The 69,268-nt window shown below is 52.5% G+C and overlaps 2 protein-coding genes across 2 annotated transcripts; one reads left to right on the forward strand and one right to left on the reverse strand.

The window, feature by feature from the left end:
- Positions 1–276: 276 nt before the first annotated feature.
- On the reverse strand, positions 277–21,871 carry LOC134154675 (uncharacterized). Its single transcript, XM_062601355.1, has 19 exons — positions 21,817–21,871; positions 20,034–20,183; positions 19,817–19,932; positions 19,618–19,726; positions 19,363–19,479; positions 19,181–19,248; positions 19,025–19,120; positions 18,713–18,904; positions 18,489–18,591; positions 18,212–18,353; positions 17,947–18,130; positions 17,735–17,834; positions 17,532–17,650; positions 17,360–17,397; positions 16,977–17,089; positions 16,809–16,875; positions 4,194–4,279; positions 3,260–3,442; positions 277–386 (listed from the first exon to the last, which is right to left on the reverse strand). The coding sequence occupies exons 1-19, from the start codon at positions 21,869–21,871 to the stop codon at positions 277–279; spliced, it is 2,148 nt and encodes a 715-aa protein (XP_062457339.1).
- Positions 21,872–47,298: 25,427 nt separating this feature from the next.
- Positions 47,299–60,352, forward strand: LOC134154676 (transmembrane protein 209-like). Its single transcript, XM_062601356.1, has 15 exons — positions 47,299–47,356; positions 48,369–48,495; positions 48,612–48,670; positions 49,411–49,542; positions 50,528–50,766; positions 51,178–51,386; positions 51,859–52,030; positions 52,983–53,054; positions 54,191–54,287; positions 55,851–55,976; positions 56,402–56,499; positions 58,500–58,614; positions 58,715–58,812; positions 59,633–59,706; positions 60,298–60,352. Exons 1-15 carry the CDS (start codon positions 47,299–47,301, stop codon positions 60,350–60,352), a joined length of 1,731 nt encoding a protein of 576 aa, XP_062457340.1.
- Positions 60,353–69,268: the final 8,916 nt, after the last annotated feature.

Below are 69,268 nucleotides of genomic sequence, written 5' to 3' on the forward strand. Positions count from 1 at the left end.
GGGCTAGGGGAAAAGGCCCTCCTCTTCCCGAAGGACCAATTACATTGAGTTGCCCAAAGATCTGGAAGCTGGAAGCAGAGGCAGCGGGGGCAGAAAGCCAAGAGCAGGCTCTGCCAGGCACTTGCTCTTGTCTGCCCAACCAGCGAGGGAGGCCTAGTCCTCGTGGCAGAGCTTAAAAGGCATTCAGAGCTCCTCAGGACCTTGTGTCCAAGGGAAACATCACCCTCCAAGACACACAAGGCTACAGGGTCACCCTCCGCCATTCCCCCAAGTGTCTCACCTGCCTCGAGGCTCTTCCTCCACCATGCCTTCCTCCACATTGGTAGCCACCACTTTGGATTCAGGCTGCCTCTCTCGCTGGAGGAGGCGCTGGCCAGATACATGCTCTGCAATCAGAAGGGAAGAAAACACACAGTCAAGCCAAAGGCTGTGCTTTGGAAATGTGTAGGAGAAACACAGAAGGCAAGGGCAGAACGAATTGCTTTGAAGGTGGAAGGAAGTCTTGGCACAAGTGAGCAGATTGTCGACTCCCCATCAGGGCTGAGCTGCCTTGCCTCTAGTGCCTCATGCTAGGCGAGCCACGGTGCTGCAGCCTTGGCTCCAATGCCCTGCCAAGGACCAACAAAGGAGAAGGTGCAAAGCCCAGCCAGGCATCAGCCACTCCATTACCTTCCTTGCTGCTGGCAACATCTAGTCCCTTCTCTTCTTCCCACGTGGGCTTCACAGCTCCCACAGATGGTCTTGGAGGGGCACTCTCAAGCACATACCTGTAAACCAGAAAAAGATACCACTCGCAAGGAAGGGCCCCGCATTTCCTTTGCTGCTTCTGTGAATTCTGGGCGTGCAGGCACATTGCGAAGCTGATACAAACAGCAGCCTTTCCCAAAGGGGGAATATGCAGGACAGGTCATCTCCTGCAGGACTCCCTCAGGAAGTGCAGGGACCCAGCATCCTGCCTGCAGGGCCACCAGCTTCCTCCTCACACTGCTCCAGGCCTTCCCTCTACCCCTGGGGAGAGAGCTCCTTCTCAGCTTTCCAAAGCAAACCCTCCAGGTCAACACTGCAGCCTGTCTGACAGCTCCTGAGCAGGCTCCTGTGCAGGCACATCAGACAAGGCCCCTTTCCTCCAGCTTTCCACCCTCTTAGGAAATTCTAATCTAGACCTCCACAGCCCTTGCAATCCCTCCCAAGCTCAGGGCAGAGCATCTGCAAAGAACAGCCTCCATTCCTGGGCCCCTAGTGCAACAAAGGCCTTCACAAGGTGGGAGCCAGCACAGAGCTCAGCAGAACCCCCACACAGAGCCCAAGCAAAGCCAGGGCATGGCTGAAGCACACGGGGATCCAACTCCTCAGAAGACTTGCTCTGCAAGCACATCCTGAGCAGCCTTCACTAGCTCTGGCAACACACCTCGACCAAACCTGTAGTGAGGAGCTGCTCTTTGGGTGAGCCAGGAACTCAGGTGGAAAGGAGCAAACCAAAGTACTCACGTTGGAAAGACAATGAGAGAGCCAGAATGGATCAGGGAAGCCGCTGTTTGGGTGCTTGCGAGAACTGAATGCCTCATCTCTGGCATCTGCAAAGGGCAGAGACATGGGTGAGATGCTACGAAGAAAAGGACCTTGCTGCCCACAAGGGCAGACCATGTTTCCACTAATCAGAGAAGAAGCTGCCACTCAGAAAGAGGGAAACACCCCTCGCTCTTGCTCACAGCCATCCCCACCTCCATTCTACAGACCAGCAGGTGCGGAATAATACAGGCAGATGGCCAGAAACACTGGCAGGCTTCTGTCAAGGGCAAGAGCCAAGAGGCTGATGCAGGAGAGCACTTGTTGCATAGTGGAGAAGTCAAGGGAGGCAAACAGAGGCCTTCTGCACCAGAAAGCCCAGGCTGAATGACACGGCTGCACTGGAGACCTGGGCAAAGGCCCTGGCTTGCAATGACTTTGTCTGTGACAAACCCCGAGAGTCTTCTGCAACTTGAGGAGCAGCTGTTGGACGCACTGCCCCACAATCCCAAACATGGCCAGAGGAGGCCTGGAGACAAATGGGATCCTAACACAAAGACCCCAAGGAAAGGCTGACTTTCTGGAAGACTTCTGGAGGAAGCCTAGCAGGAAAGAACTCCCAGGACCTGGCAGTGGGGGGAAAGCGGTTGCTTTGGACTTGGCCAGGCTTGCAAAGGGGTGAGAAGGAGAGCTGTGGAAAAAGGCAGACTTACATCCAGAAGAGCTTTGAGCAGCTGTGGGGAGGCATTCAGCCTGCGCAGAAAGCCTCTGTAAAACCACATTGTCACCTCTTTGCCTTCAATGAGAAGCACGCCAATGCCCTTGAAAAGAAGGGCCACGTTCTTCCCATTGGCCAGGCAGCAAGACAGAAGGTACACGCAGGCCGCCACTGTTTTCCAAGGCACGGAGATGGCCACGGCTACGTGAGGATACTTGAGGGTCTCAGCTTTCCTGCGCCCTAGGCAACAAGCAAAGAGCAGCCCAGTCACGGACGGAGCCCTTCAGCAGGCTCCCACACAGTGCTGGGCGCCTGAAGGTCTTGCGGCAGCACGGAGCTGCAGAGCTCTCTGCTTTAACCCCCACAAAAGCCCCCACAGGAGGCTCCTGTCAGCCCTCCCTGACCCAGATTCAAAGCACTCTGCAGCCTCCTGGGCCAAGTTTACCGCAGGGCTTCCTTCCCTGCACAGACACCAAGAGCAAGCCCTGGCCACCTCCTGGGAGCGGGAGGCAGGAGGGCAGGCCAAGCAGAGCAGCAAGGGGGCCAGCTGCCAGCAGAAGGCAGTGCACAGAGGAATGGTGCCGGCACTCAGGCCATGCCAGCTTTGACGAGCCTTAGCTGTGCCATGTCACGCTGGCTCCAAAGGAGGAGGAAAACACATGGGCTGCACAACAGCCTTCCACGCTGCCTCTTAATCCATCGGTGTTAGGAAGCAATAGGAAGGACTTGTCCTTTTGAGCAGACGGCTGCTGTGGCATCAACGGGGAACAACAGTGGCAACTACACGGCACTGGAAGCAGCAGCCACAAAAGCCCCACTATGGAGCCACGTGTTCGAGCCAGTGCAAGAGAGAGACACACCGAGAGACTCTCGTTGGATTCTGCATTATAATGTTGTGATAATCAAAACACCCTGAAGCTCTGCTCAGCACCCGGGGCAGCAAGTCTCAATTTCTAACAGCCCCTGGGAAACAGCAGAGAGCCACAGCCCCGCGATGTCCCCAGGGGAAGCCGAGGTTTCAGTCTGCCTTCTTACCAGCAACAGAGGCCTCCTCGTGGCTGAGGCCGTGAAGATCCACAAGGTTGCTTGAGAGGCGAAATGCGGGTCTCTGAACAGTCAGAGGACTTTTCTTGCCAGCAATGACTTGTTTTGTAGCAACGCTGAAGTTGCCAAGGGGAATAATTCTCACATCCTGCAGGCAGAGAAGTAGAGAGAAGCCTTAGAAGCATGGGAGACAGACAAAGAGAGAGTTGTTCTCCAAGCATGGCCACGGTGCTAGGTGCCCTGCCCATGGCTGGCATGCAAAGGGGCAAGACAGAGCCTTCTGGAAAGCTTGGCGGAAGCCCTGGAGAACTCCCTGAGAAGGCCATTCCCCATAGTTTCCTCCCCCTCCTCCTCAGCCTCCAAAGGCAACGTTGCCGCCCCTCCAGCACACGAAGAAAAGGCTTTCCCAGAACGGCTCTCTTTCTGGCCTTGCACTCTGCCAGGATCTCCAGAGAGGGCCCAGAAAGCCTCCCACCCTTCCAGCAACCACAGCTGCACTGCACATTGGGCACCTCCCTTTTGGGAGAAGTCGGTCTGGGGCACAGCTGTCATTTGCAGCATGCTTCTGCAGGGAAGTTGCTTCTGCTTGGAGAGGAGGGGCAGGACTATTGCGGCCCATGGCCCCGAGGGGTCAGTGCTGCTGCCAGCATGGGTATGGGAGGGGAGGGAGAGGATGGCACACCCACCTTGTTCAGCACCAGCTTCTTCTGGATGTAGTTGGAGACACCCTCCCAGATGGGCACGGCCACTGCAAAGCAAGGCAAAGACACGTCATGCCCCCTGCACCACAAGGCACCATCAGCGGAGGACCCTTGGGGCACCCCCAGCCTGCCCAGGCTCCCCAAAGCCCCCGGGCATCTACAGCCCATCTTGGCGCTCAGCCTCTCGACAGCGATCCTGGGCAAGGAGGTCGCGAAGGCCTTACCCCGCAGGGGGATGACGGGCACCCGCTGCTCACGCTGCGTGGCGCGGCACTTGTGGGGCTGCCGTGACCCCCGCACTGGGGAGGTCCTGGGGCAGGGATAACCCCACCGGGGGACCGGCTGGGCTGGGTGCTGCGGCTGCACTCAGCCAGGCCATGGCCCCATGCTGGAAACCTGGCTGCGAGGGGAGGGGGGCAGTGGGGCACTGCACCAGCCTCCACCCATGGCGACACAGCACAGGCTGCGGCTCCTGCTGCCCCCAGTGCAAGGAAGTGCTGAGAACGGACCGATGGCAGGGAAACCTCCAGCAAGGCCTTGGCAGGCAGCAAAGCCCTGGCTCAGTGCCGAAGGAGAAGTTTCTTCCTGCCAGGCGTGGGCAGCTGGTGCATCCTGCCTCTGGGAATGTCCCCCAGAGCCCCCAGATGATGCCACACACGGGTCTGTGTCTCTCCACATTGCCCAGGGAGAGCTCGCAGGCTCTTGCGCATGCCCTGGATCACCTCTGGCACCTCTGGTGTCACCCAGTGTTTCCACGGCAGCAGCTGACTCCCACCTTCCACCACCTTGGACTGGAAATGGGAGGGGGGACAAGGAGCTCGCACACTTCTGTGCACCTCTTTTGGGCACACGGCAGCTTAAGCAGGATGAATCCCACAACCGTCCTGGGGGTTGGTGGCGTGCATGGGATGGAGGTGTCTGCCCCACCACCTGGAGGGCTTCTCCCCAAAGAAATGAGGGGCCCAGGCTGACTCAGCTCACTCACTCCCCGAAGCCTGGGGAAATGACTTCCCTGCTGGGTGCAGGAGCAGCTCCTCTGCCAGGAGCCGCAGTGCTGAGGGCACTGCCTGCCCGTGCTGAGCTGAGCTGAGACAAAACGGAGGGAAGCTCCGGACGCTCAGGAGGGAGGCAGCAGCTGAGAGCTCCTTCTGGCAGAAATGGGCAGAGCCCTTCCAGTGGGAAGTCTCTGGCTGCAGGGCAGTGCTGCTGAGCTGCTCGCGGGGTCCTGGAGACCTCGCGCAGGTGATGGTTGAGGCCATCTTTCCAGAGAGCTCTCTCGGTGGAGCAGCTGGTGCTTTAGGGCAGGGACTTGCTGCCACAGTGTCCGAGGGACAGGGCGGCACGGCTTCCTTCTGCCGGGGAGGGTGTAGGGCTGTGCGAGCAGGGCGTGCGTGCAGCCAGGTGTGCCCAGGGCTGTGCCTGAGAGCAGTGTCCTGGGAGGTCAGGGTGCCCAGGGCCATGCCTCTGCCACCTGCCTTGGTCAGCACTCAGCCCGCCTGGGCAACTGCCTGCAGCGCTGCGTGGAGAAGCCATGGTGGGAAGTAGCAGCCCACAGAAGGGCAGGATCTTGCTGTCCCAGATCAGAGGCTGTGTGGGGCAAGGCTGCTCAGAGCTGCTGCTCAGCCCCAGGAACTTGCCCGGAGGAAAGTCAAGGCAGGGACCACTCCACAGGGAAGGAGGTTTCCTGAGTGTTGGCTTTCTGTTCCACGCTGTTGTTTTGGGGGAAGGGAAAAGGAGGTGCCAAGGCTGGAGAAGAGCTGGAGACTGGGGAGGCTGCTGAGGGGTCAGCAGGTCTGTGGGGAAGCTCAGAAAGTGCTTTTGCCCCTGCTCTGCCCACGCACAGCAGCAGCAGCAGCAGCAGCTCTGCTGGCCCCAGGAGCCTTTGTGGCAGCTGCTCCTTGGCACCTGCCAAGAGGTGGGTGCCCCAAGGCAGTGCCCTGCTGCCGGGAGGGCTCTCTGGGGCACAGCGAAGTGCCCCAGAAGTGGGCTGGGGTCTGTTGGCTAAGGCAGGCAATAGACATGGGAGAGGGCATTTGGTGCTGGCAGGAAAAGCAGCAGGCGGTGGAGCCATGGTGCGAGAAGGGGAGGAAGGCAGAACAGAAGTGCGGTGGGAGGGAGAATTAGGGAATTTAGCTCTCTTCTCCTCCATTGCAGATGTTTTCCTCCCAGAAAACCCCACATGGCCTCTGCCAGCCCGCAGAGCCTCTGCCCCACAGGCCCCAGGGCCAGGCCAGGCACTGCCTTCTCTGCAGACAGACCTCTGGCTGAGGAGAGAGTCCGATTCCAACGAGATGTTACTCCAGCCTAGGCCTCTCTTGCAAAGGCTGGAGCAGCAGCAAGTACATGGAGGTTCTGCTTGCAAACTGCAGCTCACTAAGTGCTTGAGGTCAGTGTTCTGAGAGCTGCTGGTGCTTCAGCACAGTCTTTCTAGCACAGGCTGGAACAACAGCAAGTAGGTGCAGAACAGCCAAAAATGCACTGATTGCCCCAACAGGGTCTTCTTCCAGCAGCCTGGGGCCTGGGAGCTTCCTCAGCCAGACGCAGGAGACACAAAGCCTTTGCCTGCTTGGTCCTTCCAGAAGCACACCCCCACCTTGGCCTGAAAGCACACCGTCAACCTGTGGCAGGGCCAGATGCAGCTCCTTGCTTGGCTTCTCTCTTCCTCTTCAAAGCACTTCTGCTGGGCTTCTTCTCACCTCCGCAGGGCAAGGAGATGTGGCTTTCAGCGACCTCTCTCTTGCCTCTCCTTCCTGACCAAGAGCTGTTAGCTCACAGCCTGCCCCGGTGCATGCAAAGTTCAGATGTGGTCATTTACTCCCCAAGAGGCCTTACTCCTCCTGCAGCAAATACCCTCTGGCACTTTATTGCCCAGCCATTCCCTGTGCTTTGGTCCTTCTGTAGCTCTTATTTGGGGAGCCTATAACATGGAGAGGAATGAGTGGTTCTGGTTTTGGTTTGTTTGAAAAGATTGATCCCTACCAGAAGCAAGCAAGGCAGAAAGACATCTTGGGCTGGCTTTTTCCTCCAGACCACGTTTGTCACAGCAGAGAGTCAGCTGCCCGTATGGGAGCATGATTTGGATCGGAAAAGGGTACGGGAACTCCTCATCACAAAGGCCTTAAGCCATACTGGGGAGCCAAAGTCCTCAGGTAAAGCCCACAATTTTCTCAGCCTGGTCTTCAAGTACGGCCTCAGAACACAAGTGGGCCTCTTGGCATGCTGGGCTGCCACCTTCAGCAGGAGCTCTCCTGGACGGGCTGAGTTCTTGCTTTTCTCTTTACTCATACAATTTCAAGAAGAAAACAAGAACTCCCCAGCAGTGTCCCCGGCCACACTGAGATGACTGTGGCTCCTAATGGCTCCATTCGCAGAAGGGCCCAGGAAGAGTCTGCATAGGTATTGTCAGAGAAGGAAAGCTCCTCAGATCCATTGGAGATGTGGGCCTTCCACTCGTGTATGCAGTGTGCTTCCCAGGCTCTGACAAAGGAAAGGGATGGGCGGAGGAGGAGGGCAAACTGGTTCCTCTGGAGTCCCTGCTTTGTGACAGGACCTATTTCAAAGCACGGAGATCATCAGAGAGGTCCTTTTTGCTCCAGGATCTTTTCCTCACCCAGCACTGTGATTTGTTTCTCTACAGCTTTCAACATTTGCTGGCGTGTCCACAAACCTATTGCCTAACACTAGCATTTTTGAATGTCATCCCGTGCTGACTGGGAGCAATGTCATTTATTGGCTTCTGAGACTATCTGATTGTGCTCGATGCAGGAAGACACTGAGGGTCTTCTTGGTTGGTTTACATAGTCCTGTAGAGGAGTTTCCCTGGAAAAAAAGGAAGTTTCGACAGGGCAAGTGGTACCCGTGTGTGTGTTTGTGTATGCATATACATCTCCATCGAGAAGGCTCAGCAGAAAGCGGCTAAAAGATTTGTCCTCCATAAAACTGCCTTTCTGAGCTGTGAAGGAAGATGGGATGCTTGGAGACAGAGAGACCTGCAGGGGTCCAGGTTGGCCAATGGTGTAAGTAGATATGGTCAGTGGGTTTTCTGAAAACGTGTGGGGCATATCACAGAATCACAGAATGGGTAAGGTTGGAAGGGACCTCAGGGGATCATCTTGTCCTACCTCCCTGCTCAAGCAGGGTCACCTCGATCATGTTAGACAGGGTTGCATCTGGGCAGGGTCTGAATCTCTCCAGAGGAGGAGACTCCACAATGTCTCTGGGAAACCTCTCCCAGTGCTCGATCACTCTCACAGGGAAGAAATTCCTCCTCATATTGAGGCGGAGCTTCCGCTGGTTCAGTTTGTGCCCGTTGCCTCTTGTCCTGTTGCATGGCACTAGTGAAAAGAGTTCGGCCCCATCCCTTTGATGGGGATATCCAGTGGAATTTCCTTCACTCTCTTTCAAGAGCATGTTGAGTGATAATCAAACACAAAAAATCAAATGTCTTCCTCTGTGTGGGCCCCTTTCATTTTGAGTTCCTCTGAGGGCTTTACATCTCTCTACATTTTTGCACCGTCCACTCCCATGTACTATTTATTTCCACAAACGCTTTGGGCTACGTGTGCTGAAAAACTAACACTGGGTTTTTTTTTTCCCCCTCTCCCAGGTGCAGGTGAAGTTGGAAGTACATGTGTTGGCTTCCATGCATCTACTGAAGGATCTGCAGCAAATGCCACTTTCCAGGGCAGTACAGAGGCATTGTGATATTCTGAGCAGAAAGGATGTGACCGGCACAAAATACAATGCAATGCTGGTGAAAAATATTTGCTTTACACAGCACGGTAATGGTTTCCCACTAAGTGGTCTGGCTGTGAGAAATCCTTGCAGCAGTCTGAACCTAAACTCCAAGGGGTTTCAAAAACTGCCAGGCACACTGCACTTCCCTCTAACAAGCCTGCAGGGATATGGAGCATGTCTGGCACAGTAAAGTCCATGTCCCTTCTCGTGCGAGTAACCAACTGGCTAACCTTTCTTCTGCAGCTTGATGGAGCTGCCTAAGTATTTTGTATGGAAGCACACGTGTGGTCTTGCTCAAGTCAGGTGCTGCCTTTTAGCCAAAGCAGTCCCTCTGCTCCCTTCCATTCTCTTCCGGCTACAGACATGTAGCATTTTTAGCGTTCTCTTAGCACTGAGCACATTGCTCCTGGATCTGTTCTGTGTCCCCTACTTCAGTCCTCCTGCACTGGAAAACCCTCCAGTGCAGCCCAGCATGGCCACTGGCAGGCACAAGGCTTTGATGCTGAGTGTGAGGGCACTTGTGCCTTGCACCCGGGAGCGTCGCGGCAGGAAAATGGTGTCAGTGCTGACAGGGAGGTGATTCCAGCCCCACCCACCTGGAAGCCAGGAGGAGGAACCTTGCTGCTGCTTCTGCTAGTGAGCTCACTTGTGCCTCAAGACCTGAGAGGCCACCAGTGGCCACAAAGCTGCTGTTAGTGCCTGGGAAGGAGCAACCAGCCTGGGGAGGCAGCAGGGGTGTTGGCAAGCTCAGTGCAGGAGAGGAGAGCAGCAGGTGTTGTGCAGCTGCCTCCAGGAGGGCTCCACGCTGTCTCCCATTGCTTCTTCAACAATGTCCTGATGAAGCAGGGACTTGGTGTGTAACCAGGGAGGGGTGCTGATACCTGGCCGTGCTGGAGAGGAGCTTTTCAGAGAAGGACCTGGGGGTTGTGGTGGGCACCAAGCTGACCATGAACCAGCAATGTGCTCTGGTGGCAAAGAGCAGCCATGGTATCCTGGGCTGCATCAGGAAGAGCATTGCCAGCAGGTGGAGGCAGGTGATCCTTCCCCTCTGCTCAGCACTGGTGAGGCCGCACCTGGAGAGCTTGGTCCACCAGCACAAGAGAAACATGGACCTACTGCAGTGAGTCCAACCACAAAGAAGACTAAGGGCCTGGAGCATCTCCTGTATGAGGAGAGACAGAGATAGCTGGGCCTGTTCAGTGTGTAAGGGGAGAAGGCTCAGGGCAATTTGAAGGTACAGAAGTACCTGATGGGGACATGGCATAAAGAAGACAGAGACAGATTCTTCTGTGACAGCCAGTGGCAGGATGGGAGGCAACAGGCACATGTAGAAATACAAGAAATTCCATTGAAATGTAAGAAAAGATTTTCTGCTGCAAGAGCGATGGAAGACTGGACCAAGTTGCTCAGCAGGACTATGAGTCTCCATCCTTGCTGGTGCTCAAAACCCAACTGGACACAGTCTCAGTCAGCATGCTCCAGGTATACCTCCAGGTATAAAAGAAAAGAGGGTGGAGGCAGATGTTCTCCAGGGGTGCTTTCCAACTTCAGCAATGCGTTGATTCAGTGATTTGGTGATGCTGCCATTTGTGAAGTCACTTGTGAGCTGCCTAGAGGAACTTTGCTTCTCCATGGAAGAACTCCTCTGTATCACAGAGCAGTCAGTGCCTCGGCAAATTACTTCTCAAGGACTTCAGCGAGGCGTGGGGGCTTTTTCTTCAGGGCCTCGTACAGGCGATCCTTGCACCAGGGAGTCCAGCTCAGCATCAGCCTGAACAGCTCACGCATCATGGTGTGGGATGTTTTCTCCGCCAGAATTCTTTGGTATTGCTCAAAGTCCAGAATGTCCCCGAGCAGGAGGTCCAGGACACCTTTCACTTCTACAACGCGTTCAGTCAGCTCCACTCGGTGCCTATCAACAAAGTGTTCCCCTGGGGAGGCCAGAAGCAAAGGGTTAGTCATCTGTGGACACACTGGTGCTCTTTCAGCTGCTTCACAGGTCATGGAGCAGCAGCCACTTCAGAGAGGGGTTTGCCTGAGCTAGCACGACCCAAGGAGGAAATGAACGGCACCACGGAGCACCCAGTCCTCTCTGTTGTTAGTGGGTGATGGCAGCATCTAGCCGAAAGCAGAGGCTCGTGTGAATGTCTAATTCAAACTGGGGCTGTGCTGGGGCCAATGCTGTGTTTTAGAGTGGGTGTTTGAGCCCCTGCCCCTGGTTTTGAGGCATTTTCCCCCAAAAGTCTCACCTGTCACTGCCAACATTTGAACAGATTCTTTGGGGATTTGTTCTCTGCCCCTAAAGCCTGTGGGACAGCAAAACAGAAAAGAAATGAGAGGGGAAGCAATGGGAGGGAGCTCCAATCTTGCATGGTCAATGGGGCGCTGCAGAAGGGAAGGACAGAGCAGACACCTTTCCAAAGGAGGCTCCTTCCCTTAGGAGACTAGGACTCCCAGGCCACCTCCCAGCCTTGCTGGTGACCCTTTCTCATGGCTGCTCCCATCTCCACTGAGCCAGTGCCATCAAGTGACAGCACAGCTAATTACAGCCCTATCAGAGACCACCACAGCTGCGCAGTGTGAACTGGCCATGGGAAATGCTGGAGCTATGGATGATGTACGATGAGCACCTCTGACAGGGAGGAGACATCCCATCACCTGGTTCAACCTGTATGTCTTGCTGGGAACTCACTGCATTGGAGTTTTAAGCTAATTTCAGACAGTGTCATGGCAAATACGTTCAATCGAGCTCATCACCCTTGGCTTGTTCTGCAGCAACCATGCACACGTCAACATGGCTGCCCCACAAACACGCCGACACGCACATGCCAACGACACAGCTGGGCCTTTCACAGACAAAGACACACACACGGCAGCCCCACGCACACCCATGTGCAGGGCAATGGGGACCACTGGGGCAACATCCCCCCTGCTCCCCCCCACCCCAGGGGTCCAGGCACTCCTCTGCCCCCCTGCACCCCAGGGGCCCAGGCATCTGGGCATTCTCCTGCCCGCCTCTACCCGAGGGGCCCAGGTGTCCGGGCACCTCTCTTCTGCCCACTACACGAGCGGCCCAGGCGTACGGGCATCCCTCTGCCCCGCCCTGACTCCAGGGCCCAGGCATCCGGACACCCCATTGCCTCCCCCTACCCCAGGGGCCCAGGCGTCTGGGCCCCTCCTTCCACGTGCCCAGGAAGTCCCCATCCCTTCCCACGTCAGGGGCCCAGGTGTCCGAGCACCCCCCCTCCCCACCACCCCCGTTACCTGAGCGCCGGCTCGGACGCCTGGGCCCCTCGCCGCGCCCCCTTCCCTCCCCCAGGCCCAGCGATGCCGCTGCCGCCCCGCGCCGGGAACTGCAATCCCAGCAGGCAGCGCGGCCGCCGAGCCCCGCCCCCTCCCTGGCGCCTCGCGGGAGCAGCCGCTGTGAGGAGGAGCCTTCCTGGCCCCGAGCCCCGGCTGCTCCGCTCCGCTCCTCAGGCCTCCCCAGAGCTGCCGCGCTGCAGGCGGGCGAGCGCGCCGCACACCCCGCCAAGAGCCACCCGGCCTGGGGCAGCTGGTTTAATTCAGCACACAAGAACTTCCTGGGTGCTCGCGCGGCTCACAAGCAGAGCTGCTGCTGCTGCTGCTGCTGCTGCCGCCGTTGTGGCTGCTGCTGTGGCCACCGCCGCTGCCCCCGGGGCTCCCACTGCCGCTTCCCCTCTGTCTGACATGTGGTCTTCGACTGCGCCTGCCCCTGGGGCTGCCGCTGTGCCCGCCACCGGGGCTTCCACTGCTGCTGCCACCGCCAGTGGATCTGCTGCTGTCCCCGCCACTGGAGCTTCCACTGCCGCTGCCGCTCTGTCTGACACTGGCACTGGAGCTGCCGCTGTGCCTGCAGCTGGAGCTTCCACTGCCACTGCCAGTGAGGCTGCTGCTGACACTGGGGCTGTCGCTCTGTCTGACAGTGGGTTTCCCAGTGCCACTGGGGCTCCCGGTGGGGCTGCCGCTCTGTCTGCCACTGGGGCTCCCACTGCCACTGCCAGTGGGGCTGCTGCCGGCACTGTGGCTGCCACTGATGCTGCCACTGCCCCTGCCACTGCTGCTCTGTCTTCTGTTGCCACCGGGTCTGCCGCTGACACTGCCACTGCTGCTGCTCTTTCTCCTGCTTGTCCCTGTCTCCGCCCATGGCTCTTCTTCCCCCTGGAGAAGGAGGCAGAAAGGAACAGGCTGTGCCCTCCTGCGGCAGAAAGGCCAAGGCCGTCCTGCTAGGGAGGACAGGGGTGCGCAGTGGGGGCCAGAGCCGGTCTCTTTTCCCGCAAGGGAAAGGCCTGTTCCCTAACTCTTCCCGTGAGCCTTCCTGTCAGCACCCTTCTGCCCTGAAGGGAAGCCCAGCAAGGCTGAACATCCCTTGCTTGTTCACACCAAAGATCTAACTCATCACACAGCTGAAGAGAAACTCTCCATCTTCTAGCGTGGAAACGCCCTGCAGTTCCACAGCCACCAAGCAGAGAGCCCCAGAGGCTTTGTTGGGTTGCTCACAGAGAGCGCTGGAGAGGCAGATACATTGCAGAAGTAGAGCACAGCTGGCATCTCTGAAAACAAAGCCCTGCACAAAGCCTTCCAGGGCCCAGCAGGCCTCTTGTACAGCCAGCGCCCATAGCACAAGGCCTGGGCAGAGAGCAGGCTGGCACATGAAGGGCCTCAATGAGGAGCACTTACCACTCCAGACCTCTGACGGCCCTCGCTCAGAGGACATGCACTAGTGCTCGGGCTTCTCTCCGTTCCTTCTTCCTGCCCGCTGCTGCACTCTGTGCAGAGCACTCTGAGGTGACTGGCACCGGCCTGCAAATACACACCGCGGAGAGGTGATATGAGCACAGGGAGAGTAGGGTCCCCACCTGGCCCTCACCAGCTTCACACCTGCTCCTGCAGCAGAAGGCAATTCTGCAGCAGAAGCACAGGGCTCCCACTGACTGGGGCCACATCAGTGCATCACCTCCCACCAAAGCACCTGGGGCTGCACGTCATGCCTGAAGGAGAGCTCCAGGAGCCCAAGGGAGACTCTCTCCAGGCAGTGAGGAGAGCAGCAGGGTCATCTGCAAGGACAGGCTCTGAAACACATCATTACCTGCTGTCCTGCCAACTACAAGACTGCTCCGTGGCCCCAAAGGCTCTGTGTTCAGGGGTGGGCAACGGATTATTGCTGGGCACCCAGTGTCAAAGAAGCAGAAAGGCATCAAGCATTTACACACAAAGCCCTTAGCAGGTGGACAACATCACAGAGTTCTGCAGAACCCTATCCTCACCCACAGAGCCCAGATGAAGGCAGAGCATGCCTGCAGGCAGGTGGGACCCAGCCGCTGGAAAGACTTGTTCCCAAAGCACTTTCAGAGCAGCCTCCCCCAGCCCTGGCAATGCAGCCCTAACAAACCTGTGCGGAGAGGCTGCTGCCTTTGTCAGGCAGGGGGAAAGAAAGAAGGGAAAGTACTCACATTGGAAAAATACTTGGAAGAGGTTCAAGGGACACAATCGAAGCTGCTTTAGTGGCTGTCAGGATTGAATCCCTGCGTATTTTCATCTGCAAAGGTGAGAAAGAGAGGTGAGATGCTGCCAAGGAAAGGCTCTTGCTGCTGGCAAGGGCAGCCCATGTTTCCATGCTACAGAGAAGAAGCTGCCTCTCAGAACTGCAGAAATACCCGTTGCTCTTGCTCACAGCAGCCCCTCCATTCCACACAAGAGCAGCTGCAGGGGAATATGGGCAAAGAGCTAAATGATCTGGCAGGCTTTTGTCCAGGGAAGAGCCAAAAGGCTGATCCAGGACAGAATGGAGAGAAGAGAGAGGCAAGCACAGGGGAAGGCAGCTCACTAAACTCTAGGGCAATGTGCAGGGCAGTCCTGCTAGGGAGGACAGGAGGGCTCTGTGGGGGCTATGGCAGCTCTGTTTTCGCAGAAGGGAAGGTTCTTCCCCAGCCTCTGCTCTGAGCCTTCCCGGGAGCCTTCCTGTCAGCACCCTTTTACCCTGAAGGGAAGCCCAGCAAAAGCCTCTGCTCCTTAGGAAAACAGCCCTGCTCTGGCAAAGGTAGCAACACGCTGACATCATGGAAGGTTTTCTTTTTAAAAGGCAGATTTGCTCTTAGAAAGGAGAAACTAGTACTTTAAGACAGCCTTGTTTGAAGATGATGGAGCCAGGCCTCCAGCAACAGCAGTGGCAGCCGAAGCCAAGCAGGAGCCCGGGCAAGCAAAGCCTGGAGTAATTTATCCTCCTTCTAGCTATGTGGCAGAGCTAGGCCCCAAAGCAGCAAAGGTCCCCCAGCTCGTGTGCGCCAGCAGGAACCTTGAATCGTTCAAATAGTCAAGATGCACAAAAGCATTGCCTTACCTAGCAGCAAGCCCTCAAACCAGAGCTGCATGCTCTCCAGCGCTGCCTCTGAAAACAAGTCAGTTGTGGGGTGAAGCAGCAAGGCGCTTTACTCAGCCTTCAAACACTTGTCCCCATGCTGCAGCAGCCACCCCAGGGCTCTGGGAGGGGAGGGATGACCTGCCCCACACACAGGCTTAGAGGCTGCTGTGTGTTCATGCACACATGATTTTGGCTTTGCACTGTTAGCAGCACCCCACCACCACCGCCCTGAAGATGGCTGCAGCTTATTTTGGGGGATGCTTTTGAAGACAGAAAGGTGCCTCCCATCACTAGGAAAGATTTGTATCACCTTTTATCAGCAAAGCAAGTCACTGACTGTTGCTCTGTAACGTTCGCAGCCCTGATGTGTAACACAGGCTATGACGCATGGCTAGAGCTCTGCCAGCAAAACACTTGAAGACAGCAGGGTGGCTCTACTGAAGAGGTGAGCTATGAGCAGTTGATGGATGCACCAGCAGCTGCTGCTGGAGGAGAGGGCCACTCTCCAGGCTCACAGCACTTGCTGCCCATTAAAGCTCCAGTGAGCAGAAGAGGTTTGGGTGCAGGTAGATGGGTACCATGTCATGGTGAGCTAGTGGTAAATAGGTACCTTGCAAAGTCTTCCCCAAGACCTGGTCCCCTCCCACCTCTGCAACACTGAATATGGTGCAGTTCAAGTGTTGAAGACAGAATTAAGAAACTATGACAGAGGGAGAATGAAGCCAGACATGTGCCCTGGCACCAGAGTGAGAGCCTGACACCTTTCCTCTCTGCTTTGATCCTGCCTTAACACAACAGCGGTGTGGCTGTATTCCAGCTTAGGCTGTCCCTTGTAGGATGACCTCGTAAGGCCACCGGACTAAGGAAGACAGGCAGCAAACCATTGCCCATCCCGGAACAGAGTCCCTGGGGCCACGGAGCAGTGGCTAATGTAGCTGGCAGCACAGCACGTAATGCTGTGCCTTGGAGCCTGTCCTGCCAGATGACCCTGCTGCTCGCCTTCCTGCATGGAGAGAAATTTTTGCTCTGGTTCTGTCCAGAGCTCTACTTTGGGCATAACGTGCAGCCCTGGGTGTTTTGTTAGGGGGTGATCCCCATTCCTGTGGATGTGACCCCAGTCAGTGGGACCCACGTGCTTCTGCTACAGAACTGCCTTCTGCGGCAGAAGCAGGTGCCCAACTTGTCAGGCTGAAATGGGGACCCTACTCCCCCTGTGCTCATGCCACCTCCCCGCGGTGTGTATTTGCAGTCCATTCCTAGGCACCCCAGAGTGCTCTGCCCAGAAGGCAGTGCCAGGCGGGAGGAAGCCATCTTCAGAAGGTGGAGCACCTACTGAGTGGCCTGGAATGAAGTGGACGAGAATGCCAGAGCAGTAAGTGTCACTGCTGGGGGCCCTTCTTTTCCAGCGTGCTTCCTGCAAAAGCCTTGTGCTATGGGCGCTGGCTTGCAAGAGCCCTTCCCATGGGTTCACTGAGCCCTGCCCAACATCGCCCAGTCCTGCCTTCAAAGGCAGCAGTGGTGAATGTAGTTTTGGAATACACACGCTGTTGCACCTTGCTCTCCGTGAACACACCAGCAGAGCCTCTGGGGCCCTCCTGCTGGTGGCACTGGAAGTGCTGGGCCTTTCTGTGATAGAAAGTGAAGAGCGAGTGAAGAGTTTCTGCTCAGCTCTGTGATAATTCAGATGCTTGTTTCAAGCAGGAAAGGGATGTTCAGCATGGACAGCAGGAGGATGACCAGTGCCCTCCACCGAGACCAGTGGACCACGGTGCTGTGGTGGTGGCCGGGCCCTGGGGGAAAGGAGCAGGGAGGAATCAGAAACCCCACGTGAGCCTCCCAGCGTGGGAAGGGGAGCAGGGGACTCGCCGAGCGGAGCCGGGGTGGCACTCACTGTGACAGTCGCTGATGTGGATGTCATAGATGTGCAAGTGAGTTTTCAGGGTGAAGAAGAGGCCGATGAGGTAGGCGGCAGGGAGCAGCAGGGACACTGTGTACACCAGGGGCCTGCGGGACACGGCGCTCAGCCCCACGTGAGAGCCCTTTGGAGGCCCCGGCGTTCCCCTGCACCCCACAGAGCTGAGGACACCGGTGGCTGTCCCCGGACAGAGGGAGATGGACGCAGCGTGGTCCAGCCCTGGGACCAGACAGGCACAGCGGTGCCATCCCCAGGAGGGGGGACGCCCTGCCCGCGACCAGGCAGCTCCCTGAGGACCTGTGAGCCAACCACGAAGTGCCACCCTGACACGGGGACCGGGTCCACCCCAGAACACTCACTGGACGTGGCTGTAGTAGAGCATGCCGTTGTTCTGCACCTGCAACGGAGAGCCCATCAGCGGGGCGAGCGCCATGGCCGTGCCCTGGGCACCCTGCAGTGCCCTTTGCGGGCCGCCGGCGAGGAGCCGGGCGGGCTACGGGTGCCCATGGGTGCCGCGGTTTGGGGGCTTACCAGGTCGAAGTGGCAGCTCTTGCAGAGGTAGTGGCCCAGCGCGTTCTGGGTGACGTTGTGGCACTCGCCGCACACCAGCCTCCCATACACCTTGGAGAAGAGCATCGGGGCGAAGACGCCTGCTGGCAGGAGAGGTGGAAGTGGGCGCCAGGCCACGGCACGGGACATCCTCCCCCCACTGGCACTGCCGCTGGGGCACTCACCTCCCACGGAGAGGAAGAGCAGGGCCGAGCTGACACCCGCCGAGCGGCTGTTGAACCTCTGCTCCTGGTGCCGGATGCCTCCTATGACCGTGCACAAGCCCTCGGAGAGAACGTGGCTGTCAGTGTGACCTCGGCGAGGAGGTCCTCTCCTCCTCCCACGCTGGAGGACGGGGGCTTTCGTGACACAAGCGCCTCCTCCCCGCCGGGCTCACCGGGACCAGGAGGACGCAGCCCACCAGGGTACCCGTCAGCTCCGCCTTGACGATCTCCTCATAGCACTTGCTGCCCTTATGGGCGCCCTTGATGAGCGCCGTGATGTAGAAGGTGAGCTCCGTGATGGAGCCGAACGTGGCGTTCACCACCGCCCCCACCGCGACGTTGCTCTGCGCCGAGATGCTGCGGGGATGGGAAGCGCAGAGGGTCAACGGGGCGGGAAGCAGCGCCGCGGGGTGGCCCCGGCACCAGGCAGCTGCTCACCTGGCGATGGCCATGCCGATGTAGTAGGAGAGGGGCATGATGGAGAGCAGCGCCAGGGCGAACTTCACGGGCGAGCTCGTCAGCCGGTTGCGCCCGTCCACGTAGCCCAGCACCAGCGTCACCACCACCAGCAGCAGCAGGTCTGCTGCAGCCGTCAAGAACGTGTCCGAAGTGGGGGGGGGAGGGCGGTGGTTTTTGAGGGGTGGTACCTCAAGGAGGTGCCCAGTTGACGTGTCCCCGCGTACACACAAAAAGGAAGTGACAGGGAAAAGGACACTGACAGCGAAGACGTTGATGCCGTCCACGGCGTACTTGTAGTAGTAGGCGTTGACGGCGCGGTAGCAGCACTTGATCACCTCCGCCTCCAGCGGCACGTTCGTGTGCAGCGGCGGCAGCGGGGCGATGGAAACCAAGCGGGTGACACCGGTCTGGGTGTCCCCCCTGCCAAAAGCCAGCCCATCGAGGGGGGACCCTCCACTCCCAGCACCAGGGGCCACCCACCATGCGCGGGCGCCAGACGCGCACCCACTCCGGGGGTGGCAGCAGCACCCGGTGGGCCGTGCGGGTGCTCATCTTGGCGACGGAGATGAGGAAGAAGAGGAGCCAGGCGACGAAGCAGACGAGCCCGTGGGCCAGTGCCAGCGCCGGGTAGCCCAGGCAGAGCCACACGGCGGCGGCGGCGGCAGCGCGTTGCTGCAAGGACGGCCCGGTGGCGGCAGTTTTTTAGGGTGGAAAAACCCGAACGGGAGCAGCCGGGCTCCCAAAGAGCCGCCCCTCGGGCCCCGTCCAGCACCTCCCGCGCCGGGCGCTCACCCGGTAGCCGGGGTCCGCGGGGCACCAGCGGCCGGGCGCTGGGCCGCCGAGCAGGGCCGAGGTCTCCCGGGTGCCGTCGGCCTCCGCGGCGGGACCCTGGCGGAGAGTGAGGAGGGGCTGGCGGGGACGGACGTACGGATGGCACCCGGCCGTTACCTCCACCCGCTGGATCACTTTGCTGAAGGGCCAGAGGAAGTAGCCGCCCAGGTCCCTGCAGAGCCGCCCTGCGGGGACAGCGGCATCGAGACGCGGGGCAGGACCCCGACGCGCACGTCCCGTCTCCCACCACGACAGCCCGGCCCGGTCGCACCGGGGACGGGCACCTGGGGAAGACTCACCGTAAGGAGCCCCCACGACGGTGAGGAACATCTCGGCGGCCACCAGGACGTAGAGGAGCGCCAGCCACCAGCCGAAGAGCAGCGCGTAGAGGACGCTGTCCAACGTCACCGTGGAGCCTGCAGACAGCGACCGGCCCCTCCGCTGCTCCGCCAGCCGCTTCGCCACGTGCACAGCGGAGGAGGGGGGGTGTTAACCGGGCTCCCTCCTCCCAACAGGGTTTTGCCGCGAACCCTAGAGCCTCAGCGGCCGCCCACCTCCAAAGCCACGGATGACGCTCAGGTTGGAGTAGAGCTCCTTCCTGATCTCCGAGCGGTCCTCCCAGGGCCGGGCAGTCGCGTGGCTCTTCCACTTCTTGAAGCCGAACTGCAGAGAGGAGAAGGTCGCGGCCAAAGAAAAGACCCCCTCCCCTCCCGCACAGCAGGATGGGCATGGGCCGCGGGGGGACGGACCCACCTTGACGTCGTTGGAGAGCTTGTTGGCCTCCACTGCGCTCTCGGCCGTCAGCGTGGTCTTTGCCCCGCAGCTCTCGCACGCTGGCACCTCGTTCAAGTGCTGCTGGTGGGTGACGACTGCGGGCGAGAGGCGAGCGGGTGCGGACGCTGGCACAGGGACCCCCTGCACGGACCCCCCTCGCCGCTGCCGCCGCCGGGCTCCCTACCAGGCAGGATGCGGAGGGCGAGGATGCGGGGGGCAAGGATGCCGTGGGGGTGGGAGGCCAAGGGCAGGTCGCCATGCGGGTCGTTAATGGCGGCGCAGCGGCGGTCGCAGGGCGAGCCCCACCGCGGGCCCTCGCCCCGCACCTCCGGCTCCCCGGCAGCGGCTGCAAGAGAGGCAGCGGCCAGGACGGGCCGGGCCAGGCTGAGCCGCGCCAAGCCGAGCCTGGGAGGCGCCGCGCGTTCGTCCTCTTGCGGCCCTGGCGCCGCACCGGAGCCCCTGCTTCCCCCCCCCCCGAAAAAAAACCCCACCCCCTTCCCAGGCTCATGCACTCCAGCACCCGCTGCAGCCCAACCCAGGAGGGACCCCCGCACACTGTGCAAATCGTCCCCCAGGTGCAACACCCCCGCCATGGAAAGCCACCCCCCCCCAGTGCAATGTCCAGGATCCCTCCCCGTGGGTGCAACACCCAGAAGGGACCTTCCTCCCCTCCCCCCCCATGCAATGCCCCCCCGTGGAAAGCCCCCCAGTGCAAGGCTCAGGACCCCTCCCATTGGGTGCAGCACCCTGAAGGGACCCAGAGGCAGCGGCAGTGGAAGCCCCACTGCAAAAGAGAACGGCAGCCCCAGTGTCAGTAGCAGGCAGCGTAGCAGTGGCAGCGGGAGCCCCGGTGGCAGACAGAGCGGCAGCCCCAGTGTCAATGGCAGTGGCACTGGAAGCCCCAGTGGCAGAGACAGCGGCAGCCCCAGTGGCAGCGGCAGTGGCACTGGAAGCCCCACTGTAAGACACAGTGGCAGCCCCAGTGTCAATGGCAGTGGCACTGGAAGCCCCACTGTAAGACACTGCAGCAGCCCCAGTGTCAATGGCAGTGGCACTGGAAGCCCCACTGTAAGACACAGTGGCAGCCCCAGTGTCAATGGCAGGGGCACTGGAAACCCCACTGTCAAACACAGTGGCAGCCCCAGTGGCACTGGAAGCCCCAGTGTCAGACCAAGTGGCAGCGGCAGTGGCAGTGCCGGACACAGCGGCAGCGGAACTGGAAGCCCCAGTGGCAGACGCAGCAGCAGATCCACTGGCGGTGGCAGCGTCACTGGAAGCCCCAGTGGCGGGTACAGCGGCAGCCCAAGTGCCAGCGGCAAACACAGCGGCAGTGACAGTGGGAGCTGCAATGTTGGACACAGCGGGAAACCCGCTCGTAGCAGCAGTGGCAGCGGAAGATCCAATGCTGGACTCAACAGCAGCCCCACTGGCAGTGGCAGCGGCACACGAAGACCCAGTGTCAGAAAGACCAACAGCAGCAGTGGGAGCCCCAGGGGCAGCGGCAGTGGCCACAGCAGCAGCCACAACGGCAGCAGCAGCAGCAGCAGCACTGCTTGTGAGCCACGCGAGCACCCAGGAAGTTCTCTGCAGCTGAATTAAACCAACTGCCCCAAGTCGGGTGGCTCTTGGCTGGGTGTGTGGTGAGCTCGTCCGTTTGCAGCGTGGGCGCTTTGGAGAGGATATAAAGTTAGGGGAGTGGAGTTTACAAGGTAATTTTTATTGGTAATTAATGAAGGAATTAAATAGGACACTTCACACCCCAAACTGAGAGAAGAAATAAAAACTTCCATGCCAAGTCCCACATCATTACATTGGTCTGAAAAGAGGAAGTTGCAAAAACTACCTCTGCTACTTGAAAAGCAGCTCTTCTCCCTGCTGTGACTGTAGTTCAAACCTCTTAATTGACGGGGTATCTGACACCGCCGACGCTTGACCCAGCTAACGGAAACGTTTTAAAGTCAGTATGGTTGACCACATACCTTTGACCCTTTCAACCAAATACTCTTGGTTCGCTGCAATATCCAAATACTGCATTATAGCGTACAGAGTTGGCATGACTGGAGCTTTAACAAGCGCTGCTTGTTTCAGATTGCTGACGCTGGCTTCTGCATGCGACAAGAGCCAGCACGACATCTGCATCCACGACAGAAATTTGAACATTCTCCCTTACAAGACGTTAACAAATGCAATGTTACAAGGAGGAACTGGCTTTTTTGTCTCACTATTTACTAAGGTAACTTACTAAGATAATTTACTAAGATTTATACAAAGTTAACAGCTTATCCAATACTCCAAATGTTTGTTTCCAATCCCAGTGAAGTACTAGCTGTCTCCCTTAAACCACAGAACGTAAACGCTATGCAGCACTGTGCGGTCGCAAAAGACGACAGTTCCTTATCTGAAGGGCTTGCATTCCATAAGAAAACAGAAACATATGGTGTGAAAAAGGAAAGAAGTAACATCCATTTTAAAGAGCAGCAGCAGAGCAGCAAGGTGGAGATGAGGTCAGTAAGTGATCAGTTTTTCACAGGCACCACAACAGATGCAGATCTTGAGGACAGACTACAAACAGGCCAAAAAAAAAAAAAAAAAAAAAAAAAAAAAAAAAGTAGGCTTTGTTTAAATGAAGCCTATCAAATCCTGCTCTTGATTGAGGGGGATATGCATGTGATAAGGCAATGGAAGGAGTTCCTTCAGAGTTGCACTATGAAATTTTAGCTAGAATTCTAGCTCATCAAAATGCTTAAAAAGGAGGGGGGGAACCCCAAAACAGCAAAAATCAACTGCCCCAACCAAAAGATCTTTTCTTCTAATGCCCATAGCTCTCCAAAATACACCTGAGATTATCCTCCCCAGCCCCACTTAGTGCTACACCTAGTACTTAAATAATCTTTAATGCATCTTAATCTTAAAATGATCTTAGCTCTTAAATGCAAATGATTAATAACCTATCTGTGATAATAGAATTATTCTAAGTTAAAATAAATAAATAAATAAAATTTAATGTATCTTAACCTTAAAATGATCTTAGATCTTAAATGCAAACGATTAATCGCCTGTGATAACAGAATTAATTTAAGTTAAAATAAATAAATAAATACTTCCTAGGTCTATAGATTTATTATTATCACAGTCATAAGATGACTTCTCAGTTCTTAAACAATATTTGGATACAATGTATCACATCTAAGTCTTCATAAAACTTTTTGTGGCCTGTTTGCTTTCAGACAAGATAGCAGGTAACAATTTAAGGAAGTAACAGCAATAGGTTTTTCAGGAAGTAGCTGATTTTAAGGAAGTTTGGAAAGACACTTACTAACGTAGACAGAGAGGGCTGACAGGCAACCATCCTTGCAACGTGTGATAGTTTTCTGACAGTTTAAGATACAAGGATGTTAATCTGAGCCTTTAACTCTCCAGGAATGAATTCAGAGGAAACAAGAGGCTTAAGAATTTTATGCTATTGCAGCATCAGCATGCCTTTATCAGTATTTCCAGAAATCCTATGAAGAATCCTTCCAGTTTAGTAAAATGCATTACATGAAGCAAAGATCACACCAATACAAACAGGAAATGGAACTGTAATTCTTAGCAGACTTGTTTTCTATACTACCTATGCAGTGCCCTGCTATGGGGTGGCCTGCTACCAACCACCACAGCGAACCCCCCAGTTACTCTATCATCATACCTCCAACCTGCATTTCTGGGTACCCCATTCTTCTCAGCTGACTGCTCACAGACTCAGTCTCTTGTACAAGTGGCACTAAAATAGTCCCATTAATCCACTAGGAAAGAGAAATGCAAAAATTAAAAAGCTTAGAAGCAACAAGAATGTGACAAAAATGTTAGTTTACTCTCTAGTCAGCATCACTGTTACAATCACAAAGGAGTTTAACAACAGGAACTTTGAAGTCAACCAAGGAGGAAAAGTAATTAAGAGCTCCAATTTAGATAGGGGTGATTGGCTCTAGAAAGACCCTCTAAAATGCCAAAAATTCACTATAGAGGACTTGGGAAAACAAATCTCCAGAAAGCAGTGATACTGATAAAGCTTTCCTGAACAATGAGAAAAGGGGTATTCTGAGGCACTGCACGTCACTCATAGTGGTAATTTAAACTTTCATGGGTCCACTCCCTCTCAAAACCCTTTCAGGAAATGAAGGGCCTGATAAACACAATATGTGACACTTGTATGTGACACAGTTTGGGAACTGAAGCCAAGCTGCCTGTAGGTTTATGAACAGATGCTTAGGAATCTGGTACAGAACAGTCATAATCCCACATCTCATAGAAATCTTTTACTTTTCACTCGTCCCACTACTTAGAAACATTTGAACAGATTCTTTGGGGATTTGTTCTCTGCCCCTAAAGCCTGTGGGACAGCAAAACAGAAAAGAAATGAGAGGGGAAGCAATGGGAGGGAGCTCCAATCTTGCATGGTCAATGGGGCGCTGCAGAAGGGAAGGACAGAGCAGACACCTTTCCAAAGGAGGCTCCTTCCCTTAGGGGACTAGGACTCCCAGGCCACCTCCCAGCCTTGCTGGTGACCCTCTCTCACGGCTGCTCCCATCTCCACTGAGCCAGTGCCATCAAGTGACAGCACAGCTAATTACAGCCCTATCAGAGACCACCACAGCTGCGCAGTGTGAACTGGCCATGGGAAATGCTGGAGCTATGGATGATGTACGATGAGCACCTCTGACAGGGAGGAGACATCCCATCACCTGGTTCAACCTGTATGTCTTGCTGGGAACTCACTGCATTGGAGTTTTAAGCTAATTTCAGACAGTGTCATGGCAAATACGTTCAATTGAGCTCATCACCCTTGGTTTGTTCTGCAGCAACAATGCACACGTCAACATGGCTGCCCCACAAACACGCCGACACGCACATGCCAACGACACAGCTGGGCCTTTCACAGGCAAAGACACACACACGGCAGCCCCACGCACACACATATGCAGTGCAATGGGGACCACTGGGGCAACATCCCCCCTGCTCCCCCCCACCCCAGGGGTCCAGGCACCCCTCTGCCCCCCTGCACCCCAGGGGCCCAGGCATCTGGGCACTCTCCTGCCCGCCTCTACCCGAGGGGCCCAGGTGTCCGGGCACCTCTCTTCTGCCCACTACGCGAGCGGCCCAGGCGTACGGGCATCCCTCTGCCCCGCCCTGACTCCAGGGCCCAGGCATCCGGACACCCCATTGCCTCCCCCTACCCCAGGGGCCCAGGCGTCTGGGCCCCTCCTTCCACGTGCACAGGAAATCCCCATTCCTTCCCACGCCAGGGTCCCAGGTATCCGAGCACCCCCCCTCCCCACCACCCCCGTTACCTGAGCGCCGGCTCGGACGCCTGGGCCCCTCGCCGCGCCCCCTTCCCTCCCCCAGGCCCAGCGATGCCGCTGCCGCCCCGCGCCGGGAACTGCAATCCCAGCAGGCAGCGCGGCCGCCGAGCCCCGCCCCCTCCCTGGCGCCTCGCGGGAGCAGCCGCTGTGAGGAGGAGCCTTCCTGGCCCCGAGCCCCGGCTGCTCCGCTCCGCTCCTCAGGCCTCCCCAGAGCTGCCGCGCTGCAGGCGGGCGAGCGCGCCGCACACCCCGCCAAGAGCCACCCGGCCTGGGGCAGCTGGTTTAATTCAGCACACAAGAACTTCCTGGGTGCTCGCGCGGCTCACAAGCAGAGCTGCTGCTGCTGCTGCCGCCGCTGCCGCCGTTGTGGCTGCTGCTGTGGCCACCGCCGCTGCCCCCGGGGCTCCCACTGCCGCTTCCCCTCTGTCTGACATGTGGTCTTCGACTGCGCCTGCCCCTGGGGCTGCCGCTGTGCCCGCCACCGGGGCTTCCACTGCTGCTGCCACCGCCAGTGGATCTGCTGCTGTCCCCGCCACTGGAGCTTCCACTGCCGCTGCCGCTCTGTCTGACACTGGCACTGGAGCTGCCGCTGTGCCTGCAGCTGGAGCTTCCACTGCCACTGCCAGTGAGGCTGCTGCTGACACTGGGGCTGTCGCTCTGTCTGACAGTGGGTTTCCCAGTGCCACTGGGGCTCCCGGTGGGGCTGCCGCTCTGTCTGCCACTGGGGCTCCCACTGCCACTGCCAGTGGGGCTGCTGCCGGCACTGTGGCTGCCACTGATGCTGCCACTGCCCCTGCCACTGCTGCTCTGTCTTCTGTTGCCACCGGGTCTGCCGCTGACACTGCCACTGCTGCTGCTCTTTCTCCTGCTTGTCCCTGTCTCCGCCCATGGCTCTTCTTCCCCCTGGAGAAGGAGGCAGAAAGGAACAGGCTGTGCCCTCCTGCGGCAGAAAGGCCAAGGCCGTCCTGCTAGGGAGGACAGGGGTGCGCAGTGAGGGGCAGAGCCGGTCTCTTCTCCTGCAAGGAAAAGGCCTGTTCCCTAACTCTTCCCGTGAGCCTTCCTGTCAGCACCCTTCTGCCAGGAAGGGAAGCCCAGCAAGGCTGAACATCCCTTGCTTGTTCACACCAAAGATCTAACTCATCACACAGCTGAAGAGAAACTCTCCATCTTCTAGCGTGGAAACGCCCTGCAGTTCCACAGCCACCAAGCAGAGAGCCCCAGAGGCTTTGTTGGGTTGCTCACAGAGAGCGCTGGAGAGGCAGATACATTGCAGAAGTAGAGCACAGCTGGCATCTCTGAAAACAAAGGCCTGCGCAAAGCCTTCCAGGGCCCAGCAGGGCTCTTGTACAGCCAGCACCCATAGCACAAGGCCTGGGCAGAGAGCAGGCTGGCACATGAAGGGCCTCAATGAGGAGCACTTACCACTCCAGACCTCTGACGGCCCTCGCTCAGAGGACATGCACTAGTGCTCGGGCTTCTCTCCGTTCCTTCTTCCTGCCCGCTGCTGCACTCTGTGCAGAGCACTCTGAGGTGACTGGCACCAGCCTGCAAATACACACCGCGGAGAGGTGATATGAGCACAGGGAGAGTAGGGTCCCCACCTGGCCCTCACCAGCTTCACACCTGCTCCTGCAGCAGAAGGCAATTCTGCAGCAGAAGCACAGGGCTCCCACTGACTGCGGCCACATCAGAGCATCACCTCCCACCAAAACACCTGGGGCTGCACGTCATGCCTGAAGGAGAGCTCCAGGAGCCCAAGGGAGACTCTCTCCAGGCAGTGAGGAGAGCAGCAGGGTCATCTGCCAGGACAGGCTCTGAAACACACCATTACCTGCTGTCCTGCCAACTACACAAGACTGCTCTGTGGCCCCAAAGACTCTGTGTTCAGGGGTGGGCAATAGGTTGTTGCTGGGCACCCAGTGTCAAAGAAGGAGAAAGGCATCAAGCATTTACACACAAAGCCCTTAGCAGGTGGACGACAGCACAGAGTTCTGCAGAACCCTCTCCCCACCCTCAGAGCCCAGATGTATGCAGAGCATGCATGCAGGTCACTGCGACTGTATCCCTGCTACCTGACACTTGATGGGAATGGTCCGTGTTGTAACTTTTTGTATCTGTACTACCTGATACTTGGTGGGAATAGTCTAGTGTTGTAACTTTTCAGTGCCTGAACAATACCGCTGTGTTAAGCGGGATACAAATAAGTAACTGACAAGGTCTTGGGAATCTGTGAGAAAGAACAGTGGTTGGTTACATGTAGATTCGGTGGCTTCCAGCTACAGAATCACCATGAGAAGCAGTCAACATGAAGGTCAGAAGCTGAAGAGTAGTGAAATAGCGACCCCCAAAGCCAAATGTGGCCCCCGAAATAAGTCTGCACGCGTGCGCAGTATCATAGCCTGGTTATGCAACCGGGGTGGAGTTGGGCTAGACTCCCTGCACTTGCTGGCCCCAGGTGCCGGGACTCCCGCCTACCACAAGTAATCATAAATACCGGAGTTTTTCTGAAGGAGAGAGAGGCTGCTACACAACAGAGGACCACGTTGCCTCCTCGGGGACATCCGAAAAGATTGTACCTGCCGATTCTCGCTCTCTCATCATGCAGATGATTGGGACAAGCATTGAGGTGGTCCTCGAGATTACCATTGGGTCGGTCTGTTCGTAAGTATCTACTAATAAACTGCTTGCTCCTAAAGAGTGTTTGTGTGTGTGTGTGTGTGTGTGAGTGAGTTTGTGCCAGCTTGCCAACCTGGGCATATGGCCCCCGGGAATCTAACTATAAGAGGGACCCAGCCGCTGGGAAGACTTTCAGAGCAGCCTCCCCCAGCCCTGGCACTGCAGCCCTAACAAACCTGTGCGGAGAGACTGCTGCCTTTGTGAGGCAGGGGGAAAGAAGGAAGGCAAAGTACTCACGTTGGAAAAATACTTGGAAGAGGTTCAAGGGACACAATCGAAGCTGCTTTAGTGGCTGTCGGGATTGAATCCCTGCGTATTTTCATCTGCAAAGGTGAGAAAGAGAGGTGAGATGCTGCCAAGGAAAGGCTCTTGCTCCTGGCAAGGGCAGCCCATGTTTCCATGCTCCGGAGAAGAAGCTGCCTCTCAGAACTGCAGAAACACCCATTGCTTTTGCTCACAGCAGCCCCTCCATTCCACACAAGAGCAGCTGCAGGGGAATATGGGCAAAGAGCTAAATGTTCTGGCAGGCTTTTGTCAAGGGAAGAGCCAAAAGGCTGATCCAGAAGAGCATGGAGTCAAGGGAGGCAAGCACAGGGGAAGGCAGCTCACTAAACTCTAGGGCAATGTGCAGGGCAGTCCTGCTAGGGAGGACAGGAGGGGGTAGGGGGGGGCTATGGCAGCTCCATTTTGCAGAAGGGAAGGTTCTTCCCCAGCCTCTGCTCTGAGCCTTCCCGGGAGCCTTCCTGTCAGCACCCTTTTACCCTGAACGGAAGCCCAGAAAAGCTGAACATCCCATTCTCTTTGAACCAGGCATCTGAATTATGACAGAGCTGAGCAGAAACTCTTCACTTTCTATCACAGAAAGGCCCAGCACTTCCAGTGCCACCAGCAGGAGGGCCCCAGAGGCTCTGCTGGTGTGTTCACGGAGAGCAAGGTGCAACAGCGTGTGCATTCCAAAACTACATTCACCACCACCTTTGAAGGCAGGACTGGGCGATGTCGGGCAGGGCTCAGTGAACCCATGGGAAGGGCTCTTGTGAGCCAGCGCCCATAGCACAAGGCTTTTGCAGGATGCACACCGGCAGAAGAAGGGCCTCCAACAGTGACACTTACTGCTCTGGCATTCTCGTCCACTTCATTCCTAGGCCACTCAGTAGGTGCTCCAGCTTCTGAAGATGGCTTCCTCCTGCCTGGCACTGCCTTCTGGGCAGAGCACTCTGGGGTGCCTAGGAATGGACTGCAAATACACACCGCGGGGAGGTGGCATGAGCACAGGGGGAGTAGGGTCCCCATTTCAGCCTGACAAGTTGGGCACCTGCTTCTGCCACAGAAGGCAGTTCTGTAGCAGAAGCACATGGGTCCCACTGACTGGGGTCACATCCACAGGAACGGGGATCACCCCCTAACAAAACACCCAGGGCTGCAGATCATGCCCGAAGGAGAGCTCTGGACACAACCACAGTGAAAATTTCTCTCCATGCAGGAAGGCGAGCAGCAGGGTCATCTGGCAGGATAGGCTCCGAGGCACAGCATTACGCACTGTGCTGCCAGCTACATTAGCCACTGCTCTGTGGCCCCAGGTACTCTGTTCCAGGATGGGCAATGGTTTGCTGCCTGTCTTCCTTGGTCCGGTGGCCTTACGAGGTCATCCTACAAGGGACAGCCTAAGCTGGAATACAGCCACACCGCTGTTGTGTTAAGGCAGGATCAAAGCAGAGAGGAAAGGTGTTAGGTTCTCACTCTGTTGCCAGGGCACATGTCTGGCTGCTTTCTCCCTCTGTCATAGTTTCTTAATTCTGTCTTCAACACTTGAACTGCACCATATTCAGTGTTGCAGAGGTGGGAGGGGACCAGGTCTTGGGGAAGACTTTGCAAGGTACCTATTTACCACTAGCTCACCATGACATGGTACCCACCTACCTGCACCCAAACCTCTTCTGCTCGCTGGAGCTTTAATGGGCAGCAAGTGCTGTGAGCCTGGAGAGTGGCCCTCTCCAGCAGTGGCGCTGACCGGCAACGGCGCAACTGCCTGACAACGGCGGCAACGGCAGCAGCAGCACTGCTTGTGAGCCATGCGAGCACACAGGAAGTTCTCTGATGCTGAATTAAACCAACTGCCCCAAGTCGGGTGGCTCTTGGCTGGGTGTGCAGTGAGATCATCTGTTTGCAGCATGGGAACTTTGGAGAGGCCTGAAGAGGAGAGCTGAGGAGTCAGGGCTCGGGGGCTGCTGCCAGGGCAGCTCTCCGCCACGGTCCTGCTGTGGCTCTTTGGCTGCAGCTGCGGTGGCTGTGGCCTAGGGGTGTGCTGCGTCTTGTTGGTGCTGGGGAGAGGCGTGGAGAGGGCCCTGCCATGGCCAACGCATGTCCTGGGGCCAGGGGGCCTGTGGGGAGAGGAGGAAAAAGCTGCTGTACGCCTCTGAGGGGAGGAAGTGCTTGAGCCTGGGCCCCCCTTGCTGGGGCCCAGTGCTGGCTGCATGGTGGGAGGGAACTGCCAGCTCTTGTGTGTGTCTTGGGTGCCCTTGAGTGCTGGGCTTTTGCGGGCGTGAGGGGAAGAAGGCGGGTGCCCATGGCCAGAAGGGGAAGCGGCCACCCCGGAGGCTTGGTGCCAGCAGAGTCCATGGCCACCTGGGCTGTAGCACCCGGGAACTAGTGGAGTTGCAGAGACCGAGGGCAGGTAGGAAGGAGGGCAGCAGAGCCCAGAGCTGGCCTTGAGGCGAGCAGGCTCAGCAGAATCACAGAATCAGGAAGGTTGGAAGGGACCTGTGGAGATCATCTAGTCCAACCTCCCTGCTCAGGCAGGGTCACCTAGACCATCATAGACAGGACTGCATCCAGAGAGGCCTTGAATCTCTCCAGGGAAGGAGACTCCTCCACCTCTCTGGGTAACCTCTCCCAGTGCTCGGTCACTGTCACTGTGAAGAAATTCCTCCTCATATTCAGGCGGAGCGTCCGCTGGTTCAGTTTGTGCCCGCTGCCTCTAGTCCTGTCGCACGGCACTACTGAAAAGAGTTTGGCCCCGTCCCCTTGACACCCTCCCTTCAGGTACTTAGACACACTGATAAGATCCCCCTCAGGCTTCTCCTCCGCAGGCTAAACAGCCCCAGCTCTCGCAGCCGTTCCTCGGAGGGCAGCTGCTCCAGCCCCCGACCACCTTCGCAGCCCCACGCCGCCCTCTCTCCAGCAGCTCCGTGTCTCTCTCGTCCCCTCTGTCACGGCTCGAGGAGGCGCCAGGGAGGGGGCGGGGCTCGGCGGCCGCGCTGCCTGCTGGGATTGCAGTTCCCGGCGCGGGGCGGCAGCGGCATCGCTGGGCCTGGGGGAGGGAAGGGGGCGCGGGGAGGGGCCCAGGCGTCCGAGCCGGCGCTCGGGTGACGGGGGGCGGGGGGAAGGGGGGGTGCTCGGACACCTGGGCCCCTGGCGTGGGAAGGGATGGGGATTTCCTGGGCACGTGGAAGGAGGGGCCCGGACACCTGGACCCCTCGTGTGGGGGGGGCAGAGGGGTGTCGGGAGGCCTGGACGCCTGGTGTGGGGGGAGGCAGTGGGGTGTCCGGATGCTGGGTCCCTGGGGTGGTGGGGCCCAGCGGGGTCTTGGATGCCCCCCAGGGTGGGGGGCTGAGGGGTGCCTGGACACCTGGGCCCCCGGGGTGTAAGGGGGGCAGGGGGGATGTTGTCCCACTGGTCCCAATTGCCCTGCACATGGGTGTGCGTGGGGCTGCCGTGTGCGTGGGGCTGCCGTGTCCATGTCTTTGCCTGTGAAAGGGGCAGCCGTGTCGTTGGCGTGTGTGTGTCATTGGCGTGTTATTGGGGCAGCCATGTTGGCATGTGTGTGGTTGCTGCAGAACAAACCAAGGGTGATGAGCTCGATTGACTGTTTTTGCCAGGACACTGTCTGAAATTAGCTTAAAACTCCAATGCAGTGAGTTCCCAGCAAGACATATGGGTTGAACCAGGTGATGGGATGTCTCCTCCCTGTCAGAGGTGCTCATGGAACATCATCCGTAGCTCCAGCATTTCCCATGGCCAGTTCACACCGCGCAGTGGTGGTCTCTGGTAGGGCTGCGGTTAGCTGTGCTGTCACTTGATGGCACTGGCTCGATGGGGATGGGAGCAGCCGTGAGAGAGGGTCACCCGCAAGGCTGGGAGGTGGCCTGGGAGTCCTGGTCTCCTAAGGGAAGGAGCCTCCTTTGGAAAGGTGTCTGCTCTGTCCCTCCCTTCTGCAGCGCCCCGTCGACTGTGCAAGATTGGAGCTCCCTCCCATTGCTTCCCCTCTCATTTCTTTTCTGTTTTGCTGTCCCACAGGCTTTAGGGGCAGAGAACAAATCCCCAAATCTGCTCAAATGTTGCAGTGACAGGTGAGACTTTTGGGGGTGAAACGCCTCAAAACCAGGGGCAGGGGCTCAAACACCCACTCTAAAACACAGCATTGGCCCCGGCACAGCCCCAGTTTGAATTAGACATTCACACTAGAATGCTTTCGGCTTTCGGCTAGACGGTGCCATCACCCACTAATAGCAGAGAGGACTGGGTGCTCCGTGGTGCCGTTCATTTCCTCCTTGGGTCGTGCTAGCTCAGGCAAACCCCGCTGTGAAGTGGCTGCTGCTCCATGACCTGTGAAGCAGCTGAAGGAGCACCAGTGTGTCCACAGATGACTAACCCTTTGCTTCTGTCTTCCCCAGGGGAACACTTTGTCGATAGGCACCGAGTGGAGCTGATTGAACGTGTTGTTATAGTGAAAGGTGTCCTGGACCTCCTGCTCGGGGACATTCTGGACTTTGAGCAATACCAAAGAATTCTGGCGGAGAAACCATCCCACACCATGATGCGTGAGCTGTTCAGGCTGTTGCTGAGCTGGACTCTCTGGTGCAAGGATCGCCTGTACGAGGCCCTGAAGAAAAAGCCCCCACCCCTCGTTGAAGCCCTTGAGAAGTAATTTGCAGAGGCACTGACTGCTCTGTGATACAGAGGAGTTCTTCCATGGAGAAGCAAAGTTCCTCTAGGCAGCTCACAAGTGACTTCACAAATGGCAGCATCACCAAATCACTGAATCAACGCATTGCTGAAGTTGGAAAGCACCCCTGGAGAACATCTGCCTCCACCCTCTTTTCTTTTATACCTGGAGGTATACCTGGAGCATGCTGACTGAGACTGTGTCCAGTTGGGTTTTGAGCAGCAGCAAGGATGGAGACTCACAGTCCTGCTGAGCAACTTGGTCCAGTCTTCCATCGCTCTTGCAGTAGAAAGTCTTTTCTTACATTTCAATGGAATTTCTTGTATTTCTACATGTGCCTGTTGCCTCCCATCCTGCCACTGGCTGTCACAGAAGAATCTGTCTCTGTCTTCTTTATGCCATGTCCGCATCAGGTACTTCTGTACATTCAAATTGCCCTGAGCCTTCTCTCCTTAAACTCTGAACAGGCCCAGCTATCTCTGTCTCTCCTCATACAGGAGATGCTCCAGGCCCTTAGTCTTCTTTGTGGTTGGACTCACTCCAGTAGGTCCATGTTTCTCTTGTGCTGGTGGACCAAGCTCTCCAAGTGCGGCTTCACCAGTGCTGAGCAGAGGGGAAGGATCACCTGCCTCCACCTGCTGGCAATGCTCTTCCTGATGCAGCCCAGGATACCATGGCTGCTCTTTGCCACCAGAGCACATTGCTGGTTCATGGTCAGCTTGGTGCCCACCACAACCCCCAGGTCCTTCTCTGAAAAGCTCCTCTCCAGCACAGCCAGGTATCAGCACCCCTCCCTGGTTACGCACCAAGTCCCTGCTTCATCAGGACATTGATGAAGAAGCAATGGGAGACAGCGTGGAGCCCTCCTGGAGGCAGCTGCACAACACCTGCTGCTCTCCCCTCCGGCACTGAGCTTGCCAACACCCCTGCTGCCTCCCCAGGCTGGTTGCTCCTACCCAGGCACTAACAGCAGCCTTGTGGCCACTGGTGGCCTCTCAGGTCTTGAGGCGCAAGTGAGCTCACTAGCAGAAGCAGCAGCAAGGTTCCTCCTCCTGGCTTCCAGGTGGGTGGGGCTGGAATCACCTCCCTGTCAGCACTGACACCATTTTCCTGCTGCGAGGCTCCCGGGTGCAAGGCACAAGTGCCCTCACACTCAGCATCAAAGCCTTCTGCCTGCCACTGGTCTCTCCGGGCCTGAGGGAGTAGTGGCCTCGCAGTCAGCACTGCCGTCCTGGGCCTGCCACTGTCCTGTCAGGTCCTGAGGCAGAAGTGACCTCCTGAAGTGGAGCAGCAGCAGTGGGCCTGCTCCTGGCCTACCAGAAGTGACCTCGGAAGCTCCCAAAGGGGCACTGGGCCTGGTGCTGGTGGTTCTTCGGGAGAAGTGGCATCAGAACCAGGAGGAAATCCACGTGCCTGCTGCTGGCCTAGGAGCTGATGAGGCGCCTCCCGAGCACCGCTGAAGCCAGGTGACGGCTCCTGCCTCTCAGGGACTGAGAAATCCTAGGTAGAAGAGAATTTCCGAGCTCTTTCTTCCCCGCAGTACAACCGCTCTTCCTCAGCAGCCCTTGGAAGGAACTTCGCCTGTCCCAGCAGCCTGGGATCACTGCCCTCCAAGGGGCACGTGTGCAGCTGTGGGATGACAAATGCAGGTGTTCGATGACGGCAGAGAACTCGCTGAGAAACTCGTGTTACTGAGACACCCTTTACTCTGCCCTTCAGCAGGGCTACAGCTCTGGCGTGACCAGCAAGTCACAGTAACCGAAAGCTTGGCTCGTCTGTCAGGCCAGCTTCTAGAAAGGATTGAGGAATGAGGAGGCGGGGACAGACACACCTGTATCTTAACATCCCTGGACTTCTTCTCAGAGGAGGTGTCCCCGGAGTGGCAGCGTGGTTAGTCTAGTGCCTGAAAGCCTCTAGAGCTGCAACATTAAGGTATCTCCAAACCAACGTGGCGTAGTGAAACTCGTATAACAAAACCACACTGTAGTTGTCTTGGCACTCCTCTCACTCGACCGTGCTTTTACAGCCACCTCCAGAGGCGCACGGAAGCAGCAGCAATCTGTAGTGCCCAGCGCTGCCGGCTGAGCCCTCGGAAAGCTTTCGGCTTCACTACAGGGTTTTCCAGTGCATGAGGACTGAAGTAGGGGACACAGAACAGATCCAGGAGCAATGTGCTCAGTGCTAAGAGAACGTTGAAAACGCTACATGTCTGTAGCAGGACGAGAATGGAAGGGAGCAGAGGGACTGCTGTGGCTAAAAGGCAGCACCTGACTTGAGCAAGACCACACATGTGCTTCCATACAAAATACTTAGGCAGCTCCATTAAGCTGCAGAAGAAAGGTTAGCCAGTTGGTTACTCGCACGAGAAGGGACATGGACTTTACGGTGCCAGACAAGCTCCATATCCCTGCAGGCTTGTTAGAGGGAAGTGCAGTGTGCCTGGCAACTTTTGAAACCCCTTGGAGTTTAGGTTCAGCCTGCAGCAAGGATTTCTCACAGCCAGACCACTTAGTGGGAAACCATTACCGTGCTGTGTAAAGCAAATATTTTTCACCAGCTTTGCATAGTCTTTTGTGCAAGCCACATCCTTTCTGCTCAGAATATCACGATTCCTCTGTATTGCCCTGGAAAGTGGAGTCCTGGGGTACATCTGCATTTGCTGCAGATCCTTCAGTAGATGCGTGGAGGCCAACACATGCACTTCCAACTTCACCTGCACCTGGGAGAGGGGAAAAAGATCCAATGTTAGTTTTTCAGCACACACAGCCCAAAACATTTGTGGAAATAAATAGTACTTGGGAGTGGATGGTGCAAAAATGTAGAGAGATGTAAAGCCCTCAGAGGAACTCAAAATGAAAGGGGCCCATACAGAGGAAGACATTTGATTTTTTGTGTTTGATTATCACTCAATGGGCTCTTGAGTGAAGGAAATTCCACTGGATATGCACCACACATTTTGTTTAAACCCAGAGACAACATCTTCTTACGCCGTTGGTCAGCTTAGAACACACACACATAACTTGCCCTGTCGAAACAGCCTTGCTTCCAGGAAAGCTCATCTACAGGAGTATTTAAACCAACCACGAAGACCCTCACTGTCTTCCTCCATCCCACATGATCTGATAAATTCTCAGAGGCCAATAAATGACACTGCATGGGATGACATTCAAAAATGCCAGCGTTAGGCAATAGGTTTGTGGACATTCCAGCAACTGGCAAAAGCTGTAGAAGAACAGCTCAGTGCTGGGCAAGCAAAAGATCCTGGAGCAAAAAGCACTGCTCTGATGAGCTCGCTGCTTTGAAATAGTCCTGTCCCAAAGCAGGGACTGCAGAGGAGCAATTGTTGTGAAAGAGGTTGAATTAGTCTCTGGAGAAATGACCTTTGAATGATGAATTTCCATCTACAAGAGCCTGCAGTATCTGAAGATGTCCAAGGGGGCTGGCAGTGCTTAAAGACTGCTCGGCTTTTCTTCAAGAAAGCCCACCTTCTGGCCTGGTCAGTACTGCTCGTGCTTAGCAATGGATAAGAGCTGTGGCAAACATCAAGCACTATCATATTCACAGAACGTGCCTGTGCTATGCTTTCCTGCTGTCTATGCCCTACGGGTAGGCAGGGAGAGCTGAGGCCCCTGTGGCTGAGACCGCCGCTGCTGGCAGCTCCTGCCCCGGGCTGGGATGCAGCTGTGCCAGGCGCAGCGCTGGAGCCAGCTGCAGCTGGGCTTCCTGCCGCGGGAAGCAGCCTGACCTGCTCCAGCACCTCGGGAACAGACATCTCTGGCTGGAGCCCCAGGAGACTAAAGCCCCGCGAGCTCTGCAAACGCAGCCACGTCTTTCCCCAGCTGGAGCGTGCGGAGCCCCGGGGGCTGGGAGAGCGGCTGCTGCCGGCGCTGCTGCCAGGCCAGGACCTGCCGTGTGACCGTGCTGAGGGGAAGGCGGCCGAGCTGCAGCCCCGGTGCCTGGGGTGAGATTCCTGCCCCGAGGTAGGGCAGGGACAGCTGGGTTGATGGTGAACATGAAGGTGTCAGGTGCACGCTGGCCTGGCACTGCCCGCTTGTGGGTGCTGTGCATGGGCCTCGCCGGGGAGGGCTGCGTGCCAGAGACAAGGGTCCACGCCTGGCCCCAGTGGCAGGACAGCACCTGAGCAGCCTGCAATGACCCAGGCTGCAGCCCTGCTCTACCTGGGCTAAGCCTGGGCTGAAGTCTCACCTCAACCTCATCTACAGGTGGACACAGCAACCTGACCAGGCCATCAAGCAGCCCAAACACCTGCACAGAGCCTCCACAAAGGCTCTCTCTGCTTTCCATCCCACGCAGCATGTGAGCAGAAGCTGCAGTGATGCCAGGGCCATGGCAAGACTCAGCCAGCCCTGGCATGACAGGAGCTGACAGGAGCTCTCCCTGCACGGCCCTGTGCAGGACCTGGCCTCAGCTCTCAGAACCACAGAATCACAGAGCTCTTTGAGGTTGGAAGGGACCTGGAGAGCCTCTAGTGCACCTGCCCTGCTCACGCAGGGTCACCTAGGGCAGCTTGCCTAGGACCCTGTCCAGACGGCTTCTGACTGTCTCCGGGCATGGAGACTCCACAGCCTCTCTGGGCAACCTGTTCTAGTGCTCTGTCACTCCTCCCAGGGAAAAGGCTTATTCCTTTGTCTTCAGATGGACCTTCCTGGGTTTCACTCTGGCCTGTTGCCTCTCATCCTATCGCTGGGCTCCACTGAACAGAGTCTGGCCCCATCCTCTCGACACCCACCCTGCAGATACTTATACACATTGCTGAGATTCCCCCCCTCAGCCTTCTCTGCCCCAGGCTGAACAGGCCCAGCTCTCTCCACCGTTCCCTGTGGGAGAGATGCTCCACTCCCTTCCTGATCTTAGTAGCCCTTCTGGGGCAGGACTCCACCTGGTAGCTCCACGTCTCTCTTGTGTTGTGGAGCCCAGAATTGGACGCAGCCTGGAGGAGGAACTCCGGGACTCCAAAGAAGCTTTCTTTGATTTCCCTCTTACTTCTGGGAGCCTCTGGCATGGGGTTCTCCTAGACAGCTGCCTGTAGAGGCCAAAGTCTCCTCTGCTGCAGTCTAGTGTTGGCATCCCACATTTTGTGCTCTTCCATCCTCTCAGGATCCTCAGCTCCACACTCTCACGGCCACTGCAGCCAAGGTTGCTGCCAGTCCTGATATCCGCATGCAGCCTTCCCTTCTTTTTAAGTAGGAGGTCCAGCAGAGCCCGTCTGCTTGCTGGCCCTGCTGTGTTGTCTCTCCAGGAGCTCTCAGGGTGCATAAAGTCTGCCTTTCCTTTGTCGGAGCCTGGGAAGCACACTGCATACACAAGTGGAAGGCCCACATCTCCAGTGGATCTGAGGAGCTTTCCTTCTCTGACAATACCTATGCAGACTCTTCCTGGGTGGTTGTGCAAATGGAGCCCGTAGGAGCCACAGTTATCTCAGTGTGGCAGGGGACAAGGCCGGGGAGTTCTTGTTTTCTTCTTGAAACTGTATGAGTAAAGAGAAAAGCAAGAATTCAACCCCTTTAGGAGCGCTCCTGCTGAAGGTGGCAGCCCAGCATGCCAAGAGGCCCACTTGCCTTCTGAGGCCATACTTGAAGACCGGGCTGAGAAAATTGTGGGCTTTCCCTGAGGGCTTTGGCTCCCCAGTATGGCTTAAGGCCTTTGTGATGAGGAGATCCCGCGCCCTTTTCCGATCCAAATCATGCTCCCATACAGGCAGCTGACTCTCTGCTGCGACAATCGTGGTCTGGAGGAAAACGCCAGCCCAAGATGTCTTTCTGCCTTGCTTGCTTCTGGTAGGGATCAACCTTTTCAAACAAACCAAAACCAGAACCACTCATTCCTCTCCATGTTATAGGCTCCCCAAATAAGAGCTACAGAAGGACCAAAGCACAGGGAATGGCTGGGCAATAAAGTGCCAGAGGGTATTTGCTGCAGGAGGAGTAAGGCCTGTTGGGGAGTAAATGACCACATCTGAACTTTGCATAGACCGGGGCAGGCTGTGAGCTAACAGCTCTTGGTCAGGAAGGAGAGGCAAGAGAGAGGTCGCTGAAAGCCGAATCTTCTTGCCCTGCAGAGGTGAGAAGAAGCCCAGCAGAAGTGCTTTGAAGAGGAAGAGAGAAGCCAAGCAAGGAGGCGCATGTGACCCTGCCACAGGTTGACGGTGTGCTTTCAGCCCAAGGTGGGGGTGTGCTTCTGGAAGGACCAAGCGGGTAAAGGCTTTGTGGCTCCTGCGTCTGGCTGAGGAAGCTCCCAGGCCCCAGGCTGCTGGAAGAAGACCCTGTTGGGGCAATCACTGCATTCTTTGCGGTTCTGCATTTACTTGCTGCTGTTCCAGCCTGTGCTAGAAAGACTGTGCTGAAGCACCAGCAGCTCTCGCAACACTGGCCTCAAGCACTTAGTGAGCTGCAGTCTGCAAGCAGAACCTCCATGTACTTGCTGCTGCTCCAGCCTTTGCAAGAGAGGCCTAGGCTGGAGTAACATCTCGTTGGAGTCAGACCCTCTCCTCAGCCAGAGGTCTGTCTGCAGAGAAGGTAGTGCCTGCCCTGGGGCCTGTGGGGCAGAGGCTCTGCGGGCTGGCAGAGGCCATGTGGGGTTTTCTGGGAAGAAAACGTCTGCACTGGAGGGGAAGAGAGCTAAATTCCCTAACTCTCCCTCCCACCGCACTTCTGCTCTACCTTCCTCCCCTTCTCGCACCATGGCTCCACCGCCTGCAGCTTTTCCTGTCAGCACCAAATGCCCTCTCCTGCGTCCATTGCCTGCCTTAGCCAACAGACCCCAGCCCACTTCTGGGGCACTTGTCTGTGCCCCAGAGATCCCTCCCAGCAGCAGGGCACTGCTTCGGGGCACGCACCTCTTGGCAGGTGCCAAGGAGCAGCTCCACAAAGGCTCCTGGTGCCAGCAGAGCTGCTGCTGCTGTGCATGGGCAGAGCAGGGGCAAAAGCACTTTCTGAGCTTCCTCACAGACCTGCTGACCCCTCAGCAGCCTCCCCAGTCTCCAGCTCTTCTCCAGCCTTGGCACCTCCTTTTCCCTTCCCCCCAAAAAACAGCGTGGAACAGAAAGCCAACACTGGGGAAACCTCTTTCCCTGTGGAGTCGTCCCTGCCTTGACTTTCCTCCGGGCAAGCTCCTGGGGCTGAGCAGCAGCTCTGAGCAGCCTTGCCCCACGCAGCCCCCACTCTGGGGCACTGTGATCCTGCCCTTTTGTGGGCTGCTCCTTCCCCCCACGGCTTCTCCCCGCAGCCCTGCAGGCAGTTGCCCAGGCGGGCTGAGTGCTGACCATCGCAGGTGGCAGAGGCATGGCCCTGGGCACCCTGACCTCCCAGGACACTGCTCTCAGGCACAGCCCTGGGCACACCTGGCTGCACGCACACCCTGCTCACACAGCCCTGCCGCCCTCCCCGGCAGAAGGGAGCCGTGCCGCCTGAATGCCTTTTAAACTCTGCCATGAGGACTAGGCCTCTCTTGCTGGCTGGGCAGCCCGGAGCAAGTGCCTGTCAGAGCCTGCTCTTGGCTTCTTTCCGCTGCTGCTTCTGCTTTCAGCTTCCAGACCTTTGGGAAAGTCAATGTAAGTGGTCCTTTTGGAAGAGGAGGGCCTTTTCTCCTAGCGCGTAGGTGAAATAAATGTGGATGCTGCTCATTTGCGGAGAGCAGTGCTGGGTGTCTCAGGGCAATTTTGGAGGCTGAGGAAAAGTCTGCATGCTCTTGTCAAGCCTTGTGAAGAGGGAGGTGTTGGTGTGAGCTTTGCCGCAGGGTGTGCGTTGTTTGCTCAGACCTGTGAGTATGCAGTTAGGCAGGAGGAAAGGCGGAGGATGTCTTTTGTGGCCAGGACAGGATCGAGCTTTGTATGTCAAAGTGAAATCGGAGCCCTGCTGGCAGCAAGGCCAAGGAGCAGAGGCTGTTTGCAGAGTTGTGGATGAATTTTGGGAGCTAGGAGCCCTTTTCTTCCTTTGAAGTCCCCTCTGGCGGCTGGCACCAACAGAGTGTGACTACACCCCACTGGCTGGCATCTCTGTGTGTCACTGAAGCATGACACACACTTGTGCAGAGTTGGTGGATGTGAATGCAAAGGGGAGTCTATGTGTGTGCACATACATGCAGGGCCTGGAAGAGGCAGGAGGGCCCTGTTTCAGGTGAGAGAGAGCCTCTGTGCCTGCTGCCACAGAATCCTTTGCCAACAATGTCTCCAGGCATGTAGAGCTGTGGTGAGCAGCCTAGTAGAGAGGAGTGAGGTGGAAGAGAGGGCTGCAAGGAATGCTGCTGGAGGGGAGGAGTGCCTTGGGTGAATATCTCCCCAAAGCTGTGGTGTTTCCCCTTGGGCAATGCCCTTCCTTTGACTGCCAGCAGCAAGGAGGAAGGAGGGTCATTTCCAGGCAGCAGTCAGGGGTGGCGAGCAGCAGGCTCGAGAGGATGTGCCCTTGGCTCAGGCAGCCCTTAGAGGCAAGGACAGGTTGTTTGGGCTCTTTGAAGAGGATGGGAAGGAGGGACATAAGTGCCTGAAGAGAGAAGGACTGCAAGGGACGGAGCAGTTATTCCCGGTTCCATTTCTGAAGCTTCCAAGAAAGCTTGTCCTTGGGGGCTACACAGCAGTGGCTACTGGAGTGCTCAGGACAGTGGGTAATGGTATGTCCTGGAGCCTGTCCTTGGAGCTGACGCTGCTGCTCTCCTTGGTGCCTGGAGAAAAAGTCTCAACTGTGGGCTCCTCGAGTTTTCTTTTGGGCATGTTGTGCAGTCCTGAGTGTCCTGTGGCACACATCCCCGCGGTGTGTATTTGCAGCATGCTTCCAGGAATTCACTCACATTCTGCGAAGAAGGAATTACTGGGCAGGAGGACGCAAATGCCAGAAGCTCGAGCAGCAGCTGCGTGGCCTGTACATGGCCATCAGAAGTCAACAGAGGTAGGTGCTCCTGATGGAGGTCCTTCTTTTGCCAGCTTGCTTTCTGCCAAAGCATTGTGCTCTGGGCACTGGCTGTAGAAGGGCCCTTCCCATGGGTTCTGCTTAGCCTTGTCGGACTTTCCCTGGGGCTTTGCTTTCAGAAATGCCACTTGTGCACTAGTTTTACAATATATCTGTAACTCCTGCACTCTCCATGAACACACTGCTCTTTCTGGTGGCCATGGAAGCACTGAGCCTTTCTGTAATACGAGATGGAGAGTTTTTGCTCAGCTGTGTGATTATTCAGATGCTTGGTCTGAACAAGAAAGGGATGTTCAGCCTTGCTCAACTGCCTTTCAGAGCAAAAGGGTGCTGACAGGAAGGTTTAGGGAAAGGATGAGCGCAGGGACTGAGAAAAACGTTTCCTCCTGGTAAAACAGATGTATTGCAGCCCCCACTGCTCTCTCTCATCCTCCCTAGCAGGCTGACCGACACATTTCCCTAGAGTTTAGTGAGCTGCCTTCCCCTGGGCTTCCCTCCCTTGAATTCTCTATAGGCAGGAACTGCTCTCTTAACTCAGACTCTCGACTCTTGCCCTCGACAAAAGCCTGCCAGAGCTTTTAGCCATTCTCCCCTATTCCCCCACAGCTGTTGTTGTGTAGAATGGAGGGGCTGCAGAGCAAGAGCAAGGCTTGTTTCTGCAATTCTGAGAGGCAGCTTCTTCTCTGAAGCATGGAAACATGGGCTGCCCTTGTGAGCAGCAAGATCCTTTCCTTGGCAGCATCTCACCTCTCTTTCTCACCTTTGCAGATGAAGGTGATGAGGGAATCAATGTTCACAGCCACTAGAGCGGCTCCTTTTTTGTCCTCTACTCCTCTTCCAAGTATTTTTCCAACGTGAGTACTTTGCCTTGCTTCTTTCCCCCCTGCCTGATGAAGGGAGCAGCCACCCAGCACAGGTTGGTTAGGGCTGCATTGCCAGGGCTGGGGCAGGCTGCTCTGAAAGTGCTTTGGGAGCAAGGCTTCCCAGCGGCTGAGTCCCAGTGACCTGCACGCATGCTCCGCCTTCATATGGGCTCTGTCTGTGGGGAAGGGTTCTTCAGAGCTCTGTGCTGGCTCCCACCTGCTCAGAGCTTTGTGCTTGACTGCCTTGATGCCTTTCTCCTTCTTTGACACTGGGAGCCCAGCAACCATCCATTGCCCATCCCTGAACACAGAGTCTTTGGGGCCATGGAGCAGTGGCTAATGCATGTGGCAGGACAGGGGTAGTGGTATGAGTTGGAGCCTGTCCTGTAGATGACCCTGCTTCTATCCTCACTGCATGGAGAGAAAGTCATGCTGTGGGCGAGCTTAGAGCTCTCTTTCGGGCATGATGTGCAGCCCTGAGTGTTTTATTTGGGGGTAGTCTTCACAGCTGTTGATGTACCTGCAGTCAGTGGAACCCCTGTGCTTCTGCTGCAGCACTGCCTTCTGCTGCAGAAGCAGGTGCCCAGCTTGTGAGGGGGGAGTGGAGATCCTACTCCCCCTGTGCTCATACCACCTCCCCGTGTGTATATTTGCAGTCCATTCCCAGTCTCCTCACAGTGCTCTGCACAGAATGCAGCAGCAGGTGGAAAGAAACCACGTCCAGAAGCTAGGGTATGTGCTACACAGCCTGTGAATGTAGGCCATCAGAACACAGGAGTGGTAAGTGTTCCTGACTGGGGTCCTTCTTGTGCTAGCCTGCATTCTGCAAATGCATTGTCCTGTGGTTGCTGGTTGTACAAGAGCCCTTCCAGTGCCCTTCTTTGAGCCCTGGCTGACTTTGTCCAGGGCTTTGAGTTCAAAGGCAGTGCTCTAGTTTTACAATGCATCTCTCAGTGCTGCACTCTCCATGAACACGCCTGTAGAGCCACTGGGGTCCTCTTTCTGGTGGCAGTGGAATTTCTGGTTCTTTCTGTGATAGAAGATGGGCAGTTTCTGCTTAGCTGCGTGATTATTGAGATGCTTGGTGCAAACAAGAAAGGGATATTCAGCCTTGTTCAGCTTTCCTTTGGGGCAAAAGGATGCTGACAGGAATGTTCAAAACAAGGTTCAAAGGAGAGTGTAAGTAACCTTCCCTTCAAGAAAACCACCATGTTGAAGCCCGCACTTGCTGCTCCTGGAAGTGACAATGCCCTCCACAATTTATTTGGCAGCAGGAGACATCGGAGACTGATCCCATGGGAAAGGCAGGGAACCCTGCTCAGGCTGTGATGTAGCTGGGGAATGTTGTGGAGCCCCTTGCTCTTCTGCAGCTGGGGCTGCAGAGTCCCTGCCTGCAGCAGCCGTTGTCCGGCGGGGGGCCCAGGCCAAGCCAGAGCCAGGGGCCTGGTGATTGCCAAGGTCCTGCAGTCTCCAGATGCTGATGAGAAACATGTGGAGAGCAGCGGAGTGGACTTGGAAGTGGGGCACATTGCACAGTGTGGAGTTGCCTTGCAGGTGCAGGAGGGTGCTGAGAATCTGGCTGAAGAAAAGCCCAGTATTCAAAAGATCGTCCAATACCAGCTGGGAGAAGACAAGCAAGTGACCCTGAAGGTCTACTTCTCCTGCCTAGAGGAAGAGGAGGAAGGACTGGACAGTCAAGAGGGGCCTTGCAAGACAGGGCAGGTATGTGGCAGCTCCAGGAGAAGCCTGGCAGAACTGAGAGGCAGTGAGGCAGCAAGGGGTGCCACTTGTAATCCCGGAGCCACTGTGCTGCCTAGAGCGTGCTGTGACTTTTCCTGACATGGGCTTGATGTGGCTTAAAGCCTGTCACTAAGTCCCTCTCCGCAGCCCCCAGCAAAAGCCCAGCACTGCTGTGGAGCTGAAGGGCTGTTTCTGCAAATGGGAGCAGGGTTGAGGGAGTAGGGGAGGAGAGAAGCAGGAGGGCTCTGAGGCCGAGCGAGAGAGACAAGGTGCAACCCCATTGCCCCATGAGCAAGCCACAGGGCTGGCCTGGGCTCAGCCTTGCCTTCCAGCCAAGGGGGCAGCTGTTGAGTGCTGAGAATGGCCTTCAACAGTGGCACCTGCAAAATCTGAGTAGCTGAGCGCAAAGGGATGCTTCCAGTGTTGGTGTGCCCCTTTGCAAAGCTCTCCTTGACTGCTGAATACTGGACACAGGTACCCCCCAGTCTTGGTTCACAACAGATTAGCAGTGTCCAAACAAGGTCTCAAGTCCCATGACAGTCAATATAGCAAAACCATCAGCGAACACTAGCCTGCACTACTCTGCAGACTTTCTCAGCCTTTCTAGTGGGGCAGAACACAGCCTGTTCATTTCTACCTTCTTCCCAGGGGTTAGAAGAGCTGTGTGCAGAGACACAGCCAAGTAGCAGCAGGAGCAGCAGCAGCAGCACCAGCACTACTTGTGAGCCACGCGAGCACCCAGGAAGTTCTCTGAAGCTGAATTAAACCAACTGCCCCAAGTCGGGTGGCTCTTGGCTGGGTGTGCAGTGAGCTCGTGCGTTTGCAGCATGGGAACTTTGGAGAGGCCTGAAGAGCAGAGCTGAGGATTCAGGGCTTGGGGGCTGCTGCCAGGGCAGCTCTCTGCCGCGGTCATGCTGTAGCTCTTTGGCTGCAGCTGTGGTGGCTGTGGCCTAGGGGTGTGCTGCGTCTTGTTGGTGCCGGGGAGAGGCGTGGAGAGGGCCGTGCCATGGCCAACGCATGTCCTGGGGCCAGGCGGCCTGTGGGGAGAGGAGGAAAAAGCTGCTGTACGCCTCTGAGGGGAGGAAGTGCTTGAGCCTGGGCCCCCCTTGCTGGGGCCCAGTGCTGGCTGCGTGGTGGGAGGGAACTGCCAGCTCTTGTGTGTGTCTTGGGTGCCCTTGAGTGCTGGGCTTTTGCGGGCGTGAGGGGAAGAAGGCGGGTGCCCAGGGCCAGAAGGGGAAGCGGCCACCCCGGAGGCTTGGTGCCAGCAGAGTCCATGGCCACCTGGGCTGTAGCACCCGGGAACTAGTGGAGTTGCAGAGCCGGAGGGCAGGTAGGAAGGAGAGCAGCAGAGCCCAGAGGCTGGCCTTGAGGCGAGCAGGCTTCCCCTTCTGCAGAGACCTGCTAGGGGGACGCCAGGGGAGGCAGCTCAGAAGGGCAAAGGAGCTCAGGAAAGCTGGCAGGCCTTTAAGCTGCTGAAAGAGAGCCTCCTCCAAGTGCCACTCTGCTCCACCTTGACACTCCAGCAAGCCCAAGTCAGGGCAAAGCCTGCGGCCCCTCACTAGCAATGGCGATTCTGGAGGACCAGGCTTCATCGTTCCATCTGGTGCGTGCGCATCTGCAAATGCAGGAGCTTTGCTTGAGAGCCTGCTCAGGGAGACTTTCATCAGCACTACATGAGGATTGAGTCCCCTTCTCTCTGCAGACTGACAAGCCTCGGTAAGGATCCGCACCTCAGACCAGCTTCTAGCCTCTTTGTCCTCCAGGCATTTTCCATTCCCCCCACAGCAGGAGCTGCGAGAGAAAGCGTCCATCACAGAATCATCGAAGGGTGGAGGTTGGAAGGGGCCTCTGGAGATCATCTCGTCCAACCCCCCCTGCTCAAGCAGGGTCACCTACAGCACACTGCACAGAGTGGCCAAGCGTTAGACACTGTGTTTATCGATAACTGTGCAGTCTAGGCTTGTAGTTAATCTCCTTTTTTAGGCTTTCTTACTTTCAGGTTGGTGCTTGGGATCTGAGGCAAAGGCAGGAAGGGTTTTGGAGCAGCTGAGGTTGTCCGCTGGCCCGCGCTCACAGAGCGGTCTGCTGTAACTCGTTGTGCTCCCTTTCAGCGGCCAGCGGTGCTTTTATTCCTCCCTGCTCCTCGTGGTGAGGTTTGCAGGCAGGAGCAACACGTTTGGCCAGGCTCTGGCGTGGGGCAGCCGCGGGGTGTGCCCGCACGCGGCCGTAGTGGGAGCCGAGCAGGGGAAGGGTACGGCCGGGTGTGGGCACGGCCGGTGGCAGCCAAGGCGGTCAGCAGGGTGCGGGGGGCGTCGCGGCCGCCGCGCTGGGGCCGCCATGGCACCTGGCGCCGCTTGCGGCCGGGTCGGGCGGGCGCCATTGGCCGGGGCGTCCGGGGCGGCTGCGCGAGCGTCCCCCTGGCAATGGCGTCCCCCTGGCAACGGCGTCCCCGCCCCCGCGGAACTGCCTCCAGTGACGTCACGGGTCCGCGCGACCAATCGTTGGAGGCGGCTGCGGTGAGGGCGGCTGCGGTGGGGGCGCCCTCGGGGGCGGAGCCAGGGCCTGGGGCGGGGCCTGGGCGCCCTCGGGGGCGGAGCGGAGCGGAGCGGCGGTGTCGCCGCCCTCCCGGGGCGCCTGCTCGTTGCGGGGCCGAGTCTGCTTGTGGTCGGCGGGGTTTGGCTGCGGGGGAGCCGGGGCGTGCGCGCTCAGGGCCTGTCAGCGAGGCCTGGGAGCGCGGCGGGCCGCTGGCAGGTGACAAGTGTCCGTGCGTGTCGTGGTGTGTGCCAGAGTGGGGGGGGTGTGGGGAAGGGTCTAGGGTGGTGGAGGTGGGAGAGGGCTGTGCGTGTGAAATCCTGTCATTTCAGTCAAACCGCGTGTTCTCTGAGGTAACTCTTGTATGTTTGTGTTCAGCGACGAAGTAGCTGAGAGGTTTTGAAGCCTGTGGCCGGGGGAGGCGTGGCAGTTTCCTGCGCTGATGGGAGGAGCAGGGAAAGTGGCCAGTGTTACTGCTGTTGTGTGCGGCATTTTGTGGCGTAAAGGCGGGGGGGTGTGCGGAGGGTCTGGAGACGGACACGGGCGGGGGTTTTCAGTAGGAAAGCGGCCGGGCTGTGCACGGGCGAACGTTGTTTTTCAAAAGCGGAGTCGTCTCCCCCGCCCCCCTCCCCCCCCCGCCGTTAACGGCATCTCCCCGGCAACGGCGTTCCCCCCCGCCCCGCCTCCCCCCGCAGAACTGATTCCGGTGACGTCACGTCCGCGCGACCAATCGTTGGAGGCGGCTGCGGTGGGGGCGGCGGGCGGGGCCTGGGCCTGGGCCTGGGCCGCGGCGCCCTCGGGGGCGGAGCGGAGCGGAGCGGCGGTGTCGCTGCCGACTCAGGGCCTGGCAGCGAGGCCTGGGAGTGCGGCGGGCTGCCGGCGGGTGACAAGCGCGCCCGCGTGTGTGTGTGTGTGTGTGTGGCGTGGTGTGTGCTAGAGTGATGAGAGGAGTAGAATATGTAGGAAGCGTTATTTCTGTTACATAGGGCATTTTGTGGTGTAAAGGGGGGAGGGTGTGGGGAGGGTACAGAGCTGTCCTGAGCTGACAGAAGGAGATAGGTGGGTGTTTTCAGTAGGAAAACTGCCAGGTTGTGCAAGATGTTTTCTTGGTCTGTTTTCCTTGCTTGGAGAAGGCAGTGTTGCTTCAGCATTCCGAAAAATGCTATTTCTCAAAAACGCTGTTGGAATCTGGCTCTCTTTTCTGTCCTCTGTACCTCAGTGGAGAAAATGGAAACTGTTTCACTGTGAAGAGGTGACAGTGCTTATGCAGTTTATAAGAGGAATATTGTTTTGGGTTTTTTGTTTTTGTTTTTTGTTTTTTGTTTTTAAACCACTGAAGCTCATTCTTAACACTACACACGATTTGGTACCTCAATGTGAAGTCCTTTTATGTAATTTCTTTTTGCTTTTTTACTTTTTTAAAGGTCTTGTACAGAGTGAGAATCTAACTGTATATAAATTTTCAATCTTTAACTTTCTTTGTGTGCTTCCTGTTGCAGACAATGGCGGCAGAACAGATTTCTGCAGCTTCGCTCCTTGACAGGACTGTGAAGATTAGGAGGGAGGCTGAAGAGCGGAAAGTGGTCTGGGCCTGGGGCCTCCTTAATATGTCTGTTGGGGGGATGATATATACTGACATGTATGTTGATTGTTATATCTGACTCAACTAAGTAAAGCATTCTACTTTGTATATGCTTAAATATTTCATAGGACCCAGTTACTGTTAAATTGATCGCTTCTTCCTTTTCTTTTTAGGACTGGAAAACTTATAAGTTCCTATTACAACATCGCATTTTGGCCGCTCTGGTATATTGGTGAGTTGTCACAGCATGTGAATTAGTTTTAGGGAGGAGGGAAGGTTTCAGCCTTCATTCTTCTTGCTGGGGAAAGCATTTTTAAGGTTTGGGGTTTTTCGTTGTTGTTGTTGTTTTTTAATAACCAAGCTTCATTTTGTTTTCCTTTATCCCTTTTGGTGCTGTTGGAATTTCATCATTTTAGTGACAAGTAAGAAAGAGTGTGAAGAACAGGTTTCCTACCTTAAATGTGTTTAATGTGTGCAATAAGGCTTTGGGGAATAGTTGAAATAGTAGCGCTGTGTTGTATTGTAGGGCTGCAGGACATTTCCAAATAATCAAATTTGGTTTCAAATGAGTAGGCTCAAAAGTAATTGTATCTAATACTATTAGCGGATGAAAAGGAAGAAGAGTGAGAGCAATGTCAGGTAACGAGTGACAGAAGGTTTGGCAGAAGACACTTGATAAATAGCATGAAACTTCATTGCAGTGCTTTGTATCCTGTCTGGAAAATACCTTTCGCTTTTACAAATACATATTGTAGCAACAGAAATGAATTTCAATATAGAAAGGAAATTTATCTCTAATGGTTCTTGCATGAAAAGGAGAAGTTGTCTTACGTCCGTGCTCAGACTGGCAGTTATTGGTAGCCCTAACAATAAACTATTCTTGATTTGTGTATAAACTTGTTTTCTCAGATCATTTACTGTCACTCCTGTTTATGGTGCCTAGCATGATAAAAACCTTTGTGTTTGTTCTAGAGCTTGCGCTTGTATCCCTGTTCAGTCTGAATGCCTTATTTGATTTTTGGATGTACTTCAAGTACACAATGGCACCAACTACCTTGGTCATGACTCGTAGACAGCAGATCCTTCTAGGGATGCAGAATGCAGGTAGGTGTTATAAATTATAAATACTTTTTTTAAAGATGATATCTTTCTCAAGCCCATGAATCTTTAGTGAAGTGAGTTCTCAGTTACCTCATCTGACAAGAGCAGTAAGATGAACTAACTGCAGCCTATAAAAATTCAAAATAAAAGTGATAAATTGATGAGCAATTAAGGGGAGAAGTGGAGAGGAAACAACCAATACAAAAGGAGAAAAGGAGAGTGGGCTGTTAAAGGGCAGTGAGAGAGACTTAAACTTTATGAAGCTGGACAAGGAATTTGTAACCTATAAATGGGATTGAGAACAAGGCAGAGTGTATAGGTTTGTATTTAAATTTGGTATCCTACTATCATCATACTGACTGGAGAGCGCCAAATTAGAAAGAGAAAAGAGACCTTAGTGTGCAGTCTGAAAATGACAGGCTAGAGAGCAGTTGCTCTGAAAAGTTCTGAACGTCTAAGTGATGTTGTCAAATATAGAAAAACTTGGCAGAGTTTGAAAATACAGCAAAAGCAAGGTGCTAGTACAATGTGTTACATACTACTAGGCTGCCTCCAGAGAAAGAGCGGCAGATACGGGAGTAGGGTTATATCACCGCAGCTGAGGAGTGTAATATCTGGGTTTGCACAGGTAAATGAGACATTAGATGTGCTAAAGACACATGAAGCAGGCAGGTAGAGTAGCTGACCAAATAAGTTAAATAATTGCCTCGGGCTATGCAAAGGTGCTTGGTAGAATTTAACTGAAATTTTAAATTGTAAAATTTGTATTGAATTATGATCACGTGTCCCAGTTTTCTGATTTTTATGTCTTTGGGGTTGACTGCTGAATCCTGTAGGGGTCAGACTAGAATAGTCTTTTTAGTGTCCTAGAATTTCCTTAAGGGAAGAGAGTTGTGTATGTGTGTTTTGCTGTGTATTTAAAGTGAGGAGGAGAGTTCTGGGCTGCTGCATGTACAGTGCTGATTGTGGTTTTTTTTGCTTATTGCAGCGGTACAAATAATTCCAGCACATGAGCTGGCAGCGAAGAAAGTCCCTTCTTCTACGCCTTCTCCTAGAGTCCAGGGTCAAACTGTGCTGAGTTACAGCCCATCCCGGCCCTTCAGGGCCAGTCCAAAGTTTACTTCTGGTTGTATCTCAGGGTACAGCCCTCAGCGGCAGGCTCTGTCAAGCAACAGCGCTTCTTATAGCAGTGCTTTAACCTATTCACCAAGCAGCAGCTACAGTAAGGTAATGACCAAGGTGGCTTCAAGGGGAACGGTTTGGCTTTGCTTATCGTGTCCTTGTGTTGTGCTGTAAGCCATTGGAGGTGTGCGGCCGGCAGTGGAGGGTCCTGTGTGTGTGTTCGCTTTGTTTGCAAAGCAGATGAAATTTGTCTTGTCAGTATTCATCCTCTTTCCCTGGTGTTAATTTATTTGTTTTAGAGTAGCTAGCTTGTTTCAGAGCACAGCAAAAATAAGAAACTAGAATGTAACTACAAAATAGCAAAAACCTTCCCCCAAACGAGAGCATATTTTATAGCAGCAATCAGCAGAGTAATCAATTCTTATGTTGAGTCGATCTATTCATTTAGTTTATAAAGTCAAAATGGAACTCTCACTTTCCTCATGTGACACAACTGTTTGCTTTTGTTTCCCAAAGCTTTCCAGCTTCAGCTCTTCTCCTACTGGTTCACCATATGCCTCAAGTGTTGGGCCAGTGGAAAGCACCGGGCTAAGGTCTCGTTGCCACTTTTCACCAATGCGGTATAATTCCCGTATGAGTCAAGATGATGAAATCACAGACCGCAAGTCACTGCAAAAGTACCTTCGAAGCGAAGAAGAGAAACAGCGTAGACTTCAATTGGGTACGTAAATAACTTCATGTAGCCTGAAAAGCTTGGCAAGGAGGGGATGTTGGTTTTATTGATGAGGAGTGGATGAGAAAAGTTGGAAAAGATTCCTGCACAGAAAGAGAGCTGCTGAAGTACTAGTCTATATTATAGATATACTAATAATCTCTGTAGCATTTGTTGTGTATAGTGGACTACAATGAGTTGAAGGGCTTTATCACCTCGATGAGAGGGATATTTTGTGGAGAAGGCAGTTGAGCTAAAGGTGGTGAATTACCTGCAGGCAGTTTTTGTCTGGGATAGGGACAGTGCCTTATTAATATAAAGATGAAATCAGTGTTTATGCAGACAGATTTTGGTGTATGTATTTATGATAATTCATGAGCACATCTCTCCTGTCAAAGCCTTAATATAGTGACCTATTGCCTGCAGTGTTGCTTCTGTGATTACTTGGTGATAATTTTATGGCTGTTCAATGTCATTTCAGCAAGTTCATGTTCCAGCTCTCCTTCCAGCAGCCCAACCTTTTGGAACTACAGCCGTTCCTTAGTAGAGCAAGCACAGGTGCTGAGAAAGTACCAGTATCAGGTGGCTTACATGCCCCAAGCTCCATCAGCACACAAGGACGAAGCTCGTCTGAGCTCTCCACTGACTGCAGAAGAAGTAAGCTCAGCACCAAAGGAGCCAAGAGAGAAAAACAGGGCTCTAAAATATGTGGCTCCATCCAAATGTGAACTCCGTCAACGGTGCTAGAAAGGGAGAAATCCTATAGCATTTAACCATCTTCATACAGCTTGTAAGACTTTTTGCCACAAGGGGTATACATTTCAAATTCCGGACTGTAAAATTTTACAATTGTAAAATTGTAAAATGATTTCTTCCTTGGTGAACAAGGTACCTGTGTTTAGGTGGAAAAGTGACTCCTGAGAGAATTTCAGGTTTCATGCTTTGTGGTCTTTGTAATTAACTAATACTCACCGTGTAGGCCACGGTGGAAAGCTGGAAACTTCTGTTGGTTTGGCCAACTCTTCAGAATTATTTTATCTGAAGTTGTTTAATATTACTGTGTGTCTGAGAACAGACAGACTTCGAGTTCAACTCAAGAATGGTGGTTGCGGAACTTTTTTTTACCATTTTGTACTCTGGATAAAATAAACTTGTGACATAAAAAATGACTGGAAACTGACCTGTACCTAATGTAGTGAAATAGTTGAAGGTGTGTAAAATTGTTCTCCTTTACACTTGTGTCTGGAATAAGTCTGATTCAAAAGAATGTCATTAACGTAGCTTTTAATTAAATTTGATCTGTTTTCTTTATGTCGTACATTAACTTAGTCTACCCTGCAACTTGGACCAATTTTATCCTAACAGAGCAGGGAACGCAAAACTGTGCGTTTGGACTCACGGGAGATTTAGTGTACTGTGAAAAGAGAGTAGGAGAGTAGTATGGTAAGCTGCTGTAGAATTCACATGATACAGACATTAGATGAGAGTTCTGGAACAAATGCAATTTGAATTATGTGGTGTGGCTGCGGTCAGAAAACGTCGTAGGCCCTAAAAACTCTTTAGTATTCTGTTAGGTTGCTGTATGTAGGTAATAATGTTCTTTCCATAGGTTTGGGCAAGGGTGATTGTGAATCGACGACAGCTTGATTACCTGGATTCCTGGACCGCTAGGTTCAGAAGTGTAAGTCCGGTCCCTATGAACTGCCTGTTCTTGCTGTTAGAATAGGTACAGCAGAATGAAAAAGTACCTCAGTGCTCCATGTATACCTAAGGAAGTGAAAAGAATTACATATTTGAGTCTATTTGAGGATTAGGGTGGGCTTGGACATGGAGACTAGAACAGCATGCTTGTAACAAAGAAGTATTAGGACACATTTTCAACCTGAACTTTTGCACTTGCTGACCTAGGTGTTTTCTGTTCTGAAAACTTTACAGCTGTAAAGTTCACCCACCTTTGAATGAAGACACGTGCATCTTAACACACAGTGGATGTGAAAAGACTTGTTTTTTCTTTCTACAACCCAATTTTCTGAATTTTTTCTGTTTTTTTTCTCCTGTATTTCAAACTCCTTCTGGACTCAAATAAAGCATGGGAAATGCCAGCCCGTTGACTTTTTCCAACAGCCTTGAGGAGTGTAATAAAAAAACAAAAAGAAAATTTTGGTCTTAGGCAATTGCTTTAGCAGAGGAAATACAATCACATACTATGACAAAATAATTTGTAAGCCTAACTTTGAATTACCCCTTCAGTCAGCAACTATCACGTATGTAGTTCTTCTAAGTAGTGGGACGAGTGAAATGTAAAAGATTTCTATGAGATGTGGGGTTATGACTGTTCTGTACCAGATTCCTAAGCATCTGTTCATAAACCTACAGGCAGCTTGGCTTCAGTTCCCAAATCGTGTCACATACAAGTGTCACATATTGTGTTTATCAGGCCCTTCATTTCCTGAAAGGGTTTTGAGAGGGAGTGGACCCATGAAAGTTTAAATTACCACTATGAGTGACGTGCAGTGCCTCAGAATACCCCTTTTCTCATTGTTCAGGAAAGCTTTATCAGTATCACTGCTTTCTGGAGATTTGTTTTCCCAAGTCCTCTATAGTGAATTTTTGGCATTTTAGAGGGTCTTTCTAGAGCCAATCACCCCTATCTAAATTGATGCTCTTAATTACTTTTCCTCCTTGGTTGACTTCAAAGTTCCTGTTGTTAAACTCCTTTGTGATTGTAACAGTGATGCTGACTAGAGAGTAAACTAACATTTTTGTCACATTCTTGTTGCTTCTAAGCTTTTTAATTTTTGCATTTCTCTTTCCTAGTGGATTAATGAGACTATTTTAGTGCCACTTGTACAAGAGATTGAGTCTGTGAGCAGTCAGCTGAGAAGAACGGGGTACCCAGAAATGCAGGTTGGAGGTATGATGATAGAGTAACTGGGGGGTTCGCTGTGGTGGTTGGTAGCAGGCCACCCCATAGCAGGGCACTGCATAGGTAGTATAGAAAACAAGTCTGCTAAGAATTACAGTTCCGTTTCCTGTTTGTATTGGTGTGATCTTTGCTTCATGTAATGCATTTTACTAAACTGGAAGGATTCTTCATAGGATTTCTGGAAATACTGATAAAGGCATGCTGATGCTGCAATAGCATAAAATTCTTAAGCCTCTTGTTTCCTCTGAATTCATTCCTGGAGAGTTAAAGGCTCAGATTAACATCCTTGTATCTTAAACTGTCAGAAAACTATCACACGTTGCAAGGATGGTTGCCTGTCAGCCCTCTCTGTCTACGTTAGTATGTGTCTTTCCAAACTTCCTTAAAATCAGCTACTTCCTGAAAAACCTATTGCTGTTACTTCCTTAAATTGTTACCTGCTATCTTGTCTGAAAGCAAACAGGCCACAAAAAGTTTTATGAAAACTTAGATGTGATACATTGTATCCAAATATTGTTTAAGAACTGAGAAGTCATCTTATGACTGTGATAATAATAAATCTATAGACCTAGGAAGTATTTATTTATTTATTTATTTTAACTTAAATTAATTCTGTTATCACAGGCGATTAATCGTTTGCATTTAAGATCTAAGATCATTTTAAGGTTAAGATACATTAAAGTTTATTTATTTATTTATTTTAACTTAGAATAGTTCTGTTATCAGAGATAGGCTATTAATCGTTTGCATTTAAGATCTAAGATCATTTTAAGATTAAGATACATTAAAGATTATTTAAGTACTAGGTGTAGCACTAAGTGGGGTTGGGGAGGATAATCTCAGGTGGATTTTGGAGAGCTATGGGCATTAGAAGAAAAGATCTTTTGGTTGGGGCAGTTGATTTTTGCTGTTTTGGGGTCCCCCCCCGTCCTTTTTAAGCATTTTGATGAGCTAGAATTCTAGCTAAAATTTCATAGTGCAACTCTGAAGGAACTCCTTCTGTTGCCCTATCACATGCATATCCCCCTCAATCAAGTGCAGGATTTGATAGGCTTCATTTAAACAAAGCCTACTTTTTTTTGGCCTGTTTGTAGTCTGTCCTCAAGATCTGCATCTGTTGTGGTGCCTGTGAAAAACTGATCACTTACTGACCTCATCTCCACCTTGCTGCCCTCCTACTGCTCTGTAAAATGGATGTTACTTCTTCCCTTTTTCACACTATAGGTTTCTGTTTTCTTTTGGAATGCAAGCCCTTCAGATAAGGAACTGTCGTCTTTTGCGACCGCACAGTGCTGCATAACGTTTATGTTGTGTGGTTTAAGGGAGACAGCTAGTACTTCACTGGGATTGGAAACAAACATTTGGAGTATTGGATAAGCTGTTAACTTTGTATAAATCTTAGTAAATTATCTTAGTAAGTTACCTTAGTAAATAGTGAGACAAAAAAGCCAGTTCCTCCTTGTAACATTGCATTTGTTAACGTCTTGTAAGGGAGAATGTTCAAATTTCTGTCGTGGATGCAGATGTCATGCTGGCTCTTGTCGCATGCAGAAGCCAGCGTCAGCAATCTGAAACAAGCAGCGCTTGTTAAAGCTCCAGTCATGCCAACTCTGTACGCTATAATGCAGTATTTGGATATTGCAGCGAACCAAGAGTATTTGGTTGAAAGGGTCAAAGGTATGTGGTCAACCATACTGACTTTAAAACGTTTCCGTTAGCTGGGTCAAGCGTCGGCGGTGTCAGATACCCCGTCAATTAAGAGGTTTGAACTACAGTCACAGCAGGGAGAAGAGCTGCTTTTCAAGTAGCAGAGGTAGTTTTTGCAACTTCCTCTTTTCAGACCAATGTAATGATGTGGGACTTGGCATGGAAGTTTTTATTTCTTCTCTCAGTTTGGGGTGTGAAGTGTCCTATTTAATTCCTTCATTAATTACCAATAAAAAATACCTTGTAAACTCCACTCCCCTAACTTTATATATTCCTTAGTTTAATTTTTCCTATTTTGTGCACTGAAAATACATGCAGTGTTCTTGAAGCTAGTGTCAAATATGTCCTTCTTGCACCTTCAACCTCCAGTAGCTGAATAAATTTTGTTTTTTCAGAGCTTTCTCAGGGAGGATACATGAGCTCATTCCGATGGAACAGAGGAGGAGATTTCAAGGGCCGTAAGTGGGATGCTGACTTGCCCACTGACTGTGCTGTAAGTTTTCAAAGAAGGCTTAATATAACTTCCTAAAGTGTGTCTTTCAGGGTAGATTTTTGTGTGTGGTAGCAATTAAGTCTTTTGAGGAACATGGTCAAAATCCTGTTTGCCTCCCTATCCTGATAATCCCATTGTAGTCAGTGAAATTATGCAAGGAATAATGCCAATGGGATTGGACATTGTGCAGATCACAAAAATGCGATTTCATGTCTTAGTCTTAAGCCGGCCTCTTATTTAGACTCATCTGAGATGTCAGTCAGGTAACTGTTTTGGGAGCAACCTGACAGAAGGTTGCGGATTTGTTAGAGCAATATTCTACCTTATTAAAAAAAAAACAAAAAGAAAAAAAAAAAGAAAAGAAAAAAGTCTGCTTTAACAAAACCTCATAATTTCTCATGCAAGATGAACCTTAAAATTTTCCTTTGCTGTAATGGTTAGAAGAACAAACGGATTAAGTGGCGTGTCTTCATGTTTATTTAATTCAGTAATTTCTTGAGAAATCCACAGGCATTACATTATCTTACTTGAGAACAGACTTGTAGTCATGCTTAGCCAATTAATGCAAAAGGTCAGGAGAAAGCACTTCAGTGAATACAGTGACTTGAAAATTCAACTGAAATAGTTAAAAGAAAGGCCACAAGATAATCCAGGGAGTGGAGAACAAGCTTCATGTGTGACTCTTCAGTTGAACTCTGTATTTGAAAGGAGAGTTCAGGTGATTTGATTCCCTCTATAGATGTTCAGTTACTGGGGAGAAGCAGAAAGAAGATTCATATGCAAGTTTTACAACCTTGCTGACAAAGATGCAACAAGATTGAATTGCTGGAAGCTAAAGTTGAGCAAAATCTGTCTTGAAATAAGATTTGATTTTCTAGTTGTGAAGATGACTAAATATTTGGGACTGACAAGCTGGGAAGCAGCTCTAGCTATCTTGGTAGACAGCAAGCTGAGCAGTTTGAAAGTATTAAAGACCGTAACACAGACCATCACACCCTGAATTCATTGTCTTTTAATGAAACCAGCTAAGAGAGATAGTACTGCACAATGTACTAAACTTGTAAAGATTCTGGGAAAGAAGTTCTGATATAACAGATGAAATTAATATTGAACACTTGTCTCGAAGCTTTGGCATTAACTTAAGACAATAAGTGCCAAATGAAGAGTTTTTAACGGTAATGTTAGTCTCATTGCGTGCAACTTAAAGCAATAATTTCCGCTAGACCTCTTGAGGCTTTGGGCATTTAGCCCATAGAAATTCTTCTGTCTGCCAAGCAAATCCTATGTTGAACACAGGAGGTATCATACTACAGAGTAATTTGGTCACGCTGCACCCAAAGAATGTTGAGAAGTCTACTGTAAGAGTTAAAACACAACATGCAGTACTGCGATTTTCTCGCTGTTAGCTAAGAAGATACTTGTTCTAGGACTTTCTTCCAAAATGTTGAGAGCTGGTAAGATTCATGAGCAGTCCAAGTTTGTCCATTGATTTTGTTTTGCCATTTTTTGACAAGAGAGGAGCAACTTGCTGGGTAAGTGTAGTGTTTGGAAAAGTTGTCATTAGATCGGATCGGCCTCTCTAAGCCAAATCTTTGCAGCTAGCGTAGAAACCATCATGAAATCAGGTATCTTGTAGTTTGTCCTATACATGCTATTCAGATCTGTGACTTTGCAAATTCTGTGAGATGTGAAGATAGTTACTTGTATGTCAGGAGTTCAGTTCACATGCAGCACCTTTTTAACGTGTTGTGACTGAAAGGGTTTCATTTACAGGAAGAATAAACTTGTCTTGACATCTGTGGCGTGCCCTGGACCATTGAATTCAGTGCTCTAAGTGTTAAGCTACCTTGGGCTTCTAAACATGGTGGGATTAATTAAGTCCATGATGCAGCAACAGACTCTCAAATACCCTAACTAATGTCTGAGATTATGGAAAGAAAGCTGCTGTCCTGTCAGTCTTCTTAATGATACTAAAATGAGATTTGTTTTTGTTTGCACAGATCCTTATGCACATATTCTGCACTTACCTCGATGCCAGACTGCCCCCTAGCCCCAAATACCCCGATGGCAAAACCTTCACTGCCCAACACTTTGTTCAAACACCAGATAAACCAGGTATTGGCATTCTTGGACTGCTTGTTTAGCTGCTGTTTCCTGCTTGGATCCCATCAGCGCTCTTAAAATCCCTATCTTATTTTAAAACTTTAATTCACAGACATTACAAATGAAAATGTATTTTGCATCTACCAAAGCAACATCAATCCACCCCACTATGAGCTGATCTACCACCGCCAGGTCTACAATCTGCCCGAGGTATGATCGCGTTAGTTTTTTCTGCTGTCAGGAAACCTTGAGCAGACCTGATCTGTTTCTTTTTCATTCTTCCTTTTCCTTTGGAACTAGCCACATCCATTGAATATGTAGGCTGGCTCAGTGCAGAAAGCAAATGTTACCACGATCTTTGGCCATCGTGTGGTATTTAGTCTGCTGCTGAATGATAGCTTCAGTGCCTAACTTAGGTACATCAGTGCCCAGGCAGCAGCTTCCTCTTGTTGTTTATTTTCTGATGATTTATTCTAAAATCCTAATTTATGTAAGCTCTGAGGTGTGTTGCTATTCCTCAGTGCCAACGAGACTGATGCTTGTCTGTACGAGCTTTTGGAGGGAAACATCTAATCTCAATATCAAAATACTAGACTTTTCCTGTACATCTTGATTTTATGATTGAGCCCCGATTGTGACTTGATTTTCTGATTTCAGAAAAGCTCTTTTAAAAAGCATTTAAAAATATTTGAGGGTGATAATCCATCTAGAAAACAAGCTTGGTCTTTTTCTGGTGTTTGCCTAATTGAAAGATAAGAATTGAGGCAAAACCCCAGCAGTCTAAGCTGTAATACCATTTCGCGAGGTCTCTGTTATAGTTTTTTCTCATCTCTGATGATATAACAGGCCGACAGGGTGCACACTGCAGTATATGTATCTTGCAAAACATTTTGAAGGAAAAATTGTGCTGCTCCACCTAAGATCAGGACAGGGGATGACAGTTGTTTTAAATAAGACATTCTAAGATATTAGTGTGGTTGTTTGCATGTGATTTCATTTCCAAGTTTTTTTCTCTTCCCGTGGTATTCAGGGCAGAAACAACATGTTCCATACATTGCTTATGTTTCTGTACATCATAAAGACAAAAGAATCTGGGATGCTTGGGTAAGTGTCAAACGTTCCGTATCATTGCGCTGCGCACGAGATCTGAGCAGGAGCTTTCTGTTTTGAAATACCGTAACTGAAGTTGCTATCATAGGACGATACTGATGGAATTAAAATGCTCTTCTCATTTTAAGTAATGGCAGCCTTTTTACAAAATCATGTCAGTTTTGTGTGCATGAGCGTGCAGGAAATGTTTTGTGCTTTTCTTTGGTCTTGTGCTGGCTGAAAAATCCTGTGGAGTCCATGCTGCGGAACAGTGGCCTTGGCCAGACAACCAGGTTGCTACCTTCTTGCTAGAAGTACTGTGCTATTTATAAACAGGAGACAGACACTGCCATAGTGCTGTAATCTCTTGTTTTTGGCATAACAAGAGGAGTTTCGAGTGCACAGTGAAAGCTGCACTGACATAAAAGCAATGTCCGGACTTTTTTGTTCTGAAAGAGCTGTCTTTAATTCGAGGTGAAACACGATACCTACATAAATGTTAAAATGCTGATGTGCGGGATTGGCAGTTTTTCTTGTAATGAAGATTTGTTTTAAATAGGAGCTTTAACTTACTTGTGTCTTATCGTTATAATGCTGTTTTTGCAGGCGAGTGAATTTTGGTGCATCAGGAGTCAACGTTCTAGGGGTGTTTGGAGAGTAACATCTCTAGCAGGACTGCAGCTCAGAAGAACGATCCTGCTTCTCCGACAAGACGAACTGAGCAGCATCGTTTCACTTGTTGCCTTGAATATGGACTATGAAATGGGATAATTTAAACTCTGCTTTATGGACAGAGGGGAAATGTTTGTAATTTCTGTACAGTTTTGGGGAGGATACTCTGTAAAACGTTGTATTGTTTTTTACTGATGAAATGTATCTAAACAGGAACTCCAGGCAGGTCTTTTCTATTTGGCTCCTCACCTTAACAAATCGTATTTAAACCCCCCTTGCTATTTCTGTTGCATTTACTCTTCAAGCACTCTAAAGAGCTTAACTGCCCGCAGGGCTCAGCAATGAACCCGCGCTTGCCGCGTTTGAGGGTGGAATGCAGCAGCGCAGCTGGGACGTGTCTCCCGCAGTTGTACCCAGCCGCTCGCTGGCGAGCAGTCCCTTGAAAAGACAGTTACTGCAACGCGGCCAACTGCCGGATTCACAAGATCCAAGAGATTCCAGACGGGCATAACAGGCGCCAAGTTAGCGCTTACACTGATTTTTGGTTAATTTAATTACATGCGATCTGAAAGGACATTGTCTTTTATCCCTGCTCATTGGAATAATTGGATTTTGTGACCTCTCTGGATGCTTCAGGTGTCTCCACCGCAGATATAAGGGAAAGAGAAAAATTTTTGACTTGCTGGTTTCAGTAGGTATTTTTAAAATAGATTTAAAACAAAACAAAATAACCATACCATTCAAATGTGACCATCTTACGAGACAGAAGATGTTGTGGGTGATTGAGTACGACTAGAACGTTACCCTGCCTTTGCTTTTTAATTTTTTAAAAATTCTTTTATTTCTCACATTAGCTTTTCTGCTAGCAGCTCCTTACTTTTAGGGCCTTGCAGACTGGCCTGTGGCTTCAGCATCCCTGCATGAAACCAGAGTGGATACACCTGCGTGGGCTCATCCCAGGAACTTCGGGGAACATCCCGAAGTTCCTGCTGCCTCGCCAGAGCGTGCCCAGAAATGGCTTTTTTCTCTTTTTTTCTCCTGGGGGCGAGCGGCCGCCGCCTGGCCAGAGCCTCTGGCTTCTCCGGAACGAGTCAAGCTCTGGGGCCGCCGGCCAAGCTGCGGTTCCCGTTGCAGTGACGGTCTCAAAGCTCGGGCAGCAGTGGAACGTCCCCGCTGCGGAACGACGCCTGCGCGAGCGTCTCACCACGCCTGCACGTGCCGCCGTTCCCCTTCTGCGGAATTGGCTTTTGGGGGAAAACACTTGCCTTTGTTTCAAAGAGCAGGCCCTGCTTTTAAAGGGGGGGAAGCCATTGCAAATTCAGGCAAATCGAAAAGGGGGTTAGAAGTTGATGTGGTTTATTTTTTTAAACAGAGGGGTAAAACTGCGATACTGTTGTCCCAAAATCTGGGTTCTGTTACCCGATGTGCAAGCAACCAATAGACACACAGGGTCGAGGTATTTGTTTATTTCATTTCTGCGCAGAGATGGGGGCTAGGTGGTAAATCCACAAAGCTAGCACACCTCCTCCCCGTCCCATTCTTGATTTACACACGCTTTCCAGGGAGTATTTTATACAAATCTTTCTATTGGTTACAGTTTCGTTAACTCAGGTAATTGCTCTGCGCTTGTGCTTTCACATTCTTGTTAATTAGCATAGGAAGCGAAGAAGAGGCGGTAATATCATTATCATGTCATTTCCATCTCATTATTCATTTAGGGGTGTGAAATTTAGTATGTTAATAAGCCTTAATGAACCTAAGGTCACTTCTGGGATATTCTGCTGTTTTTGTCTTACCTACCCCTCGCAATCTTCACAGCGCTGTGGTTTCATGAAGGTTATTTAGCTGTAGCTGGTTATCCTTTGCAGTACTGTTTTTCTCTCTCCCTTGTCCTTGAGTCCTGTTAACTATTTGCAAGGTTTTTTCTCACAGTATTTCTCTAGCAATTCCCCCCTCTGAGACTTGTTAATATCACTTATCTAGCAAGTCTCATTTAAACAACTTCAATTATTCTTACATGGATGTTAAGTTAATTCTAAGTATTTCCCATGGCATGGGTAATCCAGGAGATTTGGGGAATAGAGAAGCAAATAGTAATATCTGAGTCACTTTTTCTGAAGGCCCGTATAAGCTACAAAATCAGGTTAGCTGTACCAATGAGCGTGCATAACAAAGTTAACAATGTCCTCATTTTCCATCTTAACTCTATAGCAAACAAATTAAATTAAACAAATCAATATTCTTGTAAATCAGCTCTATCTATAATTAACAATACTATCAGAATGCAAAATAACACCTAGTAACACTTAAGAGCACTCTATTTCCATATAAAAGAGTTCAATTTTCCAAGTGCAGTTCATCACTTTTGTAACTTCTGTATTCTTCTCTTGGGAGCTATCTTGTGGGTGTGGCAGTCCACGAGTCATTCAAAGGTGCCTTCTGTATTCGGGAATAGTGGGTCCAGGAACTTATTCCCTCCACCTTTACTGCAGTAGGAGTTGTCAGAAGCACCAGGTAAGGTCCTTTCCACTTTTCTCTTAGTGGTTCTTCTTTCCATGTCCGAATATAAGCTAGATGCCCAGGCTTGAAGTCATGCACAGGGGAGTCCAATGGAAGGGGGGTACGTTGATTAAGGTACCTATGTAAAGATGTTAGTACCCGAGACAAAGACAATAAATACTCTCTCAACATTTCTTCCCCTCTTACATGCATTTGATCACTTCGTCCCCCTATTTCATTAATTGGGTAAGGTTTCCCGTAAAGTGTTTCAAAAGGGCTTACTCCCTCTTTTATTCTCAGGGTTATTCTTATTCTCATCAAGGCCATTGGTAATACATCTACCCATTTAAGATGGGTTTCCTGACACAGTCTTGAAATATGTCTTTTAAGTGTTTGGTTCATTCTTTCTACCTTACCGCTAGACTGGAGTCTGCATGGAGTGTGTAATTCCCATTTCATCTGTAAAAATCTGGATGTTCCTTGAACCACCTCTGAAATAAAATGAGGTCCATTATCTGAGGATATACCTTCAGGAATCACAAATCGAGGAACTATCTCTTTTAGTAAAATCTTAATTACCTCTTTTGCATGATTGGTGGAGCATGGGAAGGCTTCTGGCCAACCAGAAAATGTATCTACCAAAACAAGTAAATATTTAAACCGACCACATTTAGGCAATTCAGAGAAATCGATCTGCCAGTGTTCCCCTGGGGTTAATCCTCTTCTGAGATCTCCCATAGGTGGTTTCTTCTGAATTTTGGGATTAGTTGCACAACAGGTGGGGCATCTCCTTACAATAAGGTCAGCATTTGATAGCATCTTTGATCCCACAGCGTATCTTTTTTACGCTGCTTATCATAGCATCTGCTCCCATGTGAGTTTCTTCATGCAGTCTCTTGAGGAGCACTTCCATCATTTTGGCTGTAGTTAAAACTTGTCCATTTGGGGTGACTCACCACCCTTTAGCATTTTTTGTACATTCTAGCCTTTATGCCAACTGATTGTCTGAATATTCAGGAGGTCTCACCTGTATTTTTCTACTGGGTAATAAAGCCCCAATCACCTGTCCTGCTAGTGCTGCCTTTTTGGCTGCCATATCTGCTCTCCTGTTTCCTTGTGCCACTTCACTATTTCCCTTCTGGTGGGCTTTGCAATGCATTATAGCTACTTCTTTGGGTTCCACTGTTGCTTTGAACAATCTTAATATCTCTTGTCCATACTTGATATTACTTCCTCGAGAATTTAAGAGCCCTCATTCTTTCCAAATCGCTCCATGAGCGTGAACTACCCCAAAAGCATACTTTGAGTCAGTATCTATATTTACTCTTTGGCTCTTTCCGATTTCAAGGGCTCGTATAAGGGCAATGATTTCAGCCTCTTGTGCTGAGGTGTTTTGTGGCAATGGTTTAGCTTCTACTTCTTTCCATTGAGTCACTACTGCATATCCAGCCTTTCTCTCTCCATTCTGTACAAAGCTGCTACCCAGAGTCAATGTGCGGGCCTCTTGTATTAATAAAGACGGTGGCTGCTATAGCCCGGAGGCAGGCCGGCCATCCTTTACTTACTTTGTCTAATTGTTTAGAAAGATATGCCACCGGTCTTTTCCGGCTCCCAAGCATTTGGGTCATTACTCCCGAGGCCACCTGCTGCCGCTCATGCACATACAATTGAAAGGGTTTAGCCATATCTGGGAGTCCCAGTGCTGGAGCTTCCGTCAATTTCTTTTTTATTTCATCGAAACTAGCACGGCATTCTGGGGTCCGCTCTAACCATTCTCCCGGACCCTTTAGGGCTGCGTATAAAGGTTTAGTTATCAGCCCAAAATTAGAGATCCATATACGGCAAAATCCTGCCATTCCCAAGAATCCTCTCAGCTGTCTTTTTGTGCGGGGTCCTGCAATTCGGCATATAGCCTCTTTTCTTTCCGCTCCTAGTGCACGTTCTCCTTTTGATATTTTAAATCCAAGATATTGGACTTCCTTCTTCGCAATCTGAGCCTTTTTCTTTGAAACACGATACCCGGCAAGTCCCAAACAATTGAACAGACTCACTGTCGCCTCTAAACATATTTGCTCTGAATCCACTCCACTCAAAATATCATCCACATACTGTAAAAGAGTGACATTTTTGTTACCTTCCTGCCATTGGGCTAGTTCTTTGGCCAAGATCTCACCAAACAGGATAGGGCTGTCCTTGAATCCTTGAGGAAGGACCGTCCAGCATAACTGCTCCATCCTCCTCGTAGTGGGACTTTCCCATTCAAAGGCGAAAATTGTCTGGCTTTGTTCCTCTATAGGAATACAGAAAAAAGCATCTTTTAAATCTAGCACTGTAAAACAACTGTTAGTCTCAGGCACCGAGGCTAAAAGAGTATATGGGTTTGGCACGCTTGGATGGATATCTTTTGTTATTTGGTTCACTGCCCTCAGGTCCTGGACCAGTCGATATTCTTGGGAGCACGGTTTCCTTACCGGCAGGATTGGTGTATTGAATTCAGACTGACACTCTCTAAGCAAGCCATATTGCAAGAAGGCATTAATTAGGGGTTCCAATCCTCTACGTGCTTCTAGCTTGATAGGGTACTGATGCACCCTAACTGGCTTCGCTCCTGGTTGCAGCTCTATTTTGACCGGAGTCGCGTTTTTTGCTTTGCCTGGCTTTGTTGAGGCCCAAACCAAGGGAATCACCGCATCCAATACACTTGAAGGGATACTTGCACTGTTATCGTCTGGAGCCGATCCCATCAAAAGGCAGATTTGTGCTCTCCATGCCAATTCTGGAGGGTTGTGGAGCTGCACGGAACTCTCAGAAAAGGTCACCTGCGCATTCAGTTTGCATAGTAAATCCCGTCCTAATAAAGGGAGGGGACATTCTGGCATAGAGAGAAATTCATGAGTCAATTTAGTACCTCTAATCGTGCACTCCATTGGTTGCAAAAAATGGCCTCAAAGCTTTCCTTCCCATAGCCCCAACAATGGTGGTAGCAGTCTTACTTAAGGGTCCTTTACAACTAGTTATCATGAATGAGTGGCTCCACTATCTAATAAAAAATCTATAGTTTCATTCCCCAGCTTTACTGGAACCAGGGGATCAGCTGAGGAAATTCTGATTTTCTCCCCCGGTCCCCTTCATTCCATATGTGACTCCTCTAACATAATTAGGTCGGTGCTTGCTGGGCTCTGTAGCTTTGTTATCCTTCTTCGATTGGGACATTCATCTTTCCAGTGCCCTTCCTGTCTACAAACTGCACATTGATTTGGACCCAAAGCGGGTCTAGGGAGGCCTCCTCCTGGCCTCCCTCCCCTTCCACCTCTTCCTCCTCTGTTACCTCTCCTGCTTCCCCTGCCCCTGCCTTGGGATTCATTCCTCTGGACAGCTGCCAGGAGAAAAGCCTGCAGTTTCATTTGATTTTGTGTTTCTCTTGTTCTCTTTTCATCTCGATTATTCTATACCTTATACGCTATTTCTATCAGCTGTGGAATAGACATTCCCCCAGCTCCATCTACCTTCTGCAGCTTCTTTCTAATATCCTGAGCTGACTGGCCAATGAAGAGCATATTAAACAGCCTTTGATTCGCTTCCTCATTTGGATCCAGGTCTGTCCATTTTCTGGCTCTTTCGCATAATCTTTCATAAAAGGCCAAGGGATTTTCTTCAGGCCCTTGCTTTACTTCATACAATTTTGACACAGTCTTTGGTTTCGGAACCCCGTACTGAACCTTATATAAAAATAGATATTGATACTGCTTCAATAGCTCCCTACCCTTGCTCCTATTTGGATCCCACTCTGGATCCTTTCTGGTGGGTAAATAGACCTCAGGTTCCCCCTTTCTGTCCCTTCTCTCACCCTCTTCTTTTGCCTTAGCAATTACCAGCCTCCTTTCTTCTCCCGTCAGGAAAGCATTCAACAGCACCTGCACATCTCTCCAGTTAGGATTATGAGTTATCATAATAGTCTCCAAAAGCTGATTCAGCTTCTCAGGATTTTCCCTATATGATCCAACAGACTGCTTCCAGTTTAGTAAATCCGAGGTTGTAAAAGGAACATGTACAAATACTGGCAGCCCTTCTGGTCCCACTGCTTGTCTCAAAGGAGCCTGTAGAACAGGTTGTTTCCGTCTCCTAGTTCGGCCAGAAATAGGGCTGGACTCTTGGCTTTCTAGCGGGGGGGCCGATGCTTCAACTGCGGTGGAATCGTTTCCACAAGAGGGGGGCACTGTCAGTAGTTGTACATCCTCCTGCTCCTCTCCATTCAGAATTTGTCTGTTAGCACAATACCTGCTCTCTTCCTTCTTTCCTACTGCAACCATTACAGATTCCTCCTTACTTATAGGTTCACATTCCCTCTGAATTTCTGCTTCCCTATATAGCGACAAAAGCCTCCACATAGGGTATTTCATCCCACTTCCCCTTCCGGCAACAAAACAGCAGTAACTGTAATATAGTGTTATAGTTCAAGGTCCCATTTTTTGGCCATTGCTCATCACATTCCAGCTTATACATTGGCCACCATTGATTACAACATCTTTTCTTTCTTTTTTTTGTCATCCGATCTCCTCCAAAAATATTCTAGTGTTTCAAAATACAACCCAAAGGGATACAGGGAGGAATCGTGGATTGGCTTGATCCCATGTTAATTACCGAGAAATACCAACCTTATTACTTAGAAATAACTTTTTTCCCGTACCTTTGTGCGCACTCCGCTCTGACCCCTCTGGTCAATTTAAGGCAACCTTTGCCGAGCGTCTACGTGCGACGTAATTCAACATAGTCTTCCACGTAAGTAAGTAAATTTGATACTCACCAATCCAAAGATTCACCCCCCTTTCGCCCTGGCACAAATATCTCTGGTCGGCGTTGCACCTTTGAGCCTCTTGTCATCCCAACTTCGGAGGGAGGTCAGAGGACTCCCCGATCAACAGGTCGGTGCATCCTGGAGCTCGATCCGATCCAGTCCGCTGTCGGGAACGGCAAGATGATCCAGGCAAGGCCTTCTGGCAAGTCCCATCTGGGTCGCCAAACTGTTGTCCCAAAATCTGGGTTCTGTTACCTGGTGTGCAAGCAACCAATAGACACAAAGGGTCGAGATATTTGTTGATTTCATTTCTGCGCAGAGATGGGGGCTAGGTGGTAAATCCACAGAGCTAGCACACCTCCTCCCCCTCTCATTCTTTGTTTATACACGCTTTTCAAAGAGTACTTCATGCAAGTTTTCCTATTGGTTACAGTTTCGTTAACTCAGGTAATTGCTCTGCGCTTGCGCTTTCACATTCTTGTTAATTAGCATAGGAAGTGAAGAAGAGGCGGTAACATCATTATCATGTCATTTCCATCTCATTATTCATTTAGGGGTGTGAAGTTTAATATGTTAATAAGCCTTAATGAACCTGAGGTCACGTCTGGGTTATTCTGCTGTGTTTGTCTTATCTACCCCTCGCAATCTTCAAAGCGTTGTGGTTTCATCAAGGTTACTTAGCCGGAGCTGGTTATCCTTTGCAGTACTGTTTTTCTCTCCCCCGTGTCCTTGAGTCTTGTTAACTATTTGCAAGGTTTTTCCCACAGTATTTCTCTAACACCAACACCCCTGCTGCTTCCTCAGGCTGGTTGTGCCCTCCTAGGCACTAACAGCAGCCTTGTGGCCACTGGTGGCCTCTCAGGTCTTGAGGCCCAAGTGAGCTCACTAGCAGAAGCAGCAGCAAGGTTCCTCCTCCTGGCTTCCAGGTGGGTGGGGCTGGAATCACCTCCCTGTCAGCACTGACACCATTTTCCTGCTGCGAGGCTCCCGGGTGCACGGCACAAGTGCCCTCACACTCAGCATCAAAGCCTTGTGCCTGCCAGTGGCCATGCTGGGCTGCACTGGAGGGTTTTCCAGTGCATGAGGACTGAAGTAGGGGACACAGAACAGATCCAAGAGCAATGTGCTCAGTGCTAAGAGAACGTTGAAAACGCTACATGTCTGTAGCCGGAAGAGAATGGAAGGGAGCAGAGGGACTGCTTTGGCTAAAAGGCAGCGCCTGCCTGGAGCAAGACCACACGTGTGCTTCCATACAAAATGTTTAGGCAGCTCCACCAAGCTGCAGAAGAAAGGTTAGCCAGTTGGTTACTCGCACGAGAAGGGACATGGACTTTACGGTGCCAGACAAGCTCCGTATCCCTGCAGGCTTGTTAGGGGGAAGTGCAGTGTGCCTGGCAGTTTTTGAAACCCCTTGGAGTTTAGGTTCAGCCTGCGGCAAGGATTTCTCACAGCCAGACCATTTAGTGGGAAACCATTACCGTGCTGTGTAAAGCAAATATTTTTCACCAGCTTTGCATAGTGTTTTGTGCCGGTCACATCCTTTCTGCTCAGAATATCACAATGCCTCTGTATTGTCTGGGAAAGTGGAGTCGTGGGGTACATGTGCATTTG

This window comes from Rhea pennata, unplaced genomic scaffold (genome assembly GCF_028389875.1).
Source record: "Rhea pennata isolate bPtePen1 unplaced genomic scaffold, bPtePen1.pri scaffold_33, whole genome shotgun sequence".
Lineage (NCBI taxonomy): Eukaryota > Metazoa > Chordata > Aves > Rheiformes > Rheidae > Rhea > Rhea pennata.

What these genes read in the sequence shown, in the direction of transcription:
- LOC134154675 (XM_062601355.1), bottom strand. Translation starts at nt 21,871, where the DNA reads ATGCAGTATTTGGATATTGCAGCGAACCAAGAGTATTTGGTTGAAAGG. An exon ending in CCACATCAGCGACTGTCACA is followed by an intron (nt 16,876 to 16,976) that starts GTGAGTGCCACC and finishes CCTTTCCCCCAG; the next exon opens with GGCCCGGCCACCACCACAGC. An exon ending in GCCCGTCATCCCCCTGCGGG is followed by an intron (nt 3,443 to 4,193) that starts GTAAGGCCTTCG and finishes CATGCTTCTAAG; the next exon opens with GCTTCTCTCTACTTCTCTGC.
- LOC134154676 (XM_062601356.1), top strand. Translation starts at nt 47,299, where the DNA reads ATGGGAGGAGCAGGGAAAGTGGCCAGTGTTACTGCTGTTGTGTGCGGC. An exon ending in CCCAGAAATGCAGGTTGGAG is followed by an intron (nt 54,288 to 55,850) that starts GTATGATGATAG and finishes TGTCGCATGCAG; the next exon opens with AAGCCAGCGTCAGCAATCTG. An exon ending in AAAGAATCTGGGATGCTTGG is followed by an intron (nt 59,707 to 60,297) that starts GTAAGTGTCAAA and finishes CTGTTTTTGCAG; the next exon opens with GCGAGTGAATTTTGGTGCAT.